The sequence below is a fragment of the Pogona vitticeps genome, chromosome 11 (genome assembly GCF_051106095.1).
Source record: "Pogona vitticeps strain Pit_001003342236 chromosome 11, PviZW2.1, whole genome shotgun sequence".
In the NCBI taxonomy this organism is placed as follows: Eukaryota; Metazoa; Chordata; class Lepidosauria; order Squamata; family Agamidae; genus Pogona; species Pogona vitticeps.
This window is the reverse complement of record NC_135793.1, coordinates 21,376,207-21,448,295: the sequence shown is the minus strand read 5'-3', so window position 1 is coordinate 21,448,295 and position 72,089 is coordinate 21,376,207. Positions and strand designations below refer to the sequence as shown.

Here is a 72,089-nt window from a genome sequence, read left to right as displayed (position 1 = left end):
AAGCTTGCAGCACCTCAGCTCTCCTCCTCAAGAACCCTGTTGGCAAACGTCTCATGGGCCTCTGGCGCCGACACCTGCATTGCTTTCTGGGCCGATTTAGCGAGAGACAAGAGTCGTTAAGAAAGGATTCTCCTAGAAACAAGATGAGGACAGAAATAGAACACGAAAGAGCAGAATAGGACTAAGGGCATTTCCACAAAGGGTGCGGAGCGTACCTTCTAGTCTACAACGAAGCCTCATTTTCATGCTGATTACGACACAAAGACCCTAAGTGAACTCCACACACTCACAACAGCGGGCTCTCTGAAACTCAGAAGCAGATCTTGGAAAAGTTACTTTTCGGGATCATAGCTTCTCAAATTGCAGGGGGGTACTGACTGTTGTTGTCCAAAAAAGTTTGGGACCTTGTGACTTATCAAAGCACATTTCCCTAAGAACATCATCTTGCACTCTCTGATCCTTGCCGGCCGTGCACTTATGGGTGGACACACCAAGAGAGGCCAAAAAGACATCCACAAGAAATTGGGACTTTGCGGTTGTGGCACCAACCTTATGAAATGGGCTCCTAATGGTGCTGTGCCAGGCCCCCTCCCCTCCCTGCCCAGCTCTCAAGAAGGTGCTCAAGACAAAGCTGGTTACAGACAGTTTTAAGGGCATCCTCTCTTGAGCCATGATGCATTCATGCCGCTCCATCGTTTAGGTTTAGATTTTAGGTTTATGCTAGATTAAGTAGATTAGATTTTATCTTTCTATTCTATTCTATTCTATTCTATTCTATTCTATTCTATTCTATTCTATTGTTTGAGTTTCCTTTTGATTGCAAGCCACCAAGAATAGTGCCTAGCACTAATTGGGCAGTATAGAAGTTTACATACATACATACATACATACATACATACATACATACATACATACATACATACATACATACATACATACATACATACATACATACATACATACATACATACATACATACATACAAAATGCATCATTTTGAATCTATACTCCAAAGCTGAAACTTTAACTACATGACCTGTATCTAACTAACATTGCATTTTTATTAAAAGACCGTTTTCGGTTATTAACAGAATGTTAGCAGACCACAGAGCTGATCTGTGGTTCACAGACCACTGTGGTTAGCAGATGACAATGCTGATCTGAGCATGCTGAGCCCACGTTTGGGAGTTCGATTCCCCACTGGGCTTCCTTGGCAGGGCCTGAGGCTGAAGCGTCATAGGGTCCCTTCCAGCTCTGATGTTCTAAGACAAGGAGGAAGAGGAAGGCAGTAAGTAATGATGAGAAATGTCTGTGTGGTTGGTAGGTAGGTAGGTAGGTAGGTAGGTAGGTAGGTAGGTAGGTAGGTAGGTAGGTAGGTAGGTAGGTAGGTAGGTAGGTAGGTAGGTAGGTAGGTAGGTAGGTAGGTAGGTAGGTAGGTAGGTAGGTGGGTGGATGATAGATAGATAGATAGATAGATAGATAGATAGATAGATAGATAGATAGATAGATAGATAGATAGATAGATAGATAGATAGATAGATAGATAGATAGATAGATAGATAGATAGATAGATAGATAGATAGACCTCTCTTTATGTCCTTGTTTCCCCATGTTTCAGGTTTGTGTATTCTCTTACATCTAATTTTCATGATGGCAAGACCAAAATAAGTAGGTGTATTGGGGCAGGAAATAAAAATGTATATATCAGGAAAGACGTATTCTGAGTCTCCCTTCTGGCTACTTTCCTATGCATGCTTACTAGGAAGGAAACTATGCTGAAATGTGTTGGGATATTCCAAAGTAGGCATATTTTAAATCAAGTCGGGTTGTTAGTTAATGCTCAGAATGCTGACAACACAGCTTCCGGGTTTTCCTCCTTGTGACGTGACCTCCTAAGCTGACAGCTACAGGGGAGTCTTCCTTTCCAAGGGTCATGGCAAAGAGTCCAGATATGCGAGCATTTGAATGGACATTGGATAATGTAATACCTCAAAGTTATGCAGAAGTTAGGAATTTTAAGTCAGCTGTTGTTGTTTTTAAGTACTTTTTCACCGCAGCCAAGAAAATACAACATCTGGCTAGTGAACGATCTTTTTCATTTTAAGTATTGGGATGCACCTCGTCAACTCAGTGAGTTCCAACCCAATTTAAAAAAAGGGAAAGGAGAGAAAAGCCAAATGGAGATCTCATCCTTTTGTCATATACTTCTGTAACTCCACGTGGGTAAAAATGAGGACAATCCATGGCCCACTGGCCTCCACGCTTTAAACATTTATACTGGTCTCTGAAATATTCATACATTTGTCATTTAGAATATTTATGGTATCATACAATTCATACATTTTTAGAGATGACTGAGATTTTTTTTGCAATGCAAAATAAATAATATATTACGTATTTACCATGCACTGTAAATATTTTATTAAATTGTACATTTTGTTCAGTGCGGATGGAGCATGTGGAGTGCAAAAAGCCTGTCTCTTGAGGGGGGTAAAGGGGGGCTTGTCTGAACAAAGCACCATCTTTTAAAGAGGGGACCTTTTTAACTACTGAGGTGTTCTTGGATTGCAAAAAGAGGAGGAGAACGCAAAGCCAGAGGTCCTACAGCAGCTTTCAGACTGGAGGGAAACACGGAGGGGATAGATAGCATGAAGGCCTTGCTCACTCTGGTAAGAACACACGGCAGTTGGGCAGGATCAGATCTTCGGGGGCGTATATAGTCCAGGTTATCCCTGGAAAGCATGTATGTGTTTGTGCGCAACTCAGAACACAAACTCTTATTTTCCTTGTTGTTGCATGCACACTTTACCCCCATCTTGCCCTCCAGACAATAAAATATTTTCTGCTGTCAACACAGTAGAAAACACACACAAATACACATTGGTATCCACAATTTCACATATTCACGGTCTGATAATATTAAAAATATTAAAAGGGGAAAAAACAGAAATATGTATTTCCATGATGTTGTTACCAGAACTGGCCACTAGAGGAAGACCATGCTAGGGTTCACTATTATCTACGGTTTTCAGCATCTGCAGGGGAGATTGGAACCAGCCCCCTGTGGATACAAGAGTCCTACTATATACCCATGTTGGCAAGAAAGTTTCACGCACAGATTGTGTGTCTTAATGAAATTATTTATTACAATCGGGTGACTAGCTCATAAAACATATTATGTGGCTAAAATATACAAAATGCAGTTTAAAAATGTACAACCAATTCATAAAACATATTATGTGGCTATAATATACAAAATGCAGTTTAAAAATGTAAAATCAGTTCATAAAACATATTATGTGGTTAAAATACACAAAATGCAATTTAAAAAAGGTGTACAGCCAGTTCACAAAAATATTATATGGACTGTATATCTTACAAAATATGCACAAACTTTACAAACCTAGGTGCTGCTTATTGGTTTCCTGGAAAAGGTATTGGGTGGCTTGCCCACATCGTTGATCACCAATAAGCTGGGCCTCCTTTTCTGCTTGCTCTGTGTGCATGTCCTTTCATTTTTCATTATGAAAAGGGGTAATAGTTTTGCCCAAACTGCTGCAGGGACATTTTGTGCAAATCACAGATGGAGGAAGCACTTATCACCTTGCTCTCGGGCTAGAGGCGAGGAATCCTACAGGGCTAGGAAATCCCTTGTCTGTGTCACACCAATCTTCTAAACCCATGAAAATGAGAAATGAAGCAGATATCCTTCCTATTAGTGTGTCAAGGGTGGAAATGACAGAGGCATCATAGGGAATGGAGGCTTCTTTTCCTTGATGACTTCTTAACAAAGCCTAGATAATTGCAAAAGCCTTCCAGGTCTGAAGTCAGAGGTCCCCAAATTAGACAGCAATATAACAGCATGTCAGAAACTATCAGGTTGATGTATGGAAGGATGTACACTCTGTGAATACAAGCCATAGCTATTCTCATGGTTATGACAAGTTAAGTCCCTTGTCAGAATGTTTCTGCTGAATGGACATACGAGTCACCACAGGCTATGCAGAATTCAATATCAGCCAGAGCATGACTACATCACATTTTTTTTTAAAAAAAAGATGATTAGCAACCAAAGCATACTCCAAATTTAGTTACACGCTCCCAAGCGTTAAACTTTATTAAAGGGACATAACATGGCAATTAAGATTATGGACTTAAAACTCTTCTGTTCTGAAAAGTTTGTTAAGCCTCCAGATAGATGCCAAACTCCTTAAGTAAGAGCCCCGCCTTCATTTGCAGCTCGGGAAAAGGAGCTGTCACTTTCTGGGAAAGTTAACTCTTGTTGGTTGTTGTGGGTTTTTCGGGCTCTTTGGCCGTGTTCTGAAGGTTGTTCTTCCTGACGTTTCACCAGGCTCTGTGGCCGGCATCTTCAGAGGACTGGAGTAGGAACTCTGTCCATGCTCTGTTGCAGTTTGTTGGATAGTTGAGTATTTATAGCTGTGGGAATATACTCAACTATCCAACAAATAGCAACAGAGCATGGACAGAGTTCCTACTCCAGTCCTCTGAAGATGCTGGCCACAGAGACTGGTGAAACGTTAGGAAGAACAACCTTCAGAACATGGCCAAAGAGCCTGAAAAACCCACAACAACCATTATATCCTGGCCGTGAAAGCCTTCGCGAATACATTTAACTCTTGCTGCTCTTTGGAAACAAAAGCAGACTTCGAGAGACAGTTCTAGACTTCTTCTTGAGGAAAATTGCAAGAAGACTCTGTACCACAGAATCATAGAACCCTGGACTTGAGGGGGACCTTAGAGGTCCTTTCATCCTGCCTGGTGCCAAATGAAGGCTCAAGATGTAATTACAGCAGCCTTGACTAATGACAGCGCACCCTTTACTTAAACAACTGGTGGAGAACCAACCATTTCTTGAGTCAGCCTGTTCCACTGATGAATAGCTCTTGCCATTGGGAAGGATATTTTTCCCCAACATGTATCTGTCATTTGTGTCCTTGTGGTTTCCACCCATTAGTTCTGTCCTCACTCTTCAAAGCAACAAGTGGGGTGGGGGGCAATGGGGAGACAATCTACTCCATTTTATGTATCTAATATAAAGAGTTGCACCACCACCAAGTAATCCCCAGTGGATGCTGATGATCCAGTGTTGAGGGGCAGTGAATTCACTCCAGGTTGTCCTTCTAAGTTGACATAAGGTGCTGAATTTTATCCCTCAAATGTGTACAGTACCTGGAAGAGCTCCTGCAAAGCTCTAAAGCACTGGTTCTTAACCTTGGGTTACTCAGGAGTTTTGGACTGCAACTCCCAGAAGCCTTCACCACCAGCTGTCCTGACTGGGGTTTCTGGGAGTTGCAGTTCAAAAGCATCCGAGTAACAAAGGTTAAGAACCACTTATCTAAAGCATGGAGTGAATTCACTACCTCTCTCATATCAGATCTATCACCCTCTACGAATCCCAACCAAAGAGGTAACTGCCCTACTTGAAACCTAGTGTAGCAACAGCATTGGTGGTGCTACAGAGGGACAACTGGTGAGAAGACAGGGTAAATATGACAGCAGCTGATGCCACTGGGTTGTGAAGGTGCTAGTACGTTCTAAGATACACAGAGTGCTGACACCAAGCTTAATAGTATATAGAGTCATAGAACTGTAGATTAGGAAGAGAACTCATGAGTTACCTAGATCTACTCTCTTCCAATGCAGGGAGCCACAGCCAAAGCAGACAGACAGGCATCCAATCACGGGAAACCGTGACATCTGAGCATTCAACTTGGAGGCAGGCGGTGCAGCATGGCCTCTCCCAATTTGAAGAGACCCTTGTCCAGCAGGCCGAGGCAAAGAGGAAGTCCCGAAACCAGCAAAAACAGGGAGCTGGGCAGGGGACAGATTGTCTTTGTCTTCAGTGTGGAAGGGACTGTCACTCTCGAATTGGCCTTCTCAGCCACACTAGACACTGGTCCAAGTCCTCCATACAGAGCACATTACCATAGTCTCTTGCGACTGAAGGATGCCTAATCTAATCCCTACTCTTCATTGACAGCTTTATTCATAACCCCCCATACCTCTCTTTTTAAAAATGAAAGGAAGATTAAGCAAAGGCTGGGAGAAGTGAATTCAAAGCCTCTGTCTTGGTGGATGAAACACAAGCCTTCAACACAATGGCCACCTAACAAAGTTGTTTCATTTTCCTCCTTAAAAATATTCCAGGTGAGTGATGACCAGATAAATCTGAGCACATAAAAAAGGCACAGCAAAATGTGTTGCAAAAAAGAGAGAGAAAAAACCTACCCAACTTCCTTTAATTAAATTATGATGGCATATGAAACGACATTTCATGAAAGCGCTTGGCACCATCATTTTTCAACTAAATCTTCTACTCACTCAGAAATCCGCTGCAAAAAAAAAATCAATCATGTTTTGAAACTATTCTTTCCAGCTTAAGTGTATTATTCATAAGGCAATAGATTGGAGGAGACATCATTGCATGCAAGAGGTTCAAAGGCTCCAAAGTTCCTGAACACTAACTTTCAATTTTTATGCATCCAGACAGAAGCAACCGAGCAGGAAAACAGGTTAAAGGTCTTTGAGGAGCAAAGTAATTCTAGTAACATCAAGACTGAATTCAGAAGCAATTTCAGCTGTTTTTCAGTCATGTTCTAATAGAGCCAGCAGAATTACCCTTCCATATTTTGCCTAGGAACTGAAATTTCAGGGGCCTCAGCAGAGTTTTGCTCATCCATATAAAATCCATCCATCCATCCATCCATCCATCCATCCATCCATCCATCCATCCATCCATCCATCCATCCATCCATCCATCCATCCATCCATCCATCCATCCATCCATCCATTGCATTCATATACCATCCCAATAGCGCAATGCACTATTCTGGGTGGTTAACAGTTGATAAAATCAGTTGCACAAAGGCAAAGACAGAGGGAAAAAAGTTCAACATCTCATTTTGCTTCAGCAAAACAGGGTCCCCGAACTGGGTCACAAACTAGCCCGTTTCTTTAGGTTCTGTGCTTCATAGTTTGGTTCATGCCTATTTCTATTCAGCATGTTGAGGAATGTTCATACACAGTAAGCCTCTGGCATCCTCTACCATCCATGCAGAGGGAGGACCATTTTGCAGTGATGCACAGATTAAATCTTTAGAGCCAAACTTCATGCCATACAAGGAGCTTCACCCTTCCCTTACAGGAAAGGGCTGTTTTTTGTATGAGAATGGCCACAATTGTGATGAACAACCAGTCTTCAGGGGAACTGAAAAATAGGTCAAATGCTAGAGGGTACTGGCAAGGCAGATGCACATGCCACGCAACTGAAGATTAATATACACTCCCTCTCCTTACAACTACATTGATTTTATTCTCGTATATCATTCACTATAATCACCTTGCTGTAAATGCACTATAAAATTAGACTACTGGGTGTTGGAATAACATCTGGAAGGCTGGAGAGGAGATCATGAAAGCCACCCGAACTTTGGCGCTTGAGGATTCGGAGAGCAAGGTCATCCTCTGTTCTTGGTAGCACGGCTATAAAAAGTTAAATTATTCATCGAATCAGTGCAAGCATCCTGGAAAATATTTTGGTTTCCGCCGTAAATCTCTTTTTTCATTAAGCTCATGAAGTCAGCGTCTTCCTTCAGCCTGAATCCACTGAAGCAGAACTGGGCGATGTCAGGGTCTCCGATTATTTATTTATTTTTTGCCACTGAAGCCATTCACGGGCCACAAAGACTGGCCCAAATCACCAAAATACAACACAATGCATCTTGGTCTGGCTAGTGTGGAAATCTATCTGCAGTTTTAGGGAAACGAGGATCCATTTTGTGGAAAGCAGTGCAGTGTGGGTGGAACCCACAACCTATTTAAAAGGGGAATCGCTGCTCCCAGAGGCTGACAAGAGTGATGACCCAACTTTATCTACTGGAATTAAAAGGGGGGGGGCTGTAGTCCAGAAGGGCCAGAAGATACCAAAAAGGCCTTCTGGGCTTTTTATGAACCTAGGGCTGCATTTTCCCTGTCTTTCCATTAAGAGATGCCATGTGATGTGAAGGAGAACTTACTAAGCACCACAGGATGGGAGCCTCAGGTGACACACACATTGCTATGCAGGCCAATATGGCCGCCCAGGTAAGTCACTGTTTCTGGACGTTGGCTTTCCCCATTATCCAGACCAGTCTGAGCATTATTAGGCCTGAGTTGAAGTTTGGTAGAAAAGCATACCCTCAGCGTCCTATGTGCACATCAGGCGTCCTATGGATTTTATTTGCCATTTTCTCTCCCTCACCATCATGTGCCCCCTCCCATTATGACTCCCTTAGTACACTGGGAAAGTTTCCCCTAAAGTAACCCTTCTGTCCATCCAGGAATCACTCCAACTTGGCCCTCCTAAAATGCAATATACAAATAGAGCCAGGCCAAAAGAAGGTCCCGCTTGGACACTGAATGGGAGGCAGCACTATTCCCGATATGTCGTGTGATCACTGGGAAACAGCTCACACCGGACCATAATACAAGTGGTCCAAAATGTGGTCGGTCTACCCATGTGATTACACTTTGATTCTATATGTCTTCTAGAATGGGGGCCAGCAACCAAATACAGGGCTGTGAGTTTCGTCTGTTTAGCTTTGAAAGCTAACCATTCACACTTGTTGAAAAACAACCTGGACAATTGCTTTGTAAGAAGCAGTTAATTGATGGGGGAAACAGTTTATGGGATTTCCCCTTGCGTGGTGTCACTGTGAATGGTAGTGAGCACAAGGGGGTATCTTGTCGACCAGTGGTTCTCAAACTTGGGTCCCCATCTGGTCTTGGAGCATGGACCCAACTCCCAGAAATAGCAAGTGGTGAAGATCTCTGGGAACTGCAGTCCAAGAACATCTGGGGACCCCAGTTTAGGAGCCACCGCTGTAGACCATCTTGAGCGCTGCCGTTGACTCGCAATACACACCCAGGTTCTGCGTCATAAGCTAATCATATCAATAGGTTACAAGAGATCGATAGAGAACAGTCGACATGAAGTGGAACTGAAATCCCTATACAGCTACCAAGCCTACCTTATAAGGCTGTTGTGAGGAGAAAGAGAGGAGTCTATCTCTGAAACTATTTCTGTATAGCACCTGGAGGATATTCTGGAGGAAGGGCATGATAAAAAGAAGGCAATGTATTGAGGACTGGAAAAGCCATGCTGGCTATGGGACTTTGGGGGTTGTAGCCAAATTATACAACTGTCCTCATCTCTGGAACCAATCACCCTTTGAAGCACTAGGCTTGGGTTCCAACACTATTTCCTTCGTCAGAAAATTGGAATTCCTTCTGCTGAGAATTCTAGAGCGAAAGGGGAACTACATTTAAGACCGAAAGAAATGCAAGAGCAATCTTCCTTCAAACTGTGTTCAAGAGATATCTTCTCAGTTCCCTACGTCTCCTCTGGGCACCTTCCGTTCCAGTGGGCTGTTTTATTTCAGGGGCTCATGGACACAGCTGACAAAGTCCACGTCCCTCCGGGCTTTCCCTGGAAGGACCTGCCTCGATCTGAACTGCTCCTGTCAGCCCGCCGCGCCGTTTCTTCTAAGGACCTGATGCCGCTTGGCATCTAAGCAAGGACCTTGCCATATATACTCAGTTTCTGCCTCATACAGACTCTCTTTCCAGTCGCTCATGCCTTTCTCTCATTCATATGATTTCTCATAGGCAAGAAGAGGCACAACTCCACTTTCCATCTCTTAAGTTTATATACCTGCATAGGTAGCTTGTATCTTTATTTGCCCTACGTTTTCCAGAGACGAGATCTCTGGAAATTCTTTGACAGCACCTTCCCTTTCTGCTTCCACTGTCAGATTCTGCTGCTTTGACACCTCTCAGATGGAGCCAGCCTGTAATTTTAAGATCTTTCCAGCAGAATAACAGTATAGTAACAACTACCAAAATTCTTGTGCATAGAAATTGTGGGTGCCTCAAATCACAAAAAGTAGAAATAGACTAAGAAGGGTGTGGATAGGCTCATCGTTGCCGTCGTCTTAGAACTGCGAAGCTGGAAGTGACCATATGGATCAACAAATCTAGCCCGTCAAAGAGGCTCAGAGGGGAACCGAACTCCCAACCTTCACTGCCAGAAACCACTGAGCTGCAGTATATTTAGCAGAACCAGTTGCACCAAGCTCCACTTTATCAATCAAAGTGAAAACCTGTGTTTGTGTGGAGCATAGTGAAAGAATTATAATAATTTGCTGAATTGAACTAGGAGGCAAACCTGAGCATACGAACAAGGCATGACAGTTCTCTGGAGAGTTATGCTACCTTGGACATACCCAATTTCATCTGGTTTCAGAAGCTAAGCAGGGTCAAACTTGGTCAGTACGCGCGTGGAAACCCACAAGAGAATGCCAACGAGGACTAGAAAGATAATTTGTCCGAAACCCTAGCCAGATTTGACAAGACTGGTCTGATTTAGTCTAATGTATGCTCTTGGGTTGTTTATAGTGAAAGCACATGATGCAACTCAAAGAACTCGGCTAAGACATTGATCTGACGGACAGATTGACACAGTTTCCCTCTGATCTACAAGGCAGGCATTTTATGGTACTGTCACCTAAAAAGTTGTAATCAACTTCCACACTTGTTTGCCACTTGCTTTGCAGTACCATGCAGCAAAACCCATCTCGCCTGATTTTCTAACCTTACCAGGACCGGTCTTGTTTCGTCTTTGGATGAGGAAACCCTGGGGGCCCTCCAGGTACAGCTAAGATACCATCGTGCCTGAAATCCTGGAGCAGCGTTGCCCCATAGCCAACCAGAACTAGAGTGACATTGCTGCTCATATAAAGCAACCTATCAACCAGGAAGTGTTTTATAGCAGAGGTCCCCAACCCCGGGTCCATGGCCTGGAGCCGGTCCGTGGCCTGAGCCAGATCGGGCCGCGAAGAGAGACCCCCCCCCACCCCTGCACACACTCATAACCTGTTTTCGCTTGTGTTCAAGCGTGAGCGCACCCGCACAAGTGCAGTGCCACCCTTTGCACATGTGCACAAGTGCACGTACCCGCACAAACACTACACTGCCTTTTGCACATGCGCACAAGCATACACACGTGTCTTTGCACATGCACACAAGGGCAGGGGAGTGCCCTGCCTTCCCCAGCTGGTCCACAGGGCTAAAAAGGTTGGGGACCGCTGTTTTATGATACTTCCACCCTAAAGAAGCCCTATGACCTGCAAGGATGGGCATGTCTACGTTACAAGCTGGGAATGTTTCACCACCAGGAGGATGTTCTGAGCTGAAGTTTGGATGTCGTTTGGGGCAGTCACACACCCAACAAATGGTTCTCAGTTAGAGATGGGCACAGACTTTGGTTCAGAGGTTTGTGCCGTTTCATGCAAGCCACACCACAAGTATTGCACAATCCCTTCGCCTGCCTCCCCGACCGATGACCAAGTCACCTGTCAGGGCATGCTCCTCTCCTTCCTCTCCTCCTCCTCTTCAGTTTTTCAACTGGTTCCCGGCAGGAGCATCAGCTTGCTTGTCCCACCTCCTTCTCTAAGTGGGCGATCAGTAAAGGAGGTGGGGCAAAGAAGCCCATGCTCCTACCGGAGACCGGTTGAACAGCTGAAGAGGAAGAGGTGAAGAGTACATGCTGGCTGGAGAGTGGGGTAATCCAGCCAAGGAGGCAGGAGAAGGGAACCCATGTGCATCACCTGCAGTTTGAGTCCATCTCTATTCTCACTTCCAGCCCCAGCAGGCCCTAACACATGGCTAGACGCTATTGACAGAGCTATCCCCATTGTTCATCCCACAGATCAGATCAGATCAATATCTATGAGGATACGTTTTCACCAATATTCTGAGGTCTATTTACTCTGCAGTAGGTATTTATTTTCTGACTGCAGCCTCTATGCCTCTCTTGGAACGTACAGCTCCACCAGGGCAAGCAGCGTGTGAAGGAAACCCATTGGGATTCCTGTTTCTCAGCTGGGATGAACACGTATTGGGAAAAAGTAGACGGAACATTTCCAAAGAGCAAAGCAGCAGCACATCCTTCTCCTGGCCTAATCCATCAGCAAGTTGGGTTTTAATAATCAAAGGCACTTCTCTCCAAAAGCACTTTTCGCAAAGAAAATATCTAGGAAATAAATCAACTCTGTGGAGTAGTAAGCATCTCTAACCTACTTCCTAAATAGGTCATCGATGACTGCAAAGGCTTCTCAGAGAAGTGGTTGCGTTTAAAGTTCCACAATTAATGACAATTAATGAGGAGGCTTTTCAAATACAGTGGTGCCTCTCTAGACAGTTACCCCGCATGACAGTTTTTTCGCCAGACATTGGCTTTTTACAATCGCTATAGCGATTCGCAAAACAGTGATTCCTATGGGGGAATTTCGCTGGACAATGTTTGGTCCCTGCTTCGCAAACCAATTTTTGCTAGACAACGATTTTGACAGCTCCCTCCACGCTCACAAACAAGTGTTTTCGGGACCTAAGCTTCTCAAGACAGCGATTTAAACAGCTGATCGGCGGTTCACAAAGCGGCTTTCCTACGGCCTATCTTCACTAGACAACGACGATTCTTCCCCATTGGAATGCATTAAACAGATTTCAATGCATTCCAATGGGGAAATGCTTTTCGCTAGGCGATGATTTCGCTAAACAGCGATTTCAGTGGAACGGATTAACATCGTCTAGTGAGGCACCACTGTATCATGTAGTATTAACCTTGCTGCTTTAATGAAGTCAGCTGCATCCTTAACAAAAGATGGCAGAATACACAGAAAGAAGTCTATAACCAAAACTTAGGAGGAAATATGGGAGAGGGGAAAGAGACACACACAGAGAGGGAGGGGGATCGCCATTCATCTAAACCAGTGGTTTCCAACATTGGGTCTCCAGATGTTCTTAGACTGCAACTGCCAGAAGCCTTCACCACTCGCTCTGTTGGCTACGATTTCTGGGAGTTGTAATCCAAGAACATCTGGAGGCCCAAGGCTGGGAACCACTAATCAATGGTAAGGAAGTCCATAACTTTGAGAAAGATATATACAAATGCATTCTAGATAAATGTTTAGAGAGCAAACCTATGCTTCCATGATGCATACCTTCCCCCTTTTCTACTGCATGGCTGAAGTGAGATTTGAACCAAAGCTCATAGTCTCATCAGTTTATTCTAAGTATGTTTTATATAGAAGTTATTCCTGAGTTCATCAGGACTTAGATGCAAGCCTTAGCCAAGGACCCTTTTTTTATGTTACCCAAACCTGTGAGGAGGGACGGTGTTTCTGCTCCACTTAGAGGTCCAATGACTTCCTACACATGGAGGACAACAAGTTTGAAGGGACAAGGCTCTTGTATCCATGGGTTGTGTCTCCACATGAATTAGAACTCTGAAAATCAGGATTCGGGGATCACACAGAAGGTTCCTACAGGCATACAAAGGCTCTTCCCTTCAGATCTGTTACCTTGCAAGCATAGAAGGATGATGGAGTTGATGACGGAGGGTACAAAGCTAGAGTGCCCCCCTTCTCACATGTTTGCTGAATAAAATCAGCACTGCCTGCACAGGGCTTGGCTCTCTTGGAGAGTTCTAGCTACGCCAAGACATAAACATATAAAAATCAGAATACTCAAGATGGAGATAATGATGAGTGTTTGGACAAGTGTCAGAATGTAACAGTAAAAGTCCTGCTCAATGACAGGAATCAAGCACCAAACGAAAACTAGACACAGGCTGATACATTGCGTGCCACACCTAAGCACAATGCTAGACAAAGCACACTTGACATGTAAGGCTTTCGTACCACCATCAAGAAAAGGGGTTGCACTGAAAAGCCATTGCCATGGTAACAGATTAGACATTTTCTCTTTTCAAAGGCTCTTCCGTCGATTCCCCCTTTGCCCCAGATTGGTTACAGAATCATAAAATTGTGAAGAAGAAGGATTGTACTTAAAGCTACTAAGGTATTGTTTCTTGTCTTTTCTTTTCGACACTACTGAGGAACATTCCTTCAAATAAATCTCATAATTCAAAGCAGCCTAGAAGAACCCCCTCCATATCTGAAAATACACTGTTCTTTGTATTAGCTAGATGCAGTATCCAGAGCATGGTTTCAGCCATGACTCTCTAGACCAGATAATAAAGTTGAGGTAACCTCTTTAGACCAGGACCGAAGTGACTTGGACTGTGGTCACAGCAGCAAAAGGTCCCGCTGTGGTTACACAACTTTTGATCGCGTCCCTGTCATGCTTTGAGGTCATGCGGCACTGATTCCAGGATATGTGCCTCAAATGTGTTTTTGGGGTACCGAGCCATTTCTTTCCAATTCAATAAGTGCTTAAAAGTTTCTTATTGAGACTGTTTGACAGAAGTGAATCGATGCGTCGACACAAACACCGCGGAATAATTTAAAAAGAAATTAAAAACTTTTTAAAAGGGCACACACGGTGACAGTAGTTCAAAAAAGTTGTGATAAGGTCTTTCACACCTGCAGTGATCCACAGTTAGCATGCTGGTTGTGATTCGCTCATGGCCGTGTGTTATGTGGCCACAAATTTAAATAGCGAAAACAAAGGGGGAGAACTGGAAAACATTTCCTCGGTGTGCCCATGGCATTTTTTGCTTTTTCTGGTTCAGCTGTGGAATTGCTCTTCAGGGTCCTTAAGAGAAGATGCATCCAGCACCTTATGCTCTTGTCCAGGGTACTGAACTTGCCTCAGTAGGAAGCTGGCTCTCGAAACCCAACCCTGTTTTATTTCAGCTTCTTCTGGCCATTGCCTCGTCTCAGAGGATCATAAGAATCATGACAATTGAGGGCAAGAACTTCCATACCCACATCACATGCCTCCTTCCTTTTCTCTCTGGAACAAGAAAATATTTAATTTCAAATCTTTCACACACAGACACTCAATTGCAAAACAATTTAAAGTAGGATTCCTGTATCCATGGCTAATCAGTTCTAAGCCCCCTCCCCACTGGATGGTGAAACGCACAGATTGAAGCAAACGGTATTTTAATAAAGAACACTGCACATAACATGGTCTCTGGCTCCCTCTTGCAGCCAGTTCTGGTAATGACGCTGTGGAAATATATTTTTCTAGTGACTATTATACATAGCATGGTCTCTGGCTCCCTTTAGTGGCCAGTTGTGGTAACTTCATCTTTAGCACTATATATTTCTAGGATTTTTATTTTAATATTTTCCATATTGTCAGGCTGCGGATAAGTGAATCAGCGGATACTGATCCTGCAGTTACACCTGCATGCTCTAATTAATTGAATGAAAGTCTGCTCAGTTTGCACAATTCCTTTTAGGACATCTGTGCTATCTGAACCAAAGCTGCAAAAAGTATAAGCTGCAAAAGCATTTTTTTTTAATGTACAGTGTTCAGGTAAAGAGGCTGCTTCCTGTTGAACACCAGATGCTGGGGACAGGATACAGCTAACATCCTTATGCCTCAATCATCTTTCTTCTTTCTAGAAGGAAATAGATGTAATTTCTTCTAACCCTTGGTCATCTCAAAAAGAGGCTGTGCTGTTTCCCTTCTTCTTGCAGCCCGCCGGCCCCCAATATTAATTTTATTTATTTATTTAAAATATTTTTTTATCCCACCTTTCTCCATTAAAAGACCCAAGGCAGCTTACATCAATATAACCGAAACCTTGTCCACACGGAGAAGAAAGGAGCGGCTGCTTCCTTTACTGTCCGCAGATTGGACTGTGCTCATCATCCTATCTCCCCTTCTCATTTTTCCCCCCTTACAAGCATTACTGGGTGGAGGAGAGAAAAAGGCAGGAAAAAGACATGTGTCACCGGAATCAACGTTGACAGCATTACAGTGCATGAAACATTACATGGAAGCACTGCTAAAGAAAATGAGTTAGCTCCCAAGGGGACAACTTGAAGGATGGTTCATAGAGATTCAGCTGGCCCACGTCTTTTCAAAGGAAGAAACAGCATGGAAGCTTCCCTAAGGCATTTAAAGGGCCCCTGGTGAAGAATGCAGAACGCTGAGTGAGAGGAACCCATTGATGTACTCCAACGATATATATATATGGCCACTGTGAAAATGACACACTCCCTCTCTGGCCGTGCAGGTCAATCAATGGTTTCCCTCACCCCCTTCCTCCTGGTTTAGATCTTGCAAAAACAATGTTTTGTTCTTCTGTTGTCTCTTCACCATGGGCCAAGCCCTAATCCTTCGTGACACATACAGTGATCGCAAGTGACGGCTTCGTCTTTGCCCAGCTCTTCATTTCTAGAGATGCTGCATTTAATTAGCTCAACGGTATTTAACGCAGCCAACCGGTCACCTTTATGTCAGATCTCCCACCGTCATCTTGTCTTTTTTTCCCCCTTTCTTCAGCCGTGCTTTTCTTCCCCCTCCTCACTTCTCTCTCTCTCTCTCTTTTCCATTCCACATTCTGCAAGTAAGGCCGCTCATGTCAGCTCCCTCTTGTGTGGCACAAAGTCAGAGCACCGAAAGAAGAAGAAAAAAAGCAGAACCGGGGAAAGCACAACTGTTTTATGCATTCGAGCTGAAGGTAGAGTCCTGTCCGCCCATTTTCAGAATTCAGACCACGGGTAAGAGCATCCTAGGGAGGGAACATTCTTGAGCACTGTAAGCGATGTCACAACAGTTTGGGTCAGAACCTTTGACCCAGGGATGGGGACTTGAGTTGCAGGAGTCGCCGTCAAGTTGGACTTAAGTCACCGCTGGCGACTTGATTCACACTCAACTTGGGTTGTTGTTGTTGTTTTCCAATAACTCAGACCGGACCACGACTAGGAACCCACCCACCTGTTGAAGTCACGAAATGAGAAGGCTGATGGGCTTTGTGATGATCACCAGATAATTAGGATAGCAAATAGTCTCTTGGAGATAGAAGTTAAAGAAGTAAGCCACATACAGGGATGTCCACCAGCGGTGCTCCTGAGGAAGCAGAGTGAGAAGTCTTCTCTGCCCTTCCCCAGGAGGAATGTGCTTTCATTAACCTTACAAGCTCACAGACAGTGGACAGTGGACAGATAGTTGACAGAGTTCAGATAGGACAATGGTTACATCGTGCCATTATGACTGACCCAAGGAAAGGCTCTATGCAAGCTCTCTATCACCTATGAGAAAGAAGAAGAATAACAGTGGGCAGTCATGCCCCTTAGAAGCAGCTGCAACATCATCCAGGAGAGCTTGCCCTCTACTCTAGATTAAGCCAACAGCTTAGCAACCTTGGGAATGGCACCCCCTTCTTGTTATGGGGGGGGGAAAGAGCTTGTTTTTAAGTGAGACTTGGTACTTGGAGTTTTGGACTCCAAAGGACTTGAGACCAAACACTCAGACTCAAATTTGGGGCTTAGATCCAAAGACTTGCCAACATCCCCATTTTGATCTCATTCCAACCTCCAGGAGGAAGCAGATGGCCAATAAAAGGAAGCCCTACTTCACCCTAGACAAAGTGAAATGATGGAGTTCATTGTCACGAGCTGGAGTGATGCCTGTATTAAGGAATTTATTTTCAATCATGCTTATGCCTTGCCATGCTTAGAATAAGTAATACCATTTTGTCTTAAATCAACATGTTAGATTCCAAGAAACGTGTAAGCCCCGATTTTTACTCACATAAGGAAAGGAACATGTTGAATGTGTTGTTTAAAGAATTAAGGTAAAAAAGCACAGAGTGGCACAGCAAAGTTTATAAGAGACAGCAAAGAGAGAAGAAGCCTAACCATGAGATAGAGGGAAGACGTCAGCTGTACCAGAAGTCAGCTGTAAGAGAAGTCAGCTAACCTAGCCAGATGAGAAATGCAGATAAGGTCAGTGATATAAATAACTAGTAGAATACATACAGTTGTGCCCCGCTTAACGATTACCCTGTATAACGATGAATCCGCTTCACGACGATGTTTTTGCAATCGCAATTGCGATCGCAAAACGATGTTTTAAATTGTTTTTTTTTTCATTTTGCGAAGATCGGTTCCTTGTTTCGGGAACCGATTCTTCGCATTATGATGATCAAAAGAGCTGATCGTCGAGTTTTCAAAATGGGCACCGGGTGCTCAAAATGGTTCCCCGCTGTGTTTTTGGACGGATTCCTTGCTCTACAGGCACCGAAGATGGCCGCCCCTATGGAGGGTCTTCGCTGGACAGTGAGTTTTTCAGCCCATTAGAACACATTGAACAGTTTTCAATGCGTTTCAATGGGCTTATTTATTTTGCTTTACAACATTTTCGCTCTACAGCGATTTCGCTGGAATGAATTATCGTCGTTAAGCGAGGCACCACTGTAAATGCTAACACACATCTGTAAACTCCGAGACACATTGTTTGGGTATTAACCCATATATACTCCTTTATTCTGCAGAATAAATAAATAAGTCCTTTCATAGTGGGTGTTCTCTTTTTCTCCCACCTTGTAGGTAATTGGAGTGGTCCTACCAAGATGTTCGAACTGTTAATTTTTGCAACACCTGTCAGCTTAGATAATTCAAATTTAATACATTCTTAGGACAGTGTCCTGCCTCAGCACTTGACTGCTCTGATGTGTGACCTATATCGTGAACAAGAAGTTACAGTAAAGACAGAATATAGAAGACTCTGTAGGAATCATCTCGTACAAAGGTGTCAGACAAGGGTGTATTTTATCTCATCTATTCAACCCTTATGCAGATCATATGGAAGGCCAGACAAGATTCAGCGGAAGGAGGAATAAAAATTGGTGGAAGAAGCATCAGTAATTTAAGATATGCAAATGACACCATCTTAATGGTAGAAAGAAGCTATGACTTTAACACAACACAACACAACATAATATGATATAATATATCTCATAACTGCAGAGCTGGAAGGGACCCTATAGATAATCGAGTCCAGTCTGTCTAGGAGATACAGTGGAGAACTAAACTCCCAACCTCTGGCTTCACAGCCATATGCCTAAAGCACTGAGATAGTTCTTGAATGAAGTCTTTGTTATAGTGAAAAAAGAAAGTGCCAAAGCAGAACTGTAGCTAAACATTAAGAAGAAAATCATGATTACAGAAGAACTACACACCTTTAGTTTAGAACTACACAACTTTGACAATGAAGAAATTGAAATTGTGAAAGATTTTGGCTGAAATATTAATCCAAATGAAAAGTGCAGCCAAGAAATCAGAAGATGGAGACTCAAAGGAGCAGCAATGAAGGAATTAGAGAAAATCATGAAGCCTGGGGATGTGTCACTGGAGACCTAGACCAAGATCATCCACACTATCATATTTCTGATCATCATGTATGGGTGTGAAAGCTGGACAGGAAAAAAAAGCTGACGGAAAAAATGATTTGTTTGAAATATGGGTGAGGGAGGAGAGCTTTGTGGATACCCTGGACTGTCAGAAAGCTCAACATGTGGGTCCTACAGCAAATCAGAGCCTGAACTACCTCTGAAGCAAAATGAGGAAGCTGAGGCTGTCCCACTTTGGGCACATCATGAGAAGGCAAGATTCTCTGAGAAAGACAATAATGCTGAGAAAGGCTGAAGGCAACAGGAAAAGAGGAAGACCAAATATGAGGTGGATTGACTCCCTAAAGGAGTCCCTATTTTTTGAGTTGGCTTATGGAATGCTGAGTCCTGCAGTCAGCACGATATATTAGGGTCCTCCCGGGCACCAGCAATGAGAAAGACTTGCATCACTATTTATGTATCCTTTTTATATTCTGGGAGAGTGGTGCATTTCTTTCTTCTCTCTCTCATTGAACTTCATTTATTTAACTTCACTAAAATATTAGTACCTTATTAGCACTGAGTATGTGTGTGTGATTATGGGGCAATGTGTGTTTTCCCCAATTCATGGGATTTTTTAAAAAATCCTAAAATAGGCAGAGCAGGACAGGAGCAGGCGGGAATATTTCTTAAAATTTACAGGATGGACTGGCCCTTGTCTATACATTTTGCCTAGTTGGAAGTGCTTCATAAATATGAACATCGATTAACAAAAGCTGACACTTCACAAGCTCACATTTGATATAAAAATCGGATAATGAGCCACGGAAGAGACCGAGGTGGATAAAGAGATAGCATTAGTACTTCCCATGCAGCATACGAATATAAATAAGATGTTTACTATGAATATATTACAAATCACATCATTTTGATATGTTATTTTGAATGGATTGTCCATTAAAAAAATAAAAATATAGAAGGACGAATGTTCTCTTTTGCCCACTAAAGGGGGAATAAAGGGACACACTCACAATTTCCACACACACACCCAAACAGGGTGAGGAAAAAGAACCACCTCTTACATCATCCACTCTTCCAGGTTAAAAGCAACCAGCCAAGCTCTGGTGAATGCGAGCTTATTAAAGCCGATTGCAGGTCTTTTATTACCCATAAATCTGTAAATGTTATGGCCAAAAGAGACCAACTGTCTTGCGAGAATATTAAGTACAGCTTTGCCTCAAGAAATGATTCCTCCATGGCTGGCGTCTCTCCTCATGCTATAATCTAAAAATATAACAGGATAATTCGGCCCAGAGTGATCAATGAAGAGGCACCGACTCGCAGCAACTGAGAATCTGGCAGGCAGCTGCCCTCATCCAGAAATTCACAATTAAGTGCTACTTGGCTAAAATATGCAAGAAAATCCCATGCAGATAGGTTTTTGGAAAAATACAGCATGTTATCTTAGACTAGGACATTAGCCACCATAAATGAGAACAGTGTGGCTGAATTCATATACATTCCATGAATGAATACAGATCCCCTTAGAACTGTGGATTTGGATTAAGCATATCTATCTCTCTATCTCTCTATCTCTCTATCTATCTCTCTATCTATCTCTCTATCTATCTATCTATCTATCTATCTATCTATCTATCTATCTATCTATCTATCTATCTATCTATCTATCTATCTATCTATCTGTCTGTCTATCTATCTATCCATCCATCCGTCCGTCCGTCCGTCCGTCCGTCCGTCCGTCCGTCCGCCCGCCCGCCCGCCCGTCCGTCCGTCCGTCCGTCCGCCCGTCCGCCCGTCCGTCCGTCCGTCCGTCCACATATATTCAATATGCAACCATCAAACAAATTAAGAAAAAGCAAACGATGGTGAGCTGGCAATCTAAAGATAAGCAATCATATCCACATTAAGAGAATATGCTCTCAAAGGCTTCAGTAAATAGCCTTGTTTTGAGCACCTCTTGAAGACTGTGGGAGAGGAGGTCAGGCATCGCTCCACCGGAGCCCATTTCAAAGAGAAGGGGCCAGAACTGAAAAGGCCCTGTTTCTAATTGATGTCTTCCTCGCCTCCCTCAATGTGGCAACCCAGAGGAAGGTGTCTGAGCTTTCCTAAGACCAGTTCATGAGGTACACTGAGTGGTCTGGGTCCCAACCAAAGTTCATATGTGAGTTGTGAGAGGTAGACAGCTCTGTGAAGAAAGACGAGGAACTTGTGTTGACATCCCTCACCCTTGGCTAGCTAGGACAAGCTGCCCACTCCCAGGACAAACTACCCACCCCTACTGTAAAAATATCTTAACTCCTTCTCTTATTTCCCTCATTCAGGTAGCGCTGCACTCATTGGTTCTCTCTAATCTGGCTTCGCTCTAAATCAAGTGAGAGACCTCTTTCAGCAGAGGGCTATTCCATTTCAAAAGAAAAATCTTGGAGGTCAACACACCCATAGTGGGTGGCATCAAAGCTAATCTGAAGCTCCTACTGCTAGTAACAAAGTCTAGGAAGAAGCAAATTAACTTTATGGAATGGGAGAAAAACAAACAACAGATAGGAAGAGATCCTATGATGGCATCATGAAAAAGGGATACGATCATCTCCGGAGAGGAAACAGGAAGGCCAGATACGGTTTCTGGGCCTGAAACTCCGTCTTTGCTCCAAATATTTTCAGACTAAGAGACAGTATGATTTGCTTGGTCTCAAATATTTGGCCTGATCTGTGAGCTTAGCAAGCCCTTGCATGTCCCTGCACCAGTTGCTGCCCGGGCCCAATTCAAAGTGCTTGTTTTGACATATAAAGCCCTAAACGGCTTGGGCCTTGGATACCTGAAGGTCTGCCTACCCGGCAGTTAAGATCTAGCCAGGGGGCCCTTTTGAAAGAGCCGTCCCTTAAGGAGGTAAGAGGGATGGCTTGCAGACAAAGGGCCTTCTTGGCAGCTGCCCCCAGAATGCCCTCCCGACTGAGATTCGTCTGGCGCCGACGCTGATGACATTTCGGCGCCAGGTCAAAACCTTCCTGTTCCAGAAGGCTTTTAATTGAAATAATATTAGCTGTGCGTCCGATGGCAATTTTATATATATATATTAATTGTATTTTGATTGTTCTAAATTTTATTGTATTTTAAATGTTGTAAGCCGCCCAGAGACCTTTGGGTAGTGTGGGCGGCGTATTAAATAAATAAATAAATAAATAAATAAATAAATAAATAAATAAATAAATAAATAAATAAATTTCCCCAGTCGCATGTAAGACCCCAACAGGTTAAGCTCCTTCTGCTCCTTCTGAATGTCGGTCCATTCTACTAGGAACCCCATAACAGAACCGTACATATTTCTTATTCCCAATGTCCCAGCTCTGGCATAAAGGAGTCAACTGTAGACAACTCAATTTTTGATGGTATACAAACACACCCTGCCCATTCATTACCCACAAGGGAATATCCTAACAGGAAGAGACAGGTGGACGACCCAAGCAGAAAAGAGAAACTGAACAGCGATACACCAGGGGAAGAAAAATAAACCATAAGATAAGGTAAATGTTTGGAACTGCCTGAAGAAACACCTCTCCTGACAGAGATTTAGATTTAGAAGATTGCTGATAAAGTAAGAGCTTCTGGGTGAATGAGCAAATAATCAGACACACACTGGGTGCACGTTTAATGCTCATCGCGCTGGCACATCAGCTGTACCTCAGCTGGCCCTTTCTCTCTTTTCAAAGAGGTTCGTGAAATTGGTCTGAAAGTTTATACGTTGGGGGTGTGTGTGAATAAATTGGTGCTGCCTGGGAAGCTGTGAGAAATGCTAGCTTCTACGGCATTCTTGGGAGTTGGAATGCAACTGAAAGCTACTCTTGAGCACGAAGGGCATCATAAAGAAATGAAGATTATAGCTTCACAAAAGAGGGGCTACTAGCTCCGTCGATCCTGACCTGTTTTTTTTTGCCACGCTGTAAATGGGGCAGCGGAGGGAAATCCAAATCCATGCACATTCGCTCCCTGTGAAGCCGCACCAGAGAATTCGCATCTGCTCGTTTTAAGTGGCCACACAAGGAGATAGGAGCAAGCCTTGGTTACTGTTCTGCTGAAGCACCTGTAGGGAGCACAGGTCAAAGAAACGGTCCTAGCTAGCTATAAAGGCCTTTCTTCTATTGATTTGTTGTCTGATTAGCCAACACTTTCATACAGAACTCCTCCTGAGGGCTCAAGATGTGCCAGGTTTTCCTTAGCTTCATTCTCGACAAGGCCAGGATTCTGCTCTTGCTTCCTGCATGCTGAAATAAGGGCAGGTCCTTGTGGAACCACCCAAGCCATGGAAAGTGGCTGCCCCTCTTGCTTTGGAGCCTGGCAAGCAACTCAAGAGCTCAGCACGGCTGGGATTGAGTGAGTCACTGTATGGATTTGGATCTGAGAGTGATGTGGCTTCTCTGCATCAGTTGAAGGAATCACATGCCTGAAATACAGTGGTGCCTCGCTTAGCGATCGCTCTGTTGAGCGATGAATTCGCATAGCGAGGGGGTCCGGGCCATCGCTGGAGCGTTCACTCAGCGATGGCCCCTATGGCGTTTTTTTGCTGTGCGATGATCGCTAAGCGGTTCGCTTAGCGATTTTCGCACAACGAAGCGGGGGAGAACAGCTGATCGGCGGTTTCAAAATGGCCACCGCAACTTTTCCCGCTGTGCCCTCGCTTACCGAGGGTGCGAAAATGGCCACCCCTATGGAGAAGCTTCGCTCAACAGTAAGTTTAGGGCCCATTGGAAAACTGCAGATTTGGGGTAGGGAGACCCCAGGGTGATTTACATTTTCCTTTGCAACTTGAGGTCAATGGGGAAAGATGTGAACTAGCCCATCCCAAACCCATTTCCCACATTTTCACCGTATTTTTCCGTGTATAATACGCTACTTTTTTCCTAAAACCATTACAGCGGAGTCTTTTACATGGAAATAAGAACAAAGCAGCACATACCTTGCCTCGGTAAACAGGCTGCCTTCGATCACGAGGCTTAGCATCCTACAGTCAGGAGATGTAGCTTCCTCCAATTATGAGCCTTATGGAACTGACATCAGCGGATCCTGAACAAACCAATTGGAATACAACTCGTTGGAGATGGAGCCCATAGGCTCAGACGTAATGTGCAATGTTCTGAGCCCAGAGGCTGAATCCTTGAAGCTAAGTTTTCCTGATTTTAGGGTTAGAAAAGTGTGTGTGTGTGTGTGTGTGTGTTATAAACAAGGATGTGTTATAAATGGAAAAACATGGTAGCTGTAACAATCAACACTTAAAATGCCTTCGAACGTTACTTTCTCAGGGCCTTTTCTAAAGGCGTTTTAGAAGACATACGTATAACAGAAATTATTCAGGCTTGATTCCATTGTTTTAGGAATCCCCGATAGTAAGATAAGCATTCTTGGGTCTTTCGTTTGATGTTTTTATAAGTATTTTCAAGGTGTGATCACAATTGACTGTATTTACTTGCTTTAGTGAAGGAGATAAGCAGAAGGTGCACTTTCTGGGCACAAAAGTGTTGTGTTTGTAGGGACAGATGTTGCGTGGTTGCCATGGTGATGATGTCTGGCTTCAGACCCACCAAAACTCCTTAGCAAAATGCCCTTGACTCTAAGAGAGGCCAGGCACTAAGCTTGCAGCTGCCAACACACAGCGGGCCTGCCCCTTAACTCCCACCTTGAAAATCTCTCCACCTTAATTAGAAAGAAAGAAAGAAAGAAAGAAAGAAAGAAAGAAAGAAAGAAAGAAAGAAAGAAAGAAAGAAAGAAAGAAAGAAAGAAAGAAAGAAAGAAAGAAAGAAAGAAAGAAAGAAAGAAAGAACGAACGAACGAACGAACGAACGAACGAACGAACGAACGAACGAACGAATAATAGTCTCGCAGGCCACAAACTGAGTAAAATGTGTACAACAACTGAGATAGTCCAAACTTCATTTGCACATCCACTTGTGATCCGCAACATTTTATTATCCTAAATGGGCTTGGGGGGGCATTTTAAAGTGAGCACCATCAAGCGAGCAAAGCTTCCTCTCCGGACTAATTTGCCAATCTCAGGAGAAGGAAGAGGTGGCTACAGACTGCCAATAGTTCGGCACTAAGAGGGCTTTTAGGCCTCACAAAGGAAAACTCTTTCCTCTCAGAAAATGGCCAGGAATTCAAAGTAATAAGAGGCTTTCTGAAATGCCATTTGGCCAAACTGCCAGTTGCACCAATAATTGGCTACTTGAACGTAATCTGTGAGCTTGTTCTAGCTTTTCCCCATATGCTGTTTGGCTCTTTGTTGTCACCAAGGGAATCTATGTTGTGAAGGATGAGCTTAATATGGATCAACTCTCTCGCTCATCCTTCTCTCAGAGTTAATAACTGTCTTTCACCGATGCCGTAAAATGAAGCTTGCACTCTGAATTTAATCTCCACGTGCTCCAGCAATTGCTACTACTTATTGAGCCTTGCTTTGGCTGACAAACTCACTACCACCTCCTCTCGCGTCTCCGTTCTTCCTTCCACCACAGGATGTAGTTCATGCCCAGCTTTCTCTTTTCTCACCATCCCATCCGTTACCTTGAAATAACAGCCGTCTCAAAGAAGAATCCAGGAAACAGGAACGTTACTCTTGCCACTGTGAGAATTTATTCTGTCCAAACAAAAATATTATTTTATCCTGAATCTTCGAATTTCATTTTTCTGATTGGGCCCCCTCAAGCAACCAGTCATTTTACTCTTGCTTCATGCTATGAGGAGGAAATTAACCCATGTACCAGGATTAGTGGCCTTCTACAGACCACAATTTTGGAAGATGGATGGGGGAAAAAAATATAATTTCCCTCCTCAAAGTTATTACCCTTCAGGACACAACTGAAGCAAACTTTTGGTGCATCTTATTATCGAAGGAAAGATTATATAAAGACAATGTTGCTGCAATTCTCGAAAATCTATCTTCCTCCAATCATCAAATTCTTCCACTTGAGATCTACTGTTTGATAATTCCATCTTCACCAGGGTGGTTATCAATGAGTCCCTTCCTGGTGGGCATCCCTCAGGATGAGAACTCAACCTGTGCATGCCAGAACGACACAATGTGTTTTGAATCCTTCGACCGACAAATTTTCCAGCTTTCAGCATGATTTATGGGAACTGATGAGTGTGGTGGGTTTTTTTCCTCTCTCTCTCTCTCTCTTCATGCTATACTTTTCACAAATAAATCTCTCTGAGGTGGTTAATATTTAACATACACTCTGTTTTCTTGACAGGATGTTAAAACAGCAAGAGGAAACACTGTCAAGCTGCGGAACACCACTGAATCCCTAACAGTCAAGCACACATCTCTACTCTAACAATGGACCCGGAATTGTGCTCTTTAAGCCTAGACTGGGCAAGAAGGGCAGAGGAGCAAACCTTGTCACTTCCGTTACCTTTCCGAACCAATGTCCCCTCTGCTTCTCAGCAGCTTCTGGACACCTTCATCTTCCTCCACCCAGGACCTCTTACCAATCCTAATAACAATAATCCTGTGCTTTCAAGTCAATTCTGATTTACAGTGACCCTTTTCAGGGTTTTCCAAATAGAGGAAAACCACACTCGGAATTGGTTTACCGTTCTCTTCTTCTGAGGGTGCCCTAAGACTTTGCAGCTTGCCCAAGGCCACACAGGCTGGCTCTACTTGCAGGAGGCCCGGTGGGGGAATCAAATTCCCAACCTCTGGCTCTGCAACTGGATATCTAAACCACTGAGCTATCAATCCAAACTTCCCAGTAACTGTCAGTGTTACTGGGAAGTTTGGATTGGTTCCATCACAGAAGAAGCAAGACCTAGCTCCTGTTCCCTTCGGTGGCCACAACTGCCTAGTAGAACATCAAGGTTGAACAAAGATGTAGGCAAGTGATAATCCTACATGAAAACTATGGTTCCACTGGAGATACTATGTGTGCATCTGAAATACACAACCACAGCAATTTGACATTTTTTTCAACTGCCATGCCACCCAGGGAATCCTGGAATTTGTAGCCCACTCCTATCCCATTAATTGGCCTTTACAGTCTCAGTAACTCACTCCGAGACGTTTGTAGAAGAAAGAATAAAAAAAAAAAACATTTCTTACAGTTGCTTGAAATTGCAGGCTTGTGTAGGCTGCTTTCTTTGCTGCACACACACTTAGCAACCAATTGAACAGATCAACAGCAGGCAAACAACGGGCACCTACTCAAGGAACACAGAGAAAGAAAGCACTCAGCAGAGGCGGTGCTCTCTTTGAGTGCAAAGGCTGGAAAGAACCATTGGTTAATGCTGGACAGACAATCATCCCAGCCCAGAAAAGTTCCTCCCAGTTACACAAACGGCAGACAGCATGCGAGGTTGCTAATAAAACTCCAATACATTTGAGCAAAGGAATTAGAATTCTCTGTAAGAGAGTTCTAGTACACATCTCTGAATCACAGAGGCAAAGTCTACGTTTTTAAATCTAAGTATATCAAGCCATAAATTCCAAGTTTCCTACAACTGCAGTCATTATGATTAAAGTGTTGTCAAATGGCTATAATGGTCTAATGTAAATACATTCCATTTCATCTCTGCTCCTGGACTAGAAAAAATAAGTCTGATATCATTCTGAGAATCTTTTCTAACATTCTGCAAGATCCTTGCAGCTATATACTGGGGCAAACATATTCTAAATAAATAAATAAATAAGCAAGGCCTCCCAAGTTGGGAATATTTGTACCTATTTCATTGACTGACATGGTGGATAATTTCTCATCACTCAAGATGAAAAAGACATTAAGGTTTCAAAAAAAATTACAGAAGTGAAAAAAAAAACAAGTCCTTCTCATCTCTACTTGGAAATCAATATTTCTTAAAAAAAATTAAAAATACCCCCAAATTTTGCAACATTCTACTGTTCTTCTGCATAACCTAGTACACTGCAGTGTGTAAATCTCTGCCCATTGCTCCACTGAAAACAAAGAAATAGAGACAGTCTCTTTTCATGAAGAACATTAAGGTAAGGTAAAAGTATTTTTCGACCTCATAACAAAGCCGTTATCCTTTGAAAGCACACAGTATTAGAAATGTGGTTGTTCTGAGAGCAGGTATAAGAACTACATTTTGTAAAGGGTTATTACAGAGACTGCAAAAAAGAAGAAAGGGAAGAGAGAAATAAAAGGAGATACTGAAGAGCCCATGGCAGCATTTACAAAGAATGTAGCATTCAGAAATATTTCATTTTCTACCGTATGTACTTGCCATCAATAATCCGGAAAAGGCAATATAAAGGAAACAAATGAAATGTAATTTTCAGGCTAATTATGGCCGATGCATTTGGTCCTTTTTGTCATCTTTCATTTAATATTATGTCTTTATATTTAAAAAGAGCCTACAGTGTAAATGAACAAATTACATCAGCTTTTACCTTGCCTCCACTTTGCACTTAGTTCTTCATGAGGTAACATTTCCCAGAAAACATGACATGGCTGAGTTATAACTCTAAGACTGCCAACAAAAGGGAGCCCATGGACTTCAAATCCCAGGTCACTGAGTCATCAGGAAAACTATCTGTATTGATAGTAGAGCTGAGCAAGCATGGCCAAGGAAGTAGGACATAACAGACTGATATTTTGTGGGGTTTTTGTTTTTTTGTATATTTTTATAACAGACGGAGCATGTAGAGATAATGGACTCTTCATTCATTCATTCATTCATTCATTCATTCATTCATTCATTCATTCATTCATTCATTGTCCATCCTGCTCCCATTAGTGTCACAGCACTATGCTGGGTGGGTTACAACACACGTAATAGAAAACAATAAAAACAGAAACATTAAAAGCAGCAACAATAACACTAAAAAAAACGGCACCGATAATCGTGTAAACCCCAAGTGGACAGAGGAAAAGAGGATGAGGAAGAAGAGGAGGGGAAAGAAAAAGCAGGGAGAAGGTGGTCAGCTGGGGAATGTTTTTAATTGCTTCCTAAATGTCCACAGGGAGGGGGCTAGGTGGAGCTCCTCTGGAAGCTGGTTCCATCAAGTTGGAGCCACCACGAAGAAGGCCCTACCTCAATATCCTATTTCAGTGGTTCCCAGCCTTGGTACCCCAGACATTCCTGGACTACAACTCCCAGAAATCCTGGCCAGCATAGCTAGTGGCGAAGGCTTCTGGGAGCTGCAATCCAAGAACATCTGGACCACCACGTTTGGGAACCACTGTCCTATTTCATTCAATAAGGGACTGTGGACAGATGAATATTCTTGGGTGTCATGTCCTATCATTCAAACAGGTACATCACTTGCTCCTCCGATGGACACAAGGCTATTATATACCATGGTTCCAGGTATCTCAGGGTTTTAAATGTGGCAGTGGATAGAACAGAAAATTCAAAGGAACAAAAACAGCAATTGCACCCTCTTGAATTGTATGAATGTCTGAAGTGAAAAACACTCTGAGCAGTAACACCTACGGCCTCTTTCATTTTACACCCCTCCAAAATTTGAGCAAAGGGAGTTCGTGAGGCTTGTTCTAAAGTCTGGAAGTAACTAGCCAACAAGCAACACAACTGTGGAACTGTGTGCTGGATATGATTTCTGCCTCGGCCCAAATCTTGCAAGCATGTGCACAGATCAAAATTATGCAGACATAGCAACACAACAGGATTGGAAGGGGGAATGTTCTTACTAGTGCGAGTATTCTCATCAATTGCTGATCCTGCCGCCATCAACTTTTCCTAGCATTATTGTCTTTTCAAGTGAATCTTGTCTTATCACAATGTGCCCCAAGTAGGGCAGCTTCAGTCTCATCGTATTTGTTAACAGAATGAGAGCAGGCTTGGTTTGATCTGGGACCCACCTGTTCATCCTTCTGGTGGCTCATGGTACCTGCAACATTCTCTCCCGGCAGCATATCTCAAACAAATCATTCTTTTTTTTTTTTCCTGTCCACTTTTTTCATTGTCCAGCTTTCACACCTGTACACACCTGTACAAGATTATCTTGGCCTTGCTCTCCAGTGAACGAAATAGGAATCCCAAACTGGAAATGGAGAAAACTGTCCAAAGGGTTGTCATAAAACATTACACGTTTGGTGGCAACACAAAATGTGCATAATTGAGTTGATTACGGGAAGATGAAAAGGCTTTGCCCTTCTTTGAACCTAGAGAGAGACTGTGGATAGACTTCTTTCTCCCTGGATTGCTTGCTCACCTAAACAGAATATTTCAGATCTAACCTCTGTTTCCTTCTTGGCTAGATCGGAGGCAGCTTCATCCCACTATAGTCTACCGTGAATCTAAATTATGTATCTGGATTCCTACTGCACTGTCTCAATATCCTGTTACTAGGCTTCATTTCTGGCTTGCTCATCTAACCGGTGATCTGCAAACAGATGTTCCAAATGAAATGGGAAACCTGCTTCTGTTGACATGGATTATCCCCATGCCAGATGGCCGGGACAGAACGACTCTACCTGCCGAGAGAAAAGGGAATTGTGTTTGACATGTCCTTCATTTCGAGAAGCAACGCGGCGTTTCGGGCCAAACTTATCATCTGGTCTATCAAATGTTGTTTGACAGCCTTAGACATCTCAGACCGCTGTGCGCAGGAGGGCTTGGCTATGTGAGGATGACAAAAGGAGCATAAGTACAGCTACGTGGAGTAAGGAAGGAAGCAGGGCCTCAGTCCTAGAAGCAACTGGAAAACAGAGTGTTTCAATTATTCACCAAATTCAACACTTCAGCTTGCTTCTCCCACACATTTTTAAGGGAAGAAACATTCCCCTTTGCCACCATTGTGTGTTAGTTGCAATGTTTTTTGCAACTAACCTGCAAAATGTATGCTATGACGAAATATGTTGGCAAAGAGCGTTCTTGCTTTGGAAGGATTCCCATGCCAGATGTAGGGATCTAAATGCTCATTTGTCACAATGAGGCACATGAAGATTAAGAATCACATCATTCTTCCCCTCACTGTTCCGTATAACAAGATATTTCTCACTGCAAAGAAACCTTTGCTGATAGAATATGAGTGATTGAATAGGTGTTTGGATAGCTCAGTGATTTAGGTATCTGACTGCGGAGCCAGTGGTTGAGATTTCGGTTCCCCATTGGGCATCACAAAAGAGCCAGCCTGGGTGGCCTGGGGCCAGCTGCACAGTCCTAGGGCAACCCCCCCCCCCAGAAGAAGAGAACAGCAAAGCCCTGAATATTCTCTAACTGGAAAACCCTGACAAGAGTCATCCTAAGTCATAATTGACATAAAGGCACATGATTATTAAGTAGGTGATACTGAGCAGTATCACTCAGAGGGCTCAAAAAGGCAGGGATAGGGACTCGGTTCATGGTCTCACTGTCAAGTCTGACTTAAGTCACACCAGTGACTTGATTCAGCTCAACTTGCATCTTTCTTAGTGACTCAGACACAACGTGTGACTAGAAACCCACCCACCACTTCCTTTCTCCAGGGGAAGAAGCTTGTTTTCAATAGGGACCCGAACTTGGGGCTTGAGACTCAAGACCTTGGTAGCAAAGACTCGAAACTCGGACCCAAAGGCATGCCAACATCCCTGCTCAAAGGTGCCTTCCCCAGGTGTCTGTAGACACTGGAGCTGCCAGCAGCTGCCACTCTCTCTAAGAAACCTTTGTGAACACACGGTGTCGCTTCTCTGTGAAGCCAAAGTACCCCAAGTGAATCCACAAGGCCACATCTTCACATCACTGCCTTGGCAACCGGAATGCAGAGGTTTGCCCTACGTGGGAGAGGGACAGCCTTGGGTAGGAACGAACCTCGGGCAAGAAGAAACCAAACCTGAACTTTTTCAAAGTGAATACGGCATTAATATTTATTTTCCTGTCACGGGTTCCCACTTGGTGAACTGCTGACCAAGGGCAATAGCCAGATGCTCAGCAGAAACAAGCATAAAAATAACCCAGAAGAACCAGAGGGTTTACCCACAATGGGTTTCCTATTCGCCTCCAAGCTGCAGACCTAAGCAGTTCCTGTCGTGTTCCCAGGTGTGATTGCCTTCTCTTGCAGGGGCTCAGGAGTGCAAAAAGTTCAAACGTCAACCCTTCTCAGGTTGGTCTTTTCTAACTGCAGGCCCTCAGTTGACTGAAATGACTGAGGATGGAAGTACAGAACAAAAACCCCGGAACCTATATAATCATAGACTAGTGGAGTTGCAAAATAGTGGAGTTGCAAGGGACTTATAAAACAATCGAGCCCAACCTTCTGCTCAAGGTGGGAATCCAAATCAAAGCAGATTTGGCAGAGGGTTGTCCAAATTTCTCTTGAATGCCTCCAGCATTGGAGTGCTCACCACCTCCTCCCGAGGTCCCTGGTTCCATTGTTGCACTGCTCTAACACTTAAGACCTTTTCCCTGATATTCAGCCTAAATCTGGCTTCCTGTAGCTTGAGCCCATTGCTGCGTGTCCCACACTCTGGGATGATCGAGAATAGATCATGTTTCATGGTGTTTTAACAGAAACTTTGTAAACTACAGACAACTAATGTATATGAAAAGTTAGTGGACTCTGAATTATTTTTAAGATACTTCATAGAAGTGTTTTTTGTTTGTTTTTTTAAGCAGCTGCACTCCACTTGGGCCAATAAACATGAGCAATTAGTCTGTCATTGGTTCACCTTTCCCGTCTCTGCCCCAAACACAGCTTCTGGGCACAGCAATGTAAGGGTTGCTTCCATGCTAATTGCAAGAATTGATGCTTTTGAATTGTGGTGCTGGAGGAGGCTCTTGAGAGTCCCCTGGACTGCAAGGAAAACAAACCTGTCCATTTTGAAGGAAATCAACCTTGAATGCTCAATGGAAGGACAGATCCTGAAGCTGAGGCTTCAATACTTTGGCCATCTCATGAGAAGAGAAGACTCCCTGGAAAAGACCCTGATGTTGGGAAAGTGTGAAGGCAAGAGGAGAAGGGGACGACAGAGGACGAGATGGTTGGACAGTGTCATTGAAGCGACCAACATGAATTTGACCGAACTCCGGGAGGCAGTGGAAGACAGGAGGGCCTGCCGTGCTCTGGTCCATGGGGTCATTAAGAGTCGGACAGGACTAAACGACTAAACAACAACAACCAAATCACGTGGAGGATTTTATCAGTTCGAAAAAAGTGGGACGTGCGTGCTCCACTTAAACGGAAGCAAGAGATCCTGTAGGAAATAAAGCAAACAGAACCAGAGGGAGGTGTTGGCAGGGAATGGGAAGAAAGCACTTTTCTGCCTCACATTAGGCGTCTTTGTTGCTATGACTATGAAGGAAACTCCAAAGGGTTTACTTTAAAGTGAGAGAGCACCCCCAAGTGGTTCACAGATCAACCCATATTGGTTGAACTCAGAAAACGCTCAGCTAGGGTAGAACTGTCACATACATAATAAGATAAAGATTTAGATGTGCTCATCTTGAGATTCTTGTTTTAGAACAAACAGAACTTTAAATGTTCTTAAGCACTTAAGAGGAACGGCGGAAGGAATAGCATGCGCTCACTGTTATCCCAGTTTTCTATCTGAAAGGAGATTTTATCAATGGAAGTATTAGGAAGGGGATAATAGCCATGTGCCGTCAATTTTGACTTCCATTTACATTTTTCAGGGTTTTCTACACAGACAGTATTCAGAAGTGGTTTACCATTCCCTTCTTTTGGGACTGTGCAGCTTGCCCAAGGCTACATAGGTAGTTGTGTATCAAACTCCCAGCTTCTAGCTCTGCAGCGGGATACCTAAACCACTGAGCTTTCCAGCTAAGGGAAGAACAATGTTTTCCCATATATGAAGTTCTACAATCTAGTCCAATCTACCGCCTCGTTATTTCATTGCCTTATTCTGCTTATGTTGCAGTCCTGAGATTTACTTCTGAATCGACATGCACAGGCATTGACAGCCTGGTGTTCAGCTTCGGCCAGGTCACACCCATTACTCAACATTTCCATTGCAAAAAAAAGTATTAAATAAGACTTGTCTCAAGTAAATGGTGGGGAAAATTGGCTCATAAAATGGTCCCTCCCCGTCCATTGTTTTTTCAGTGAAAGGAGCGGTTTCTGCCAGTGGAACAGGTAGCTGATAAAGAAGTGGCCTCTCTGTTTTCTGTCAGCTCACCAACGACCCAGGTGTGAAATGAGGTTTCCTTGTTTTTGCGGTCTCCTTGTTTATTTGCGCCTTCCCCAGATGAAATAAATAAAGCATGAAATTAACTAATTACGGCACTTTCATGCTGTACATAAACAGTTCTGAAAAGTCAACACTGACCTTTTATGATGTGGAAGGAAATGCAAGACAGGTGTTAGCAGTGGGCTTCAGATAGATGGTGGAGTCCTGGTCTTCTTCTGACCAGCCGCTTGGATGCCCTGCCTTCTTCCAGCACCAGTTGAGCCAAATAGCCCTTAATACGAATATATGCAGAGCTCTTAGGGAGCAGGCAAAGGACCTAACTAGCTCAATATATGAATCCCCTGTTGCTTTGTAGAGCTGGTACGTTTGGTTTCCCATCTCTGATTCTGGAGGCACTTTGTAGCCAATGCCACTAACATTGCCGCCTAGAGTGGTCAAAATGACTAGATAGGCGGGGTATAAATACAGTTAACAACAACAACAACAACAACAACAACAACAACAACAACAACAACAACAACAACAACAACAACAACATCGGTCAAGAGCCATTAGCTTGGGAGGGTGGTGGAACCAAGAGATGAGGTTGTCCAGGAGATCTTAAAAGTTGAGAAGGCTCATATGGGAGCGATACAAACCTTCACATAACCTGTACTTTAAGCGAACTACCTTTGGGTTTTCTGAATAAATCCTTAGGAACAAAATCCCATTGTCGTACACTATCACATGAAGGCAATCGCACAAGAGATAACAGCTTCCTCCCATATTGTCCATCATTTGCACGCTCCTCCCATGATTGCACACGGTCTCAAGCAACCAAACACATCACAGCCACTCCACAAAATGCAAAAACTGATTATATGGTTGCCCTTATGCACACTTTTCTTTTGTTTTGCACATTGATGATCTTCATCATCTCTAAAGAAACCAAGCAAACTTCGGCAAAGCCACTAGAACGGGTTGAGGAAACACACAGCGAGCTAAGAAGAGGAAAGAAAATCAATGCTAAATTCTTGGAAATTCATATCTAATGCCTACATGGCTTCCTTAGATTAAAATACAGGCTGTCTAAAATATAAAGAACAAAGAGGATTTCAGCTGCTGGATAGCTCAATAGTTTAGGCATCTGGTTAGGAGTTCAATTCCCTTCCAGCTCTGCAGTTCTAAGATTATTAGATTATAAAACAAATAATACAAAACTAATCTATACAGGAAGTGGTGAGGAAACCAAAACTATTACTTAAAAAAATTAACACAAGCTGAGGCTGTAAAAATAAATTTATGCTGATTTCCTTTCCTTTCACACATTTCTACTTGGGCAATAAAGACAGATGTCTACATAACACTATTAAAGTTATTGCCCTCTTTAACAGTATATTTTCACCAACAGAGACAGGATGTTATTCTTTCTTACTCTCAGATATGATGTTTAATAGGATCATTCCAGACACGTCTCCTCTTGTAGCTGGTTTATTACATTTGCTGCAGATGATGCAATACTCAATTATCTGCCGCCTTATTGCTGCTGCAACCTCAGTTTCAGAAGCCAAAACCACCATTTACTGGAATACACTGATTTTTATGACTCATATACTCTCCAGCATGGCTTAAAAAAAAGATATTCATGGCCACATTCTTTACTACCACAATTCACAGGAGCACCATGAAAACCTCTTCCAGACCATAAAAGTGGCAATGTTATCTGTAAATAATTGGAAAAAATATAAGAGTGCGAGACATGCTCCTTACACATGTGCTCACCAACGTGGTGTTCTGCAACTGATCTACACTTTTTACAAGGGGCGTAAATCTCCACTGATTTTATTCTCATTGCTAAGGATGGATGAAAAATGTCAGGTTTTATCCCTGCTGGCGATAAACTTTTAAAATATACATTTAGGACTTTTTAATTTTTTAAAAAAATGCAAACATGTTTTTTGCAAAAAAAATATTTGGAGTAAAAAGAGGTTAAATTGTGCATAAGAAACACTGGAATTTGCATAGGAAACTTTACCACTCAAATTGCGAACTTTTAAATGCAAAACTTAAAAAAACACTAGGTTTATGTGCAAAATACGTTTTTTGTTAACGGTATGGGACTACAATAACTGACGGAGTCTCTCCTTCAAAAAATTCCCCAATTTCACATGGTCTTCCCAAGTCTCGCTACTGAATGTGACCATACCAAGAGAGGTGAGAAGAATGTCTACTCGGAAACTGGTCTTCTTGATGGTATCCTTGTGAAATAGACTTCCATCGGAGGTACACTACACCTTCTCCCTTGAAATTTTCAGGAAACTGATGAAAACAGAGCGTTTAACAATGTATTCCACTGAGGTTAACTCATGGCCTGTAATCTATGTGTTATACTCTACGTCGCCATACTGATTGACAATTTTTGATTTGGTAAAACATTTTTATTTTATTTGTTGTGGGGTAGAGGTTGATAGGACTAATATTCTTATGTGGGTTTTTTTAAACTTTTTTTGTGTGTAAACTGCCCCAAATAGTAGCTTTCACTAAGTGGGGTGGTATAGAAATGTCATAAGATAAAGGTTCCCCTTGACAATTTTTGTCCAGTCATGTCTGACTCTAGGTGGCGGTGCTCATCTCCATTTCCAACCCATGGAACTAGCATTTGTCCAAAGACAATCTTCCATGGTCATGTGGCCAGCGCGACTAGACACGGAATGATGTTACCTTTCCACCATGGTGATACCTATTTATCTACTCGCATTTTTGCATTTTGCATGCTTTCGAACCGCTAGGTTGGCAAGGAGCTGGGACAAGCGACGGGAGCTCACTCCGTCGCCTGGATTCGATCTTACGACTGCAGGTCTTCTGACCTTGCAGTACAAAGGCTTCTGCAGTTTAACTCGCAGCGCCACCACGTCCCCATTAGAAATGTTGTGAATAAAATAAATAACACTGCTCTTAACAAATAAGAGTTTTGGTCTTTTTGTTCTCATGCAGAAGCAAACCCACCACACACATACACACACCTTGTAGCAGTTGGCATGTCTACCAACTGTTTGAAAGCATCAAGGCACTGTGTTTCAGCAAGGATGAGAGAACATGAAAATATTCATCCAATGCTTATTCTCAGCCAACACAATCCACATGATCAAGGCACCGGTCCCCTTCCCAAGTTTTACTACTCAATAGTTCAAAGCAGGAGCTGATGTAATTCTGTAACAGCAACGGTAGTGCTGAAACCTGAAATAGGAAATGTCTTTGAAGGACTTCCTGGTGTTCTTGAAACAGTGACATGAAAATCTGCCAGTGTCACTTTCCCCTGCGTTCAAATTCTTTTCAACCTCAAGTCTTTCTGTACTGCATCATAACTTGAGCATACAAATCAGTTCTTCAAAAACAAACTGTTTTCGGCCATTGGCACAGGCTAAATTCAATTAGTGAATCTACTGCAACCATATGGGAGCCCATCATGTGTTCAAAAGAAAGGCTCTCTTCCCCTCCCCCCGACTCCAAAAAGGTGGCAGATCTCCTTGAAAGAAATCACCAAAATAACTTTTTAATTTGTGAACCTCTCATGAACCTCTTAAAAAGCAGATGGATTTGTAAAGAAAGCCAAGAATACGAGGATAGGATGCAAAAATTCTCTGACGACAAAGCCAGGGATATATGTTAGAAATGAAACCGACTTATGAAATTGGAGTGACAGGCAAGGAAATTCTATTGATGTGTCTATTTTCACAGTGTGTCCTCCTAGCTAGTAGTGTTAAATTCCCCTCCAAATTTTCAGCTTAATTCACGGATATGTAGGAAGTGGTACAGCTCCGTTCTCGATCAATCCTGCAATAAAAGGAAGGCTTTTTCTCCATCCTACAAAGTCTCTTAGTCATAAACTGTCTACTAAGAAAAATGGGACTTTCTTCTAGTGTATAGGCAAATCCTCAGATCAGTGTCAGCTAATTTTAACAGGCAAAGTTAATGGTTAAAACACATTTGTTTTGCATGTTGTTTTTAATGGTTCTCTTTTCCTAACTATAATGCTACCCTAAGAAATAAAGACCACAATCCTTGGTTTCATCTTGTTCTGTGCCATCAAATTATTTATAACCTAAACATTAATGTTGGCATTTTTTAAAATAAGCTACAGTATCATCTCTTAGGTTCTATGGAAGTGTTTTAAACAAATATTGTAAGCAGAACGAACTTTGGAAGGATTTGCATTGTGGACTCATAACTAGAGCAAGAATTGTACAAGCAAATAGTTAACTCTATAGGTAGCTCGTTTCCTGGGCTCTAACCCATTGAAGCAAAAGATCACTCAGCCAAAGTTAAGGAAACATTCTCAGAAGACTACCATATCAGTTTAGAGCATTCTTTTGCATAGTCAGAGCCATGAAGATCAGGAGTTCCAGTATATAAAACCTTAAAGCCTCCAAATACATAATGCCACTACAGTAGGACCCCCATATCTACTGGGGATTGGTTTGATGGTCCCTGTGGATACTTCAAAATCACAGATAATAGCAAATGAGAGAAAGCATGATAAAAGGGAAAGAAAACAAGGACACAAGAGGGCACCGGGGACCATGCTATGTATTCTTTGCTAAAAAGTATTGAGCAAGGTCTCTGTCTCCATCTAGTGGCTTGTTATGGTAATACATGTGAAAATAGTTTTTTCTGGGTCTTTTTCTTTTAATATTTTTAACATTTTCAGACTGTGGATGAATGAAACTGTGGATACTGATCCTGCAGATATGAGGGCCCTGCCTTATAGAGACTTTGCCTTTCTGCTTCCTCGTACACACAAGATGATAAGGGGTTAAATTTCTGCTTCCTGAAGGAGAGCAGCTCCAGTCTTCTCCAGCATTTTGTTTATATCTTTCTAAACCAAATCTTTAACAGAACCAACACTTCCTTTTGCACTCCCAACCCACTGAGGGAAATTAAGCCGTCTGCAGGTTGGTTAAACCATCAAGGAAAAACGGAAGCGGACAAAGTGGGAGGGAGGGGAGAGAAAAACGCTTGCCTTCCAACTCTTTTCTGACCTGCCACCAACAAGTTGGCCACCGACGAGGACAACTTGAAAGATGGATATGATTGATGCACAGAGGACAAAGCCTATCAATGGTGTTGACAGCTAGAGATTACTTCCACTGAGAGAGCTGATATGCACTTGAATATACAACAGCTAGGGAGCATAAAAGGAACTACAGCACGTTGTATATGTGCACACCCAGAAGCAGTGTGGGAACAACATGGCAGAGCAGAGCAACCTTGGGTCTGATTCAACAGGGCTATCCTCATGATTTCAGTCTACATGGCCTGCTACCATTACTCAAGGCAGCCAAACAGAGCTACTCTTGGCTGGAAGTCCTACGCTGCAGTTCCACGCCCGTAGTAGCAAGTGATTTCATTTTCCTTAAGTACTTCTAGCTTGCTCTTCTGTATTCCTCACCAGCTCCTTGTCAATACCTTCTTCAGCACTGTGGGACCTCCTGACCTTGCTAATCCTCCTTCTACTTCCAGGTGATGTGGTTCTTAATTGAGTAGCGTCTTGCAATTGATTCTTCAGCAGCTCCAACTCTGAGCGGGCTATAGATTCAATAAAAAGGGCAAGGATGGTCAATGACCCTCTCTCTACTCCAGAAAGTTTCTCTTTTAAGCTTAAATGAAAAGCGACTACATATGGAATTGCTTTTTGATCTCTTATACAGAGAGCACCTGAAAATACAACCAGAATTAAGTCTGACTACAGGATGGCACAATGCTCGTAACTGAACTGGAAGTGTCTCGCTCTCCCTCTCATTGGCCCTGAGACAATGCACCAACATCAGGGGATTTTTAAGTGGTGGCCTGAAGCAATGTTTCTCTGCATATACCATGGTAAGGCATAAGGCCTTCATCAAGGTTACTATGAATCCACTCTCCTACAATTCTCATGTCTTTCTACAAGTGTGAGATGCCACCTCTTTACTGACCTATCTATCTATGACAATTTTAGATGCTAGGTTTTCCCTGTGCTGAACTCTCCCCCAACTTACTTTAAAGGATAAATACTACATCTGTAATCATGTAAATGTCCTTTTGCATTACACTGGAATTTCAGTTCTTTCGTGCAGCGAAAGGTGAGGCAGAGGATTCAAAAGCTTGAGAACTCCTGCTGTGGAGAACCATAAGAGGAGTCAGATGGTTGCTTCCCCTAAAGTCACAAGAATATTCCAATTAGGCATTGCTTCTATCCAGCTAGAAAGCAAAAAATAGATGAGAAGGCAGGAGGAAATTAACTGGCTGGAGCCCCCAACAGTTTCTCATATCCCCATGGGGGGAAAGCATTAATATTGAGGGGTGTGAGTGCTACAAGATTTTTTTTTTAAAAAAATTATCTCCACTCTGCAGAGTCCCCACCTACCAGCTGCATGTATAGGCTCCCCAGTGGTGGGATTCAGCAGGTTCGCACCAGTTCTACAGAACCGGTAGCTAATGTATTATTGGTTCTGCAGAACCGTTTGTTGACCTGCTGAATCCCACCACTGATCCTGGCCAGTAGTGGGATTCAGCAGGTTCGCACCAGTTCTACAGAACCGGTAGCTAATGTATTATTGATTCTGCAGAACCGTTTGTTGGCCTGCTGAATCCCACCAGTGGCTCCACCTACCAGTCAAAGACATGATTTTTCCAGTGCAATGTATGGAAGTGAGAGCTGGACCATAAAGAAAGCTGACCGCCGAAGAATTGATGCTTTTGAATTGTGGTGCTGGAGGAGACTCTTGAGAGTCCCCTGGGCTGCAAAGAGAACAAACCTAGCCATCTTGCAGGAAATCAACCCTGAGTGCTTACTGGAAGGACAGATCCTGAAGCTGAGGCTCCAATACTTTGGCCATCTCATGAGAAGAGAAGCCTCCCTGGAAAAGACCCTGATGTTGGGAAAGTGTGAAGTCAGGAGGAGAAGGGGACGACAGAGGACGAGATGGTTGGACAGGGTCATCGAAGCGACCAACATGAATTTGACCCAACTCCAGGAGGCAGTGGAAGACAGGAGGGCCTGGCGTGCTCTGGTCCATGGGGTCATGAAGAGTCGGACACAACTTAACAACTAAACAACAACACCAGCTGCATATGTAATAATAAAGTATCCATATACTTCATGGCAGACAATTCAGTTTTGAGCCTTTTGGCACTATATAGCACAATTCAGGGAGAAAAAACTGAAGGCAAGAGATGTGTCTTTTTTCCTTCTTGACTGGAAAACCAAAGTCTTGTTTGTCCCATGTAAACAGGAGACCAAAACTAGGATTACTTTTGTTCAGATTAAGGATGCACCCAAATATCTTCCGGACGCTCGGACAACACATTTGACCAGAAACTGGAGAATAACTTGGAAAGCAGATTCTCATACCTCAATCAGCAATCAGATCCTGGTGACGTCATTTGTAGAAGGGGGATGCTAATGAATGGTTATTCTTCCCTCAATTCAGCAATAGTTTGTTCTGCTGATCATTCTAAACTATTCTAAATTATTATTACTCTTTTAAGATATAGTTAAAGGATGTGGGAAAATACTAGCATTTAAGGAAAAAAGAACTCACCTCCCCAAATTCCACTTTAATAACTTTGTAAGATGTTGCAGGGTTTAAAAGACACATTATATTGGAGAGCCATCTTGTGGTGATGTTTAAGCATTTTATTGAATTATCTGCATAAGATTGCTAGAGAAAGTAGTGATATAAAGAGCTGTATTTCTCTGATATTTACTCAAAAGAAGAACTGATCACATGTGGACTCATTTGGATATGGGGAGCTGTCATTCTACCTCCACATTACCTAGTGTAATAATTCAAGCAGCTATAATCTGTTCTTCTGCTACACAAAACTACAGTATCTGTCACAAGAACTTAGGTATGAAAGAGTCTGCTGCATCTTCCATGGTCATGTCCCATTCATTAGGAATGGGGAAAAATCTGTCATTCTTGCTTCCCACCTTGTTTTGATTGTTTTTATCAGCGTCAAGAACTTTCTGTCTTAAACAGAAAGAAGATGAAAAATCTTGCAAATTCTTCAAATGTGAACTGAACTGAAATTCTTCCCCATATGCACTGGGGAATCCAGGATTTACGGCAGTTCCTACCAAGGAAAGGCCCTTGCTATCACTGCCTGACATATAATTCAACACTAATGCCGTTGAATGAGGTGCCTCAGTAGCTCGGTGTGTTGGAGCACCCAGAAATTGGGAGGTTGTTTCCCCATGTGCATTGCTGGAGAAGAGGCAATCTTTGTGGTCTTGGGCAAGCTACCTAGTCCCAGAGTAGAGATGTGAGTTTCATATTTGTCTCCCGGGGAAGACCACCACAAGCAGCCAGTCCGATTGGACCCTCCCTCTTGAACAGGGCATCATTTATTATTGTTGTTGTTGTTGTTAACTCAAAGTTATGGTTCAACCTGTCTCCCGCCTTTGGTTTCTAAAAAAATCTTAAAATTCTTCCATTATGAATATGTTGTTTAACAGCACAATTTTGATAAAATCTGATCAGCAAGAAACCTCGTCCTTATCTTTCAACCCTTCAAATCACAGCAGAGGAAGGTTGAGTTTGCACAAAGTAAAACACATACACTTTCATTTTTATTGGAAGGCAAATACACTACACTATGACTGTGGCATCTTCAGATTGGTTCCAAGGCCCTCTGTGGATACTAAAAACCTACGGATAATAGCAGCCTCTATATATTGCATAGCTTCTAGTTCCCTGTAGTGACCAGTTCTGATAACTGCTTCATGGAAATATATACTTCCGGTTTTATTTAATTTTTTTAAAATATTTTCAGATCCTGGATAAGTACAGCTACTGATCCACAGACACAAGGGGGGGCTACTACACCAGCTTGCCAAGCCAGAGGCTTAAAACTGATGTGAAATTGTCCCAGTTTGTCCTACACTCATAACTTCATTGTAACAAAATTATTGGTGGAGGACTCTCAAAAAAAGTCATTTTTAGAAAACCACCATGACCACTGAAGTCATTCCTACAGCAATATGATTCCAATTTTCTCCCACTGTTACATGGCTTAGTTTCAAAGGTAGCTTGTGCTTCAATGGGTGTGTGTAGCTACCTTGTCCTAAATCTGAAGGTGAGCCCCCAATGCAGATTACAAACTACCTGTGACTTTTGATTTGCTATGTTTGTTTATCTAACAGTACTCTCAGCTTTTCTTTTCCCAAAGAATACCTTTGACTTGATCACTATTATTTGTCTAATTAAACATATCAGTCACCCTTTGTTCCTATAGATACCAGAGAATGGTAAAACATAAACAGCAAAACATAATGAAAACTGTGTATTCTCAAAGGCTTTCCCACAGCTGGGATCCGATGGTTGCTGTAGGTTTTTCAGGCCAAACAACCTGAAAAACCTACAAAAACCATAATGAAAACTAATGCAAGAAACCTTCCAGAACAGGGAGATCTTTATGTGTCTATGAACTACCTTGTAATTTAGGACCCCTTTATGCATGGGATCAGTATCCACTAATGCACTTACCCATAGTCTAGAAATACTAAAAACTTTAAAAGAAAATTCCTATACATTATATAAGATTTTTCCTGTATGTATGTATGTTATGTATGTACGTATGTACGTATGTATGTACGTATAGTAGTACCTCGGTTTGTGAAACGGATCCATTCTACGCAATGTTAGGTAGTACAGAAATGTCGCAAACAAAAATGCCAATTACTACCTAGAAAATCCTGGAAAGAGCCACCATAAGTCAGAACTGACTTGATGGCACACAATTACTATTATTTACCAGATTTAGCCCCTTCATGGATTGCTGCCTTGTCGTCACAATGGGGCTTGAGTAATTCAGAGAAGCTATGGGCTATGCCGTGCAGGGACGGACAGGTCATAGTGGAGAGTTCTGACTAAACACGATCCACCTGGAACAGGAACTGGCAAGCCATTCCAGTATCTTTGTCAAGAAAACTCCATCGAAAGAAACAGAAGTCTAAAAGATATGACGCTGGAAGATGGGCCCCTCAGGTTGGAAGGCGTCCAACATGCTACTGAGGAAGTGCTATGCCTCGAAGTGAAAAGAAAGTCCAATGCTGTAAAGAAAAATACTGCATAGGAAGCTGGAATGTAAGATCTATGAACCTTGGTAAACTGGATGTGGTCAAACAGGAGATGGCAAGAATAAACATTGACATCCTGGGCATCAGTGAACTGAAATGGATGGGAAGGGGCAAATTCAATTCAGACAATTACCATACCTACTTTTGTGGGCAAGAATCCCATAGGAGAAATGGAGTAGCCCTCATAGTCAACAAAAGAGTGGGAAAAGCTGTAGGGGGATACAATCTCAAAAATGATAGAATGATTTCAATACGAATCCAAGGCAGATCTTTCAACATCACAGTCATCCAGGTTTATGCACCAACCACCAATGCTGAAGAGGCTGAAATTGACTAATTCTATGACGACTTACAACACCTTCTAGAACTGACACCAAAGACAGACATTCTTGTCATTATAGGGGACTGGAATGCTAAAGTAGGGAGTCAAGAGATAAAAGGAACAGGAAAGTTTGGCCTTGGAGTTCAAAACGAAGCAAGGCAAAGGCTAAGAGTTTTGTCAAGAGAACAAGCTGGTTATCACAAACACTCTTTTCCAACAACACAAGAGGCGATTCTACAAATGGACGTCACCAGATGGGCAATAGCAAAATCAGATTGATTATACAGTATTCTCTGTAATGCTATGCAGTCAGCAAAAACAAGACCTGGAGCTGATTGTGGCTCTGATCATCAGCTTCTTATAGCAAAATTCAAGCTTAAACTGAAGAAAGTAGGAAAAACCACTGGGCTAGTCAGGTATAATCGAAACCAAATCCCTTATGAATACACAGTGGAAGTGAAGAACAGATTTAAGGAACTTGATTTGGTGGACAGAGTGCCTGAAGAACTATGGATAGAGGCTTGTAACATTGTCCAGGAGGCAGCAACAAAAACCATCCCAAAGAAAAGGAAATGCAAGAAAGCAAAGTGGTTGTCCAACGAGGCCTTACAAATAGCAGAGAGGAGAAGGGAAGCTAAATGCAAGGGAGATAGGGAAAGTTACAGAAAATTGAATGCAGACTTCCAAAGAATAGCAAGGAGAGACAAGAGGGCCTTCTTAAATGAGCAATGCAAATAGAGGAAAATAATAGAAAAGGAAAAACCAGAGATCTGTTCAGGAAAATTGGAGATATTAAAGCAAACTTTTGTGCAAAGATGGACATGATAAAGGACAAAAATGGGAGAGACCTCAGAGAAGCAGAAGGCATCAAGAGGAGGTGGCAAGAATACACAGAGGGATTATACCAGAAAGATCTGGAAGTCCAGGACAACCCAGATAGGGTGGTTGCTGACCTTGAGCCAGACATCCTGGAGAGTGAAGTCAAGTACGCCTTAGAAAGAACGGCTAACAACAAGGCTAGTGGAGGTGATGGCATTCCAGTGGGACTTAACGACACAACTTAACGACTAAACAGCACTGTAATAAAATTGTACTGATTGCAGGTTTAATCTGGAGTGCTTCAAATGAAACATTCAACACGTCCTCCTCTGCCCTCTTTTTGGTTACCCCTGTATATCTGGCAACCTGAGCCATAAGAGCTGCTTATTCAGAATTGTATTTGGGGATGTCCTTTTTTTTTTCTTTTTTTTTTACGTTTCTGCTGTAAAGTCTTAACATTACATTGTTGTTTTTACTGTAAGCCACCTAGAGTGGTCTAATATGATCAGATAGGCGGGATAGAAATAAAATAAATAAATAAATAAATCCCCTCAGAAGTCCCTGTGGGTGTCTTTCAAGGACCACGACTCTATTCATCCGGTTTTTCCTTCCAACATTACTCCCCCCCCCCCCCAAAAGGAGACGTCCTTCTTCCCACACGGACACGACGCCCTTCCTTCCCTCAGCCCGCCATTGCCCGCCTTTTTAAACCCTCCAACGAAAGCGCGCGCCCAACCTCCGCCTTGAATCTCTCACCGACCTATCACCACCTCCGTCTCTCTCCCTCTCTTTCCCCCCCGCCCTCTCCAGCACAGCTTTTGAGTCCCAAAAGTTCATTGGCCGGAGCGACGGTCACTCAAGAGAACGGGTCGCCGTTTGGAGGGGAGGTGGAAACGTCCAACCAGGCGCAACCAGCCACCCTCTTCTCGTGGACTCTCGCGAGAGATCCCTTTCTTCCTTTCCACTTTTTTTTGGGGGGGGGCAGGAAAAACCGTCGCTCCACTTGGAGGGAGGGGGGAAAAAGTCGGCTCCCGCGGGCCCCTCTCGCGAGACGGTGCGCGCGCGCGATAGAAAGAAAGAGAGAGAAAGAGCGAGAGGAGCGAGGCGCGCCTGCGCGGGGCTACCTCAGGCGGGAGCGAGGATAAGACACTGCGCAGGCGCGCGGGCTTTTATTTCCCCTCCCCCTTCTTTCCCCTCTCCCTCCAGCCCCTCCCACACCCGTCCGCCGCTTGCCCTCCGCCTCCGCCTCCTTTTTTTTTTCCCGCCGCCGCCGCCGCTTTTTGGGCCCCGCCGGGTCACGTGACGGCGCCAGGCTTTTAATGTTTACATTGGCAGCGGGCGGCCCGTGGCGGCGGCGCCCTTCCTCCTCCTCCTCTTCCTCCTCCTGCTGCCCCGGTCCTTCTCACGCTCCCGCCACCCGCCGAGGCCTCCTCCTCCTCCTCTCCGCCTTCCGCCGCCTCCAGGCGACCGTTTCGCTTTCTGTTCCCGGCCGCGACGGGCCACGGCGACGGCCACGACGACCGCCGGCCGTAGCAGCAGCAGCAGCACCGCCGCCACCACCAGTACCGCCGCCGCCACCGCCTCTTCTCCTTCTCCTCCCTCCTCTTCTACCGGCGGCGGCGGGGCTGAGGCGGAGGAGGCGAGGAAGCAGCAGCAGCTCCAGCCGCCGCCGTTGCCGCCACCACCGCCGCCGCCTCCTCCGCCTCTCCTTCTTCCGGCCGCGGCTCGCCCTCGTCCCCTCAGCCAGCCGCACCGCCACCCTCCGCCGCGCCGCCGCCCCCCTCAGCACCCCCACCACCCGGCCCTGAGGGAGGCGACCGAGGGAGGCCCCAGGAGAGGCCCCCGGGCCACGGCGGCGGCGGCGGCGGGCAGCCTCACCACGACGGCGACGGGCCGCTTGGGCCGCGGGCCGGCCTCGGCCGCCGCCGCCTCCTCTTCCTCCTCCTCCGCCGCCGCTTCGGCCCCTTTGGCCGCCGGAGGCCTCCTCGGCAGCGTTGGCGGCGGCGGCGACGACATGGAGGAGCTGGTGGTGGAGGTCCGAGGCTCCAACGGGGCCTTCTATAAGGTAAAGAAAGGCCGGCCGGGGGTGGAGGAGTGAGGGGGAGAGAAAGAAGGCCGCAGCCCCGAGGCCTGGTCTTTTGGGCCGGGCCTCGAGCGCCTCGGCCTGCCTGGCTCTCCGCCTCAGGATGGGGAAGCCTCGGGCCTGTTCCTTCCCCCCCCACAACACACACACACACCCTCCGGGGGGGGCCTTGAGGCCTCGGAACCGGGTTTGCCTGCCTTTCCCCGCCTGCCTTGGAAGAGAAGAAGCGGGAAACCGGAGTCTTTGAGGGAAAGAAATGGGGGGGGGGATGAGAGGGAGGCCTCGTTGTGAGGGGGGAAAAGAGGAGGAAGATCTGGGGGGGGAATCCTGACCCCATTTGAAAGATTTGTGAGGGGGGGCGTTTTTAAGGGGATTCTCTCGCTCTTTATAGAGACCAGGAAGGGGGGGAGCCCTTGCGGAGGGTTTGGGGGGGCGAGCAAGGCAGGGGAAGAGAAGGCTAGGAAAGAGGGGTGTGTGTGTGTGTGTGTCGAGGTAACAACCGACCCCCCCCTAATTTTTTCCCGGATCCCTAGTGTGTCGGGTGTTACACGTGTCTTGCTTGCCCCCCCCCCCCAATTCTGTCACCTTAATTGACCTCTTCTCTCTAGCCCAGCAAACGGGCTGAAATATACACGGGGAAGGGGTGGCAAACCGTGTGTCCTCCTTTGAAGGGAAAAGGGGGGGTTGTGAAGTGAGGAGATGATGATGAGGTTTTTTGGAGGGGGGATTTGTTGTTAATGGGTCTCAAGAGGGAGAGAGCGGGGGGGGGGCCTCCAGGTGGTGGAATTGGGGAGGGAGAGTGTGCCTCTCCTCTCTTCTTGAGGAGGGGGAAAGGGTGGAAAGTGAAAGGGAGGGGGGAAAAAAACCAGGCACCCCACGTGGGGGGGGAAAAAAGCACTTCTGCTTCATCCCTTGAGGGACAAAAAAGACATCCGATGGGGAGAGTTGAGCAGAACTGGGAAGCCTTGACCCTTTCTGGGCTTAAGGGCGCTTCCAGGGTGCTTCCTCTCCTGGAGCAAAAGGCATCCAATAATTTGCAAGCCTTTTTTTTCTCTCTTTTAAACATGCGGTTACTTAGGACGCACAGATTGCATAGCGAAAGGGAATCCTGTCCTTTCTTTTCCATCTGTTGGTCGAGGCTGATGCCCTTACACTGAGTTGGCCTCGTCCCCCGTGGAGGCTGCTAAGAGTCAATTTAGGACTAACTTTCTGCAGTCCGAGTTCCAGCTTTGCGGGCCCATTTTCTAGCAACCCTCTTCACAAACGAAACTGAGAGGTCTCCCCTCCGTCCGCATTTAATTCGGAACATATTTTGAAAGTGACTGGTGGGTCATGTGGGAATATTGAGTTTCTTTCCTTTTGATGGAAGAGATGCTGGCTTTAATGCTGTTGGGATCAACACATGTGATGCATAAATCACCAGATGTTGTGCATCTCATTTATTTTTGTGTTGGTATTTTGCAGATAATTGGATGGCATCCTTTCGCTTTGTGTTCTGAATTCATTTTCTGAGAAACAATACTCATATGATACTTATATGAGCATTTATGTTCTTTACACATTGTGAAGAAAATTGCACTAGCAGCCTTGGTCGGTGTGCAAGATTTAGAATTGTTTCACATTACGCTAATATTTTAATTTTATGTAATATAAAAGACAGCTTTTATGGCCACAATGCCTCCATGTTTTAATTGGGAGTTCTGTATCAGGACATTATTATCTTCTTCCTTTTTCTTTTTTTCTTTCTTTCTTTTTTCTCTTTTAAAGTAGCTTCTCAATAACTTCTCTTACTCACAAACTTTTTCCAAAAGATTTAGTACCTAGTCTTTTAAATGACCTCCTGGGTCAAGACTATAAAATTAATGAAACCCACCAGACCAAACCAGTCACTTGCATAGAAGTTGTCTGCCAGAAATAGTTGAGTGAGTTTTACATCTGAAAAGGAAACAGGAGGACTGGGTTGATTTTACTGAAGAATTTAACTTACTGTTGTTTTGCAGAAGATATTTGTAGGGTTATTTTATTCTGCTATATGCAAAAGCTTGGGGAAATTGATGGCTTTAAGAAGTAAGATGCCTGAATATATAAATAGCCATTTAAATAATTAAGATTGATACAAAATAATGGCTATAAAAGGAGACATGAAAAATGCACTGTGGTCAGTAATTTGATCTGTGCCATGCTTCATAACTACTATATTTGTTTTATTTCTTCCCTGTATTTCATTCTGTATTGGAACTTCCATATTATAAATATATATTGCTGGTTTTAATTTCATATAACACAGAAAAAATCAGAAAATTAGTGGTGGTAGGAAAGATATAATTAAATTATTTTCTAAAATATCTTTTTCACCTTATGTAGTTCTTTTCAGAAGTTACTGTCAGAAACCTTTTATCCCGTGGTCTAGCTCCCAGGAAAGTTTGACATTATTTCATCAAAGCAGACAAAAATTTAAAAACCCCTAATATTCATTTCAATGCTGGCCACACATTAAAATTTAATTGCTGCATTTGTTCTCTATAACTCTAATCCAACAGAACTGTTTGCACCAATAGAAAAAGCACATAGTTACTGCTTTCTGCGGGGAGACATTGTGTGGTGATAGCATGTTGGGTATTTTCTCAATAAGGGTGTTATGAGCAGAACAATAACTATTCAGATTCTGTTGTACATAACATATATTTCATATCCTAGGTTTGGATGCCCAGATACATTTCTCCATACCTTTCCTGTGCATGTTTCATGCACACAACCTCTCCCATGTTTGCACTTAATGTGCTGATGTTGTACATAAAACTCCTGGTACTGGCAGTTGCTGCTAAGTTGTGCCATTTTGTTACAGTTGGAGCAATATGCAAAGCCTGGGTATTTATTCCATTAGGGAGCAGTCTTTATGGATCAGTAAAAACACACTACCTGTTATTAAATCTGAATTGTTTTTTGCAGGCATTTGTGAAGGATGTACATGAAGATTCAATAACAGTTGCATTTGAGAATAAGTACGTATATTCCTCAAACAAAATAATGAAATACATATTTTATAACATGTTTAGAATCCACAAATGCTGCATGTTTGTGTTGGATGAATATAAATAATCAAAAACCTAAAAGTTCAGTTTTGATCTTGCTGTAATCTTATGGTTACTTGCAGTGAAAGAGACATGTTCACTTTTTTTTAACATTGCAGATGGGGTCAATGTTGGGGGGCAAATGCATCTTACTATTTCCTTTATACACAGCTTCCATACTTGACGTTAAGAATGTGGTAGTGCTGCAATTCTGCACACACTGATAACTGTTTCCCTTTCCAGTTTAAGAATTACACACTTTACACTTGGATACTTGTTCTGAGTGATGTCCTGCACAAATATGTTGCCAGATAACCCAGATCATTTTACACAATGCAGTGGAGTGAAAGAAATGGGCTGAAATCCTGTTGATTAGCATAGTAAGCCACACTAAACTTGGCCCATTAAGTTAATGGGGATTTGGTGAGTTGGCTGCTCTGTACATTCCGTTGATTCAAATCATCCTGTACAGTTGTGACTTACTAGGTTAAACAAAGTTCCAACTGATGTAAGCTTACCTGAATCAGTGAAACTTAAATAGGAGTAGGTTCTCCAAATCTCCACTGGCTTAGTGGATCTATCATGGTACAACATTCTATATCAGGGAATAGGATTTTAGCCAGTATGGCAAAGATTAATCAATTTCACCATATACATTATTGTATGCTCATTGTGTTGTACCGTAATGGATGTGTACATTCATTAATTCAAATTGCAACTTCATGTACCCTATTAGTAAAGTCTTAAACATTGTAACTTGTGTTTATTTACATGAAATCCCATCTTACCTTTCTACTACCTTAGTTGGACATTTCCTGTTTGCTCTGCTTCATGCATTTGTGCTTACTGCATAGGAATGCCTAACAAAGCGAATCCCCTTTGTTAAAATCAGTGAAACTTCCATACAACATATTTAGGATTGGAGTGTGTGTGGCTTTTATTCTCTTGATGTTAGTGCTCATTATTCATAGCACTATACTAAAACAATTGGCATATAGGTCTAATTCTCAAAAACAGTGTTTTAATATGTTACCATTGATGTTAATCTTGCAATGGTTGCATTACTTCCATACATTCAGTACAAGTAGACAGCTCAAAACCATACACACCACTGCATAAATTATTAAAAGGAATCTAGTTGTATTAAACATTACATATATGTCTGCATGTATGATGAAAACATGTTTCTTGAAGCTCTTGTTTTATATCCAAAATTTGCTTCAAAAATAATAAGACTATATTAAAAAATTCCAGATTCTTAATAGAGATGTAAGAAATAGGTAGACTTTATGATTACTCTTTTGCCATCTGCCGCTCTGCTCTGTATCCTGTCTGACTCTAAATCACCCAACATCCTACTTTTCTCAGCAGTTCTTTTTCAGAAACACATTCTTCTCAATCTCATGCCGTAATGGGTGTTATGTATCCTAATTACCTTTCTCTTTTCTTTATACATTGCATGCTTTTTATTAAGTTCATAGTTAAGGGGTAGAAGAAGCAATAAAGGCCCGGTGACATAACTGTTCCATTGTCTGAGCTACTGGCTGGCTTCACGGGATTATAGCCATTCCCACAAAGAAGGTGTTTGGAATTCTTCAGGGGCTCCCTAGATATTTAAGCAAATGGGCCACAGTTGGCCTGTAGGTCTTGTACAAGGTTGTATTAAACTGCATCACTGCAAGTTCAACAGTTAATCAGAGGAACTTAATAAAACAGCCTTCAGGTTCTTCACTGAGTGTTTCAACAGAAAATTTGATCTCTATCCTTATTGTCCATGTTTTTCTCAAAATACTCAGAGCATAAAATAAGAGAACCTTCGGTATAATTAATTCCAAGTCATTGCATCCTTTGACCAGGGTCTCCTAGGTACTCTTCTGCTGCCACTGTGGGACTGTGCAGCTTACACTGGGCTACCTTGGCTGGCTCTTCACCCATAGGTATTACTCAAAACTCCCAGCTCTGCAGCTGTCCAGCTAGCTACCTTGTGCATAAGGCCACAAAAATTATTCAGCTGCTATAGGGTGGCTGAGGAATCATAGAGAGTTTTGTTCCTCTTCTAACAACCAATTGCACTTCTGTGGTATAAGCAGAAGAGAGGACTTTCCCCCTCTGGGTACTGATTTTCTTCTTGGGTGCCGAGGAGGGTTGGAACGTTCCATCCTCCTTTTATTACCTGGCTCTCTTGCCAACTTACACTTACCTGTAGTTACTTGTCAAGAGTTTCAACCCAAGACTATTTTAAGGCTCTCAATATAAACCTATAGCTTTGTACTTGTTCACTTTATCCCAGATTCAGGTGAGCACCGGCTGCTGTTCTTTTGCCAAAAGGGTATTTGCTATTCTGTCTGCCTTGCCTTGATTGCTTTTCAATAGCTTAAGCTTTTACTTTCTGTTTTAGCTGGCAGCCAGAAAGGCAGATTCCATTCCATGATGTCAGGTTTCCTCCACCTACGGGGTACAATAAAGATATAAATGAAAGTGATGAGGTTGAGGTAAGTATCGTTTTAATCCATGTTTGTAAGAGATATTAGCAGCAATAAGTCAACTTCAGGGTGGGGAGTGAGTAAAAGATGGCAACTAAAATAGTATTGCAAATAGAAATTAATAAAAATGGCTTGTTAACTGCTTTGAGTAGTACCCAGCACTAAGTCAGTCGTATAGAAATATAGAAAATAAATAAATAATACTGATTTGCTTATGTTGTGACAAGGCTTTTTTTTAAGGGCGGTAGGTTAGTATTGAAGGAGTCAGATTTGTTTAAAGCAGTATTTGAAAACACTGCTTTGAAAAGCATTGCCTAACCTTTTCCACTGGAAAAGAAATGGAAAATTTGTGTTTTTTTTTAAAAAATGGCCCTTCAGTTCTTCTGTTTTCTGCCTGCAGCAAGCTTGCATCACCTAGACGAAGGCAGGCATCTTATAGTTTCACAGCTCCGCATCCAAAGTATATAAACTGTGCTCCTTAGCTACATTTATTGCTTTTGCTTCAGTGAGCTTAGGGCCAAAAAGATGGCTGACCTCTTCACTACTGCTGTGTGCAATAGGTCAAAATGAAAGGAAGTGACTAGGTTGAGCTCTTCCAAGGAGTTTCAGGATTCAGTGGAATATTGATCCTGGTCCTCCTGAGTCCTCTGAAGTAGAAAATTAAACCCACCCACCCTGTCGCCACCCTTAAGTTTTAACATTTCTGCACATTCTCTCCTAACATCCCATCCTGAGTGTAGGGGAAGAGAACCCTCACTTCCATCCGAGTGTATTGTATACACAGGTAGGACACTTAGAGGTTCCTCATCAGTCCAAACAATATATAGATTTAATGTATCCATTGCTTTACCTCCTAAATATTTCACCCTGAAAGGCAGGGCCAGTAGTTCCCGCACGTGTTCACTGAATACATGGGAGGAATATGAGCTGGATAATGATCATAACTTTGAAATGTTTCCATTTGACTAGTGTTGTTACTAATACAGTGGTGCCTCGCTTAACGAGCGCACCGTATAACGACGAAATCGCATAGTGATCCGTTTTTTTTGGATCGCTAATGCGATCGCTCAACGTTGTTTACATAGGGCGAAAATCGCTTTACGAAAATCGGTAAGCGTTTCGCTTACCGATCTTCGCAAAACAAAGCCCCGACGATCAGCTGTTCGGTGGACAAAATGGCCGCTGGAAGCTCCATAATGGCCGCGCGCAGCGTTTTCGCGCCCTCCCCTTGCTTAACGAGGGCGCGAAAATGGCTGCCGGCCATAGGAAACCTCGCTGAACGGTGAGTAAAGGAGCCTTTTGGAACACATTAAACGATGTTTAATGCGTTCCAATGGCTTTCCCTGTCCCGTTCAGCGATGTTTCGCTATAGCGAAGGTTAATCCGGAACGGATTAACCTCGCTATGCGAGGCACCACTGTATTGCAAAGGAATTCATTTTTGGAATTAGAAATGTTTCCATAAAAAAGCATAGCATTGGGGCCATGCCTCCTTGAAACATTGCTTGGCAGGCACATTCTGTGCTTAATGTAAGCTGTGTAGTTTTGTTGCGTGCTCTGTTAAGTTAAATATGTGATTAAGAGGAAATAGCAACAAAAGGTGGCCCACACATGGCACCACGAAGCATGCAGAATCAACCTCTCTTGCAGTAATTGCTACATAGTTCTATTTAAGGCTAGGTATTGTTGGAATGTCTTAGGCAGATATTAAAATGTGCAAGTTAATGTACGTGCCACAAGATTTCTGAATTAAACATTTACATAAGTTCATTAAAGATACCAGTAACTTGAGGAATTGGGGATGGCCTTGTACACTTCATGCATCAGAATATTTTTGATAAAGGAATTCACTGGTTGGATAACGGGCTTGTGAATAGTAGGAAGATATTTGTTACTTCAGATCCCCAGTACATTGGTGGTGGTATTATATTGGTGTATTTGGCAATGTCTTTATCACATAACACTTTTACACTGTGATTTTTGTTTAGGTTTATTCCAGGGCTAACGAAAAGGAGCCATGTTGCTGGTGGCTGGCAAAAGTGAGAATGATAAAGGGTGAGGTAGGAATATATACATATATATATATATATACATATACACATACGCACATATACATATATTAGTGTTACAGCATTGGTGTATTGATTTTAGCTTTTGGATTTTAAGTTCTTGTGGGCCTTACTTTTCAAGTTTTATTTTATCTTTTGGGTGCTCTTGATAATTATCTAAGTATAATGCAGTTTGTAGCAAAACATGGAGTTTTTCTCTGTGGAGCAGGCCCTTTCATAGATAACAAACGTAGTGTGTAGTCAGAACATTGAGTCAGTTTTCAGTTAAACAGTGTCTTGGACAATTTTGTTCTTCTTTTATTAGTTTTATGTAATAGAATACGCAGCCTGTGACGCTACCTACAATGAAATTGTCACCATTGAGCGTTTAAGGTCTGTGAATCCAAACAAACCTGCAACAAAGGACACATTTCATAAGATCAAACTTGATGTGCCAGAAGATCTTCGGCAGATGTGAGTATAGAGGTTTTATTTAAAAAATATTGATTTAAAAGCAGCTTTTTGGGTGTTTGGAAGGTTACAGTGGACAGACCAGGTTTCCCACCAGAGTTCTGCTGGTAGGAGCAATTCTGTCAGTAGATGTGTCAGACTGGGTCCTGTATTCTGCACCAAATGCTAGTAAACAGAAGATTTTGTGAAAGTCTTTGAAAGACATAGTGCTTAGGCAGGTGATATTAGGAGACTTTAATCATGGCAACGATACTCATGCTAGTACACATTTAAGATACTAAAACATGTCTGCCAGTTAGTCGCTGTGGCCGATGTGACAATGGCCTAGGTACAAGGAGATGAAACTACGTAAACTTTTAAAGATGCTTTTGATAATGAGTTGTGCACACTTTCAGAGATGGTGTTTGTGAAAATGGCACAGTGCAACTAGTGCTGACACAGCTGTGCTCTTCTTGGTAGATAGTGGCAGTGCACGGTTGCTCATTCATAAGACTAGATCAGCTGAAGAACACAGAATTCTATATGTACATCAGTGCATTATATGGCCAATTCTTGTATCTGTCCAATATGTCAGATGTTAATATAATGTCTTTCTAGGTGTGCTAAAGAGTCTGCACACAAGGACTTCAAAAAAGCAGTTGGCGCATTTTCTGTAATATATGATTCCGAAGCCCATCAGCTTATAATTTTGGTAAGTTCTGCTGTCGTTGAAATTTATTCAGAGTTTTTGTGCTGGATCTGATACTGATTACGGGTATTTTTTTTAAAAAGTCTATCAATGAAGTAACAACAAAACGTGCAAACATGCTCATCGATATGCACTTCCGAAGTCTTCGCACCAAGTTATCGTTGATAATGAGAAACGAAGAAGCAAGCAAACAGCTAGAGGTAAGTTCAGTTACAGCAACAAGTATTAGGGTTTTTTTTGTTTTGTTTTGTTTTTTTTTTAAACCAAGGAACGTGGTGGCGCTGCGGGTTAAACCGCAAAGCCTCCGGGCTGCGAGGTCGAAAGATCAGGAGTTCGAATCCACACAACAGAGTGAGCTCCCGTCGTTTGTCTCAGCTCCTGCCAACTTAGCAGTTCGAAAGCATGTAAAAATGTGAGTAGATAAATAGGTACCACCACGGTGGAAAGGTCACGGCGTTCCATGTCTAGTCGCACTGGCCATGGAAACTGTCTACAGACAAACGCTGGCTCTACAGCTTAGAAACGGGGGGGGGGGGGTGAGCACAGCCCTCTAGAGTCAGACACAACTGGACAGTTTGTCAAGAGGAACCTTTTGAAAGCAAGAATTTCTGTCTTGATTGACCTGGCCATTGGCTATGTTACAATTTGGGCTGCAAGTGGGTGTCTTTGGAGTACAGCCCCCTGAAATCTCCACTTCTGTCCTTTTGGAGCTGTACTCCAAAATGCAGATCTATTCTTTTAAAATCAGTGATGCACTCATAATTCGACTTCGGCTAATGAAAAATGTATCTTTCCAGAGTTCGAGGCAGCTTGCTTCACGATTCCATGAGCAGTTTGTTGTACGTGAAGATCTAATGGGTCTGGCCATTGGCACTCATGGTGCTAATATTCAGCAAGCCAGGAAGGTGCCTGGTGTGACAGCTATTGACCTTGATGAAGACACTTGCACATTCCATATTTACGGGGAGGTAAGTTGGATCTACAGTGTTGCTGTAGGAAGGCTTCTCTGATCCTGTGACTTTAAAATACTTGAACATCCATTTTATTATTTTTCCCCCCTAGGACCAAGATGCAGTGAAGAAAGCAAGAAGTTATCTTGAATTTGCGGAAGATGTCATCCAAGTCCCAAGAAACTTAGTAGGTATGTCAGTTTTTAACATAATAACAAAATTTTAAAACATCAGTATAATTATCCAAGAAGAAGAAAAAGAGGAAAAAGAAAAACAGGAAAAAAATCAGGTATTAACTGGAGGGAAGGCCTGCGTGAACATTCAAGTTTTCAGTTGTTTTTTAAAGATGCCCAGTGAAGGGGCCGCACGAATCTCCGGAGGAAGGTTATTCCAGAGGCAAGGAGCCACCGCCAAGAAGGCCTGGTTTCTAGTTTTTTCCTTCCGGCTCTCCCTTGGCGTCAGGCTCCTCAGCCTCACCTCCTGACTCGATTGGATGATACGGGTAATTTTTGGTGGGAGTAGGCGTTTCGCCAGGTATTGAGGTCCTAAACCATTCAGGGCTTTATACATAAGCATTAAAACTTTGAAGTCAATACGGAATAGAATGGGCAGCCAATGCAAAGCGGCCAGAATGGGAGAGATATGCTGATATTTTCTCACTCCACCAAGAAGTCTGTCAGCTGCATTCTGCACCACTTGAAGTTTCCGCATCAACCTCAAAGGTAGCCCCACGTAGAGTGCATTACAGTGGTCTAATCTCAAGATTACAAGTGCATGTACCAAGGTGGTGAGCGCCCCAACATCAAGATAGGGATGCAGCTCGGCTATCCGCCTTCTGTTTAAGGTGCCACAAACCTCTTTGTTTTTCCCTCGGCTGACTAGCAGAGCTAACTCCCTGATATTATTTTGCTTCACGGCAAAAACTATTGACGTTTTATTGTAAGTACTCCCTGATACTATTTTGCTTCACGGCAAAAACTTTTGACGTTTTATTGTAAGTATAAGTATGAAATAGACGATAGCTTTCTTTGTGCTCATATCATCAGTTCTTTTAAAACAGCAGAAAGAAAGATGAATGGAATTTGGTATTTGTGCCCGTCCTTATTCTCATTCTTGGCAATCAGTATCACTTATTGATAGGTAATGAATCTTTGATTGTGATAGTAGAACTTCCAGTTGATTGCAGGTACATCGTGGTCAGCTGACTTTCTCTCATGTGTCAGCATTCCTGACAAACACACTTATATGTGTTTTTTTGTATGTTCTCTTTATAGGAAAAGTCATAGGAAAAAATGGAAAACTTATTCAAGAAATTGTGGACAAATCTGGTGTCGTGAGAGTTAGAATTGAGGCTGAAAATGATAAAAACATTCCACAAGAAGAGGTATGTGAAGTAAATAAGGTTTGTTCATTTGGGAATGTTTCATAAGAAGTTGAAAACTGCGTTTTTGGACACTACATGTTTATTACAAAGTTTCTGTTTCTTGTTTCAGAGTAATTGTGTCGAGGTTACTGTAGTCTTGACTAGTTTACTTTGGTCAGTAGAATGTTTCTTAAACAAATGCATTGCTTGAAACTATCTTTATTTCACAGGATGATATTCTTTATAGTAAAGAAGTGTGTGTTTTATCATAATTTTTTTTAGAGTTTCATGAAGTAGGCCAGTATTTTCATTTTAGAAATATTGGATGTGAAGAAAGAGAACCTGGTCAGCAATGCAAATAGTAGAGACAAAATTTAAACTCAGATCAATGTCCAGTATTACCTCCCAAACTAAATTTGGAGCTTAAGTATTCAGAACAGTGGCCACACTGTGTTGCATTTGGAACAACATATATCCTTGATAATAATACTGTGTTTCCCCAAAAATAAGACGGAGTCTTATATTAATTTTGGCTCCAAAACCACATTAGCGCTTATTTTGAGGGGTTGTTTTATTTTGCTCACGTACAAAATCTACATTTATTCAGATACAGTAATGTCATCTCCTGGTTGCTGCACAATAGTGGAGAATGCGATTTCACTTAACTAGGGCTTATTTTTTGGGGTAGGGCTTATATGACGAGCATCATGAAAAATCATACTAGGGCTTATTTTCAGATTATTTTGGGGAAACAGGGTAGCAAACTCATTTTTTGAGAGTTGATCGTTAGGTAGCCACAACAGCACTCTTTATCTTCAGCAAAAGAGATGATGATAACCTTTGAGAAACTTGTTAGGGTGAAAGAATCTTGAGAAAACCTTAAAGACAGCTTAGTGGTAACAGAATATGCTCAGTGGACCTAGAATGATGACTGGGGAGGGGAGTGGAATCAAGTTACTTATAACAATAGTTCCCAACTTCGAGTCCCCAGTTGTTGCTATACTACAACTCCCAGAAATGTTCGCCAGCACATCTAATGGTGAAAGGCTTCTGCAAACCACTACCCTAGAGTAGGAAGAGTTAGAAGCCTGATCAGGAGTGCTCCCCTCCCCTCCACAAGTCACACAGTGTTTTATTTTAACATAGAGGCATGATATAAAACTAATTTTTTGTCTTTATGGCAATAAAGTGTGCATAAATATCAGAGTTGCCTTTTCCGTTGAGAATTTGGAAATAATTGCTCCACAGTTACATACTGAAGTTGATTTGGTTTGGGATCTTTCCTGTTCCACCCCATGGACTTCAAGCTGCTTTCAGACATTACATTTTCTAAATATTAGTAATTCTGCTTACAATACTAAGACAATAACAATGGTTTGGAAGAAGCTAAGCAGTTCGTAAAAAATCCAAACTACCCATGATTACCAAAATATCATCCAAGGGATGAACCTTTTCAAAAGGAGCCATCTGGTCAATGCTTACATGTTTGCAGTGAGCCTCAGAATGGAGTAGTTTGAGAGGGAGATGGACTTAGGTTCGAGGAGATGTCTTTGGAGCTCTTCCCACAAAACAACTAAAGAAGTAAAAATTAATTGCACTGACAGGTTATTTGCTTTTGTCTCCATTTAGCAACCCTTTGAGGGTTTTTTTTAAAAAAAACGTTGATTCTAAATAGCTGTTTTGTTGAAATAAAATAGACACATTGGAGTAATATAGGATTTTATTGAGGCTCTGAAATGCAAGCAAAGCTGAACACCTGTAATTCTGTGTTTGGACCCATTCTGTTCAACCTGTGACCCATCATCACTACCAGCATTGTTTCTGGATATGAATAAATAAACCCCACACATCTGGTAGACTGGGCTACAGTCCATGAAAGCTTATGCCAAATAAAACTTAGTATTTAGGATGCCACGAGAGCCTTGTAATAAACCACCTGCTTTTACATTTGGGATCTTTTAAAAAATGATGGCAAAGTGTCTCAAATATGTTGTAGGTTACGTTAAGCTTTTTCGGCTCGCTTGTTGTGGAGGCAGATATTGGACTTCATTAGACATCACACCCAAATCACCTTTGAAGTTGACAACATGGCTGTTACTTGGGAGCCCATGGATTCTTCACTGTGAAGTTATCTGCTTGCATAAGAAACGGCCTGCATGTAACCATGCCTGGAAAAAAATGTAACTTTTTGTATATTCCAAAGTTATTCCAAGGTTGCTGGGCTACCAGCGTAACTGCAAAACTATTGCAGGGCCTTTGTCCTCTCAAGTCTTGAGCTGAAGGTTCTTTGTTGACTCCTGTGCATATTTAATGACATCACTAATACGGGGATTTCTTACGCTGCAGGCGTTAGTTGTGTCATCAACTGTAGCCAGGAGAAAGCAAAAATCTGAACTCAAAACTTGGCAGGTAGGAAACATACTCTTTCTGACTTCTCTTTGCAAGCAAGACACATTTAAGAGAGGCCGACTAATATGTGAACCACATAACATCTGCCAGGATCCATAAACAGATGACAGGTTTCTCATTGTATATATTAGGCTATCCAAACACCTGCAAATGAAAGTTGAATGCACTGATGGGGCTTTTAATCTTAATCCTAAATCTGATAGTGTAGCATGAGCTTGTCTGTGTATTATATTTACCACCTGAAAGCCATTGTAAAAATGAATTGTTTGGATCCCTTTGGGTGTTAATGTGATATCCTTACTGCCGTTACTTGTATATACGCCAAAATAGAACATAAGGATTCTGAGCTCTTTTTAATCTCCAACATAGTTGTGTGTATATGATTCATATGGACCAGAATCCTGTTGCAGATTTCACCAGTTTATAATGTAATGTTACTTTTTAGTGGCATCACTGCTGTTCATTAATGAATTGCTGCTTGCCCTTCTCATCATGTGCCAGTCGTATGACTTTGCAGGCAACTCGAAATGTTTAATCAGCAGCAATTCATTGCCACTGTTTCCACCATTATTGTTATATCAGAGTGAATCCACAATAGGATCCCGGCCAGTGCTTGATTAAGTAGATTTCTCCTGATGATTTGTCAAAAGAAATTATGACTTGCATCAATAACGCTGTGAAATCAGCGAAGCAACTAGAGACTTCTGATTGTAAAATTGCTTTTTAGGGGATGGTCCCTTTTGTCTTTGTGGGAACTAAGGATAGCATCACAAATGCAACAGTCCTATTGGATTACCATCTCAATTATTTAAAGGTAAGCATTATATTAATGAATTATTATTGTTGTTTTATTGAATAACAAACATAAAACATAGCGTGCAACCTTAATGAAATAATCACGCAAAACAACTATACAAAAAGTGCTCCTCCCACCCCCCAAAAAACCCAGTACCATTAGAGATATAACCAGTGTTTCCTCCCTTTTGGAGCCCCCTTCTGCTTCCAAAATTGTAATGACTCTTGCGGAGGTACATGTCTCTTCCACAGTATATAATCAATAAATTCTTATTTAACAAACCCTTCTGTACTTTTAAATCACACGTTAGTTTATCATTAATAGTTATATTCCATACCTCATTATACTGTACATTTAATTAAAAATCATACTTCGTTTTCCAATGTCTAGCTACCATTAACCTTGCTGCTGTTACTGAATTGAAAGTAATTCTTTAGTTGACCCGTTTACATTGCTCCTTATCAAATACTGACACCTCTGTTTTTCTAGGAAGTGGACCAACTGCGTTTGGAAAGATTGCAGATAGATGAACAGCTTCGGCAGATTGGGGCTACTTCAAGACCACCTCCAAACCGCTCAGATAAAGAAAAAGGTTATATGACTGATGACGGCCCAGGCCTTGGAAGAGGCAGCCGACCTTATCGAAACAGAGGGCACAGCAGACGTGGGCCAGGCTATGCTTCAGGTTGGTAACTTGAAACGGTCATGTTTGTCTCTTCCACTCTGATTACTGTCTTCACTTTCTTCGGAATGCTAACATCTGTAATTCTGATAAACAAGATATACATGAGCTTTAACATGAAATTGTGAACAAGCTGCAAACGTGTAAACTGGTGTTGTATTTTGTTTTTATCTTGTGCTGTCAGCTCATTTCTGTCTTGTGGCAGCCCTATGAATTAGTGATCTCTGTATCCTATCGTTGACATGTTGTCTCACCAGGAACAACAGAAATTTTATTATAGCACGTACATAAGATGAACGCATGTATAATGGGCAGTAACAACATAAACCACATACACACACCCAAAAAACCCGTTATACATAGTGAGCATGCAGCATAATGCAGTAGAGAGAAAAGCAATTGCCAAAAAAAAAAAAAAAAAAACACCACCAAGGCCCCAAGCTAAAAGCCAATACATACTCAAACTGTACATGTTTGGCTGCTCAGCTTCCTCCAGAAGCCTCTCTAGAGCTAGTATGAGGATCACTGCTTGCAGCCGGCTTCAAAAGCATCCTTCAGTGATTACTCACTACCTGAGAGTCAGTTCGTGTGCTGTTCTAAATTTCTCCAATGAACTAAACTCCATGAAATGATTAAGTGAAGGAGATCACATCTGTCATTTTCCTTATTTAGTGAAAGATTCTTGTTCAGTGCTTTGTACTCTAAAGCCAACTACGTACATGAGCAGCAAATGCATCAAGAAGAATCTGAATGTTAAATATCTAAAACTGGCATTATGTGCACTCTATAGGTCTCTGCCGACAAACTGCTGGGGATGTATTTCAGTCAGCACCTCATACTATATGAACTCAAATTGAAGTAGGATCACATTGCAGAATCAAACCACCTAGACCATAATTTGGTAGAACATTGTTGGGGTAGAAAAGACAGCACCTGCTGTGTTTAGAACTTCTGCTGTGGTCCAAACATACTCAGTATATATTTTAAAAATCAGGTTGCAGTTTTTGTTTTTGTTTTTTGTTGTTGTTGTTGGAATTAAGCATTTAAAGCAAAAAAAAACCACTTTTCTGAAACCTTCAGCTGGTTGAGTTAATGCCAGCAAGAGTCTGTGAAAACTGCTCCAGTCACTAAGAAACTGTTGCAAGCCTTATGGATTCACTAGGTTCAACGGTTTCGAAGGTTAGTCTTTTGCAAAGGAAACAAGAGGAGTCCTGAGACACCTGTAAGGCTGGCTCATTTTTTACAGCACAGAATTTTTCATGGACTAGAACACCCACTTAGAAGAGTTCTTTCGGTTGGTTGGTTTTTCTAAAATATGAAAATAGACTGTGGTATGTCTTGGTTTTTTTAAACTCTTGATAGGAACTAACTCTGAAGCATCAAATGCTTCTGAAACAGAGTCCGACCACAGAGATGAGCTCAGCGACTGGTCGCTAGCCCCCGCGGAAGAAGAGCGCGACAGCTACCTTCGCAGAGGAGATGGCCGAAGGCGTGGCGGAGGTGCACGTGGACAAGGAGGAAGAGGCCGAGGAGGTTTCAAAGGTGAGACGAGGCTCATAAGGCTGTGCTCTTGGGTCTCTTATGTGTAAGCCCTCTGTCACCAGTATATGTTTGAAATTGAGGCCAGAAGCTTTTGGGTTTGCCAAAAATACTGCAAAGAGAATGTCTTCCAAAAATTAAATCAGAGGCTGAAACTAAACTTCATGCAAACCTTTATACTGGAAACAAAGTGGCAACTAGCATTTCAAAACAGGTAGGAGACACAGAGGAGGAACACAAAGTAATAAGCAGAGTTGCCAGTTCACATAGAACCTTGGGTCCTTTCATAGGAAAGGCGGGATATAAATATTTGAACTAAATAAATCAATTAATTAGAAGCTATCAAACATAACTATAGCTTCTGTTTGGCATGGGAAGGCAGAAATGCTTGCATATTGTAGGTTAACTCACACTACAGTGGTATAGTGCAGATTCCAGTAGAAACATACAAATTGTTTGTTTATTGAGTTTCTAGGCTTCCTGACTTAGTGAGATGCTACTCAGGGCATTTGACATAATTAAGCAAAACATACAAAGTTAACATAGTAAAAGAATGAGTATATAGTACCACAAAGTGAAGGCGACCGAGGATTGCCACCTGATGTCTTAGGTGAACCAAATTGTATAAACCATAGCATAATAAACAAAATGTCCCAATAATATAATCAGTAGACCCTGCAAAGAAAAATTATTAGATCCTGAATGACACTAACATCACATTGTTATTTATGTCTGCAAAGCTTGGCCTATTATGTTGTTGTCCGTAGAGTCTTTGAAAGGATCAACCTAGCCGAGAATGAAAACTGTTTTAAAAGATCTTTCTAAAAATTAGCATTATTTACTGTATTTAGGAAACGATGAACAGTCAAGAACAGATAACCGTCAACGCAATTCAAGAGATACTAAAGGGAGAACAACAGATGGGTCACTTCAGGTAATTCTGTTTGTTTGTTTGATCTGTGCATATGTGAATGTAGACTTTATATTTGCACTGTCCACCTTGGTGCACTGTTGCTGTCTCTGCCACAGATATGTGTATCAGCCTGTTCATTCTTCTTCTCTGTACCCACTTGTGCATATTATCATCTCAAAATAGCCAGGTTCATTTTCTGTATGATTTTGCTTAGTTTTTTTTATAACGCTGCTTTCTGATGGGGTCAAGTAAATTAACACTTTAGAATAGTTAATTTACACTCTAAAGGCATCAAACAATTACAATACTTCTTAAGCTTAGTTGCACAATGTCTGCCCATATACAGTGAGCTTGCAGTGATTTGGAAGTAACATTTCAGGGTTGTTGGTTTTTTTTTTTTTCAATTTATATAGGGAGTTCTGCCAGATAAATATTAGATTATGTGGGTCCAAATCCAGTTGTTGGCATTGATTGGAATAGATGCATTGAAGCAGTAGGAAGTTTTGACTTATAATTCAACAATTCCTTGATTGAAATCCATTCTAGTTGGAACTAGTAACTGGGTTCTTGCCATTGTGCAGTCATTCCTATTCTTGAAAGTTTAGACAGACTTCCATAGCTGAGTCCCATATTTAAAATGTCTGCATTGCCTTCCTCTGGACTGTATACACTATACAGTCATTTATTCCAGTGGTTCTTAACCTTTGTTACTCGGATGCTTTTGAACTGCAACTCCCAGAAACCCCAGTCAGGACAGCTGGTGGTGAAGGCTTCTGGGAGTTGCAGTCCAAAACTCCTGAGTAACCCAAGATTAAGAACCAGTGATTTATTCTAAAGAGGAAGAAAGAACAATTAAAAAAAATCCCCACAGCTCTTCAGGAGTATCCCCTTACAAATTATCAGAGGGGTATGCTTTATGTAATTGTAACTTGTTTCAGATCAGAATTGACTGCAATAATGAAAGAAGTGTCCACACTAAAACATTACAGAATACCTCCAGCGAAGGTAGCCGACTGCGCACGGGTAAAGATCGCAACCAGAAGAAAGAGAAGTCGGACAGCGGAGATGGCCAGCAGCCGTTGGTGAATGGAGTACCCTAAACTGCATAGTTTGAGAAGTCGCATTTCCTAAACTGTTTCAGTAAATCTTGTTCCACATTAGAGAAAACTTGTTAGGCCAAAGACAAAAAATAGTAGGCAAGATGGCGCAGGGCATGAGATGAATATAAAAAGTTCTGTTAGCTTTTTTTAACATCAGCAGTATGCAGTTTTTTTCAAAATAAAGACGTTATACTTGCATTAAAATATCTTGAACTTCTGGAAAAAAATTGCTTTTCGAGTACATATTGCACTTCAAACAATGAAAGAATCCTTTTGTTTGTTTTAAAAATACTGAACTGTGCATTGGTATTTCCGTTCAGTTGTACCGTTTTAACGCATCTGGTCAAAATCACTGCTAAATTTCAATTTTCAGAATAAATAGTGTTTGCGGTAATCAAATTGGGCTTCTGTTTTCAATCTATTGAAAGTTCCTCATTTAAAAAAAGAATAAAGCTGTTTTATGTCCTGTGTCAGTTCACATTTTGGTTCACTTTTTTCAGTATTTTAGTGAACCTGGATGTATGTGTAATGTAACTAAAAATGTCATTTTCATTAGCAAAAAGTTGTATGATCTGTGCCTTTTTTATATCTTGGCAGGTAGGAATACTATATTTGGATGCAGAAATCAGGGAAGATGAGTTGGAAACACTAAATGTACAATATATGTAGCAAAACTTCTCCAACAGTTAGTACTTTATTAGAAGAAATGCATGCTTTCCATAATTTTTCCTAGCATAAACATCGTTAAGCAGTTTATAAGAATAGGAAACTTATTTTGCACTGAGGATAATGGCAGATCGTGTTACTGAAATGGTGGGTTTTTTTGTTTCTTTCTAGGCAGGACAAGATAAGTTTTTTAAGCGCATATTTCCATTTGTGATAAACTAAAACAATTCATGGTTACTGAGGGAACAAATTGTAACTTGTCCATAAATTAGTAGTGTGTGCCTGCTGTTTGTCCAGAGGACCAATTTAAAAGAATAGCTCTCGTTTCACTTCCCCAACAGTTTCTGGTATTGAAATTCAGAGCCTTTCTCGTACGAGATAGGAAAGCGATTCGTATTTGTGACTCTGAGTAAAATTCAGGGATAGCGTCGTAAGACAGCATTTGAAATCCAACATACATGGCCTCATTTACAGATAGATATGAAACATATGACGGATATCGGCATAAAGATTAGTTGCCCGTAATAGGGAGGCTTTAGGAAGGCTTTCTATTTCTTACCATGAATAATATAGCAAAAAAACAAAAACAAAAAACCTTTAGTAAAACTTTCATTTGAAGCTATTCTATTTTTATTGAAATTACTCCAGTGGGAGTGTTGCTGATTATGTACAGAATTGTACACAAACCTGGCCCCTATCTCTGTGTTGTGTGTATTGTTTCTCTGCTTTTTTCAGTTGTTTTTCCTTTGCATACAAGCAAGCATATAAAAATGGCAACAAGCTGCACACAACTTACAAATATGTTAAGAAAAAAAAAGTCTTAAATATTGCCAAACTAAATGTTGATTTCTAGTTATTTATTTTTGGGGAATGTATAGTATTTGAAAACTGAAATTGGTACCTTGCACACATCATCTGTAAGCTGTTTGGTTTAAAATACTGTAGATAATTAACCAAGGTAGAATGACCTTGTAATGTAACTGCTCTTGGGCAATATTCTCTGTACATATTAGCTACAACAGATTGGATTTTATGTTGACATTTGTTTGGTTATAGTGCAATATATTTTGTATGCAAGCAGTTTCAATAAAGTTGGATCTTCCTCTGCTAATGGATGTTGATGCAATCTTTATAAATGATTGCTTTAAACAAATCAACTTTTAAAAAACCAACAACCTATTTTTTCCTGTGTTAAATTGGAAACCTTGTTTACTTCAGATGTGTGAAAGCTGAAACATTTTCAGTTTCAAGAATTTGGCAGGTAGTGTGCCGTTACTGGTCGAAGCGTACATGTTTAGCTATTATATGCACTAATTTTACACTCAAGGTTGACTTCAGTAAGGTGCTAACTAGATTTGACTTTATCAAAACTGTAATAGGTTAATCACAGTTTCAAATGACATTTTGCAGTATTTTTGTGTTCTAAATGTATATCCCTTTCAGTTAAAAAAATCCACTGTTTTTGAGTATTCATACATTTTAAAAAATTGTAAATCAAAATGTAAAATTCATTTTGAGAATCATGTGTGTTATGAAGGTTGAAAGTGCAGCAAATGTCTGATGTTTGGGTTCACTTCCTTACTGGTAACTTCACATATGGTCTAATAAATTACAATTATTTTGAAAAAATAAAGTTTTTTAAAGAGTGAGAGGTATCCGTGAATGGGCACCATATTCAAGTACAGTACACTTAGGAGAAACACTGTTACTACCCCGCTGGAATTTAAAAGAACAATTAGGTTTTCTTCTCCCCCTAGTTATGTTAAAGGGAAGAAGGGCACGGATGAAGAGCATTGGATTTAAGCTTCCTTGAACAAGGATTTTTCTGCTGCTGGTAAAACCAAATACTTTAACACCCGTTCATCCAAGATGAGAGCATGGTTGTGAAACAAACAAGTTTCATTTCCTGGATGGGATATTCCCGAGGAATCTTAGAAATACCTTACCTGGGAAACAGAGATCTTTATACTAGTGTTTCAAGAAAGATTTCGCAGCCCACTAGGCTGTCAAGCTTCTTGTTAGTACGATTCCTTCCATGAGAATTGGGGAAGGCTTATATCTAGAAAACATGTTTTCCACTTTCCTTGTTAAGCGTGGCTGGCTCAGTAGTTTAGGTCTCCTGCTGTGGAGCCAGTGGTTGGGAGTTCGATTCCCCACTGTGCCTCTTTGCCAGGGGCTGGACTCGATCCGTTGGGTCCTTTCGAGCTCTGCAGTTCTAAAGCGATAGTAGTGATGACGTTCACATCTTGGACTGGAGTTGTAAGAGAAGGGAGACCAAGATTGAAAGTTTTCACGCTCTTTGCACGAATATTTGTGTAATAGAACACATTCCAATTTATTTTGTGTGCTCTGTAGCTTTTTTATTATTATTGTACAGTTCTTTCTTTGAAGGAGAGAATTTTCAGAAATGCATTTTATCCTCCCTGTAGAACACCTTCCTCGTTAATAAGGCTTGAGCTTTCCTCCATCATTCAGTAACACTTTGATGGACCAAGATTCTCTGCATTCTGCTGGCCTTCCAAAGAAAAATAATTATCATGCAAAATGGACCATTTATAGACACTTGTTCTCAGGGTTGTTACTATGTATCCCCCCACTTTCTGGGTATAGGAACGTATAGCGATCCTAGCCCCCCCCCCCCCCCAATTGTCCAGAAACTGGAAGCAGTTTAGAAATCTAGGATTTGGTCAAGACATAATTTCAAGCCCGTACAAACATGGCGTACACCCCACGAGCATCTTTCACATGTGCTAGCATCAAAGGCAAAAGTTGTGTTTTTGGTGGACTTTTGTTGTGTATACCATGTTTCCCCGAAAATAAGGAAGGGTCTCGTATTTTTGCTCCAAAAAATACATTAGGGCTTATCTTCAGGGGATGTTTTATTTGTTCCATATATAACAATCTACTTTTATTCAAATACAGTCATGTCTTCATCTGGTTGGTGCACAATGGTGGAGGATGGGATTTCACTTAACTATGGCTTATTTTGGGGGTAAGACTTATATTAAGCAAACTGAAAAATTATGCTAGGGCTTATTTTCAGGTTAGGTCTTATTTTGGGGGAAACGGTATGCATGTGTGGTTTTTTTCTTGGATACGTATTTTTCTGGTAAACTAGAACAGAACTGGAAGTATTTTTCAAGATATGTTGGTATGCTCTGGCATATCTAACTGCAGCAGTTTGTTGAACTTTACCAATAATATTAATAATATATAGCAGGCATGATCAGAAGGATTTTTTTTGTAGCAGGCCTTCATGATTTATTTCTCACTTTCCAAAATGTGTTTGAAAATCGGTTCTTTTTAGAAATTCCTGCTCAACCTATGTAAGTGAGAGGGTTTTGAAAGAAACATGAATTGCAGTTCTACAAGTTCTGTCATAATTTGACTATAAATTCTGTCATATTTCAGATCAGTTCTGGAACTTAAAGGGAACATTAATATTTTTGTGATCCTGGAGTTGGATTTTTTTATTATTATTAATAAGCCCATTTTGTCAATGTATCAGTTCACTTTCCAAGACCTCCATATGGCCCTTGCTTGGAATAAAGCAGCAGGGTAAGCATCCTATGCTTGCTAGCGCTACAAGATTTCATAAGTACCTGCATGTGAACACAGAGAGCCATTCAGTTAAGAGGCTTGTCCTGTTTTTCTATATATATTCCTAAATAGATGTGCTTTATGCAAAAAGTTCAACAACATAAAAGCTGCACTGGAGAAGCTGTAGATAGTTTAATTGGTTGCATGTGAGTTGCTCTTGGAACCTTCACTGAAAGTGCAGAATAAATATATGAATAAAGGCTGTGAAAACAAGAGCATCTTGATCCATGGAAGTAGAAAAAAAAAAAACAAAGTTCTGTGGGCAGCGATTCTGTGAGTACCACTGAAAATGCCATAGAAATGTGTGAGCTTCCAAATTCTCTGTCCGGCTGTATGAAGCAAAATATTGACGGGAGAAGAAGAAAGCAGGAGATGCTAACAAATTTGGACAGATGTTTCTGTGGCTCTGAAGTCTGCTGTTAAACTTGGTTCCAAGGCCGAAAATTTAGATTGAAAAAGTATCAAGAAGTAGAAAGAATGATAGATGAATAACGATAGTTCATGGTGGAGTTTTTTTCCATCCATGTATGTATTTGTTACTTTTGTTTAGGTTACAATACCCTTTGGCTTTTCGGTGGGCACCATAGTTTTAGGTTGGCATGAGCTACAGTAAAATGAAAGATGTAAGGAATTGGATCTTGTGAAACAAATGGATTCTTAGTTTCTAGATGTAAAAGTTTGATATTGGAAAACTTTATGTTTGTATCTGTGCTTTGGGTGTGGGGGGGGAAAGGGCCCTGTTAACAGCTTTGTACCTATTGGCACAAGTACACATTGTTCCATCTTGTTTTGTGATTAAGACACTTGAGCAGGATATAATACCACCCCCCGTAGCTAATTATCGCTAATAGGCCATGTGTTGTTTGCTACTTCTTCTTGCATGATGCATTTTCTTGATCATCTTTCTGGGGTGTTATGAGGTCAAATTAAATGACGGACTTCCCTGCCATCTTGAAATATTTGTGATTCTTGTTTCAGATGGGTATTTATTGTCTAAGGAAGTGTGACTTGTCCATGAAAGCCCGCGTTAAAATATAGCAGTCTTTAAGTTGCCACCATGTTTTGGCCTTTTTAATTTATTTATTTGTTTTTATTATGATGATTATTTTGTTGTGTGTTTTTTTACCTATGATGCTTACACAGACTAGCATCGTTGCCTCTTCTACGACGACACTTAAAAGTCTAAATACACACTTTACAAGGTGTTCCAAGAGTGTCATTGCTGTTAGCCCATCCTTATCCCTGGAAGTCATTACCAAATGAATAAGTCACAATAGAAATCCCCATAGTGATAGAAACTACACTGCTCCCTTAAGAAACCTGCACCAGTAGTTTTACACTGACACCAAATACAGAGGCCAACTTTAGTGAGGACACAAGTGGAGTGAATGTCAGGGCTAAAAGTTAAGGAGTTATAGCTGAAGCAAGGAAGGAGACACTGTTTATCTTATTGCAAGTTCTTTGTGTGTGAATATTGTCTCCTTCATTACGCAGTAACCAGGTAAGTTCTTCCTCATCCCGATCTCTGTTGTTTCATATAAATTAGAATATCTTTAATGTACACAATCCCTCCAATCTTAACATTGCATAAGCTACTTTTGTATTTCTTCCTGGACTGTGAAATTCTGATTTTGGAAGGCCTTCACAATAGCGATCAGGAATTTTACCGAGTATAGCTTTGAATTCTGATGTCCACATCAGTCCCCGGTTTCTTAACTGCT

General features: G+C 42.0%; 1 protein-coding gene across 8 annotated transcripts; it reads left to right on the top strand.

Moving 5' to 3' along the window:
- The first annotated feature begins 46,810 nt into the window (after window positions 1-46,810).
- Window positions 46,811-68,417, top strand: FMR1 (fragile X messenger ribonucleoprotein 1). 8 transcript variants are annotated; one of them, XM_072981366.2, is made up of 16 exons: window positions 46,811-47,572; window positions 50,540-50,592; window positions 53,060-53,153; window positions 55,132-55,203; window positions 55,517-55,665; window positions 56,260-56,353; window positions 56,434-56,550; window positions 57,148-57,318; window positions 57,413-57,491; window positions 58,575-58,684; window positions 61,010-61,072; window positions 61,800-61,886; window positions 62,358-62,553; window positions 63,949-64,092; window positions 64,941-65,023; window positions 65,992-68,417. In XM_072981366.2, the coding sequence occupies exons 1-16, from the start codon at window positions 47,522-47,524 to the stop codon at window positions 66,100-66,102; spliced, it is 1,674 nt and encodes a 557-aa protein (XP_072837467.2). In that variant the 5' UTR covers window positions 46,811-47,521; the 3' UTR covers window positions 66,103-68,417. The 8 variants fall into 8 exon arrangements, with proteins under 8 accessions (XP_072837467.2, XP_072837464.2, XP_072837465.2 ...); XM_072981363.2 differs by having other exon boundaries at window positions 65,941-68,417; XM_072981364.2 differs by having other exon boundaries at window positions 63,913-64,092.
- Window positions 68,418-72,089: the final 3,672 nt, after the last annotated feature.

What these genes read in the sequence shown, in the direction of transcription:
- FMR1 (XM_072981367.2), top strand. Translation starts at nt 47,522, where the DNA reads ATGGAGGAGCTGGTGGTGGAGGTCCGAGGCTCCAACGGGGCCTTCTAT. An exon ending in CCAGAAGATCTTCGGCAGAT is followed by an intron (nt 55,666 to 56,259) that starts GTGAGTATAGAG and finishes ATGTCTTTCTAG; the next exon opens with GTGTGCTAAAGAGTCTGCAC. An exon ending in CATTCCATATTTACGGGGAG is followed by an intron (nt 57,319 to 57,412) that starts GTAAGTTGGATC and finishes TTTCCCCCCTAG; the next exon opens with GACCAAGATGCAGTGAAGAA.